The 72,089-nt window shown below is 33.2% G+C and overlaps 2 protein-coding genes across 2 annotated transcripts in view; both read left to right on the top strand.

Annotated features, from left to right (window-relative positions):
* Positions 1 to 9,496, top strand: part of LOC147075908 (organic cation transporter protein-like) — an 18,900-nt gene extending 9,404 nt beyond the window's left edge. Inside the window, exons 3-6 of the mRNA XM_085942389.1 lie at positions 1,504 to 1,759; positions 3,704 to 4,327; positions 6,577 to 6,758; positions 9,332 to 9,496. Of these exons, the coding sequence (XP_085798515.1) occupies positions 1,504 to 1,759; positions 3,704 to 4,327; positions 6,577 to 6,758; positions 9,332 to 9,496 (1,227 nt within the window). The remainder of the gene's footprint in view (positions 1 to 1,503; positions 1,760 to 3,703; positions 4,328 to 6,576; positions 6,759 to 9,331) is intronic.
* Positions 9,497 to 47,371: 37,875 nt separating this feature from the next.
* LOC147075907 (organic cation transporter protein-like) lies at positions 47,372 to 69,725 on the top strand. Its single transcript, XM_085942228.1, has 6 exons — positions 47,372 to 47,742; positions 56,014 to 56,269; positions 62,088 to 62,343; positions 63,788 to 64,411; positions 66,329 to 66,510; positions 67,646 to 69,725. Exons 1-6 carry the CDS (start codon positions 47,555 to 47,557, stop codon positions 67,961 to 67,963), a joined length of 1,824 nt encoding a protein of 607 aa, XP_085798354.1. The 5' UTR covers positions 47,372 to 47,554; the 3' UTR covers positions 67,964 to 69,725.
* Positions 69,726 to 72,089: the final 2,364 nt, after the last annotated feature.

Raw genomic sequence — 72,089 nt, 5'->3', positions numbered from 1 at the left:
CATTCGATAACAACTTGTGAATGCGACACGTCAATTATATCTCGTAGGTGAGCACCCGAAATAATAGCTTCTGACCAGGTGCTCATTGCTAATCTCAAAGTGTGGAGTATCAGGGTATGGGGAATGTACTCGGAAAAGTACGCGGAGTCCACGGTTGATGCAGCTAGAAGTAGGCGGGGTAAATGTGGATGTCAGTGGCGTCTGCTAGATTTTGTTAGCTCCCTCCAGCCGCATTAAAAAATCAATTATTATAGATATTTTATTAGAAATGGACTCCCCAAAGAATTGTTAAAGAAAAGAGAAAAGAAAGAAGAAGTTGGATGATACCACAACGACAACCGACAATCATCCTCCGGTAGGAGAAAAGAGAGCACACGATTATAATCTATTTAATTTAATATTCCAGATTAGATGTATTGATTAGATGTAATATTGTTATCAATAATTAATTAAAGAAGTGGTTTATGTATGTCAATGATCACTTGACATACTACCTACTTAAGTCAAGGAGAGATTTATTGATATTGGCTTCCTTTTTAGAGTAGCTAAACAATAAACAGTTATTAGTAGAAAGTAGAAAGTAGAAGTTCGTTCATAAATACTAAGTAAAATTGTTAAATCAATATTAACGTTTTCTAAGTATACGTCTGTTCACACATTTTTGATAAGATAATAGACAATATGAATCCGTAGGTTTAGGCCCTAGAACATATTGTATGAGATGAGTCACTCAAAGTAAAAACATATTATACCCACTAGAAAAAATTGGAAATTGACACCGTATCCATTGGGTTCGCGCCGATGTGGTTTACCAATTAATAAGCAACGGGCATCCTATCTAATTACGACGAAATTAACAAGTAGTTTTTTAGATATTGAAATGCTTATCAAATTACATTAATTTTGGTTATCGACTTTTGTGTTTTAAATCTAGCTATACATTAAGTGCCCTGAATAATAAAATTACTTACTGACCTCCGGATCACTCCAAATTTTAGTTACAACATACGTGCACTTGCTAATAATTTAATAATATGTCATTCTCTTTTATTCAACGAATAAATTACTCACATAATTTGAGAATGTCACAATCTTTATATTGAAAATACATAGTTTAACTCATTGTTTTCAAACTTTGTGTATGTATTCAAAATAAAAAAATGTACGTTCTCAAATCTTGTAAATTATTCAATTATTTTATCTATGAAACATCGTAAACAATAAAATTAATGTCGGTAATTTTTTAAATTCTTACAAATACCAAGGTGTGAAAGAGATTGTCAGTGAAAATTTCGGTTTCAATTCTTTTGTCATTTGTGAATCTGCCTGATGGTTTCGGCAAAATTTACTTCGTGTTTTTGTGTAAATCAAATGAAACCATTATATATTTCAATTATTAGTGAGTCTTTCTCAGCGATCCATGAATAAATATTATAGATACGCGTTGTGTCATTTTAGTTTCGTAATACTTAGTAGTAACATAATCCAATCATCTCCTTCCAGTTCGATCTCGGCTGTACCGCTTGGAAACGAGCCCTGGTAGGCACCATAAATAACGTCGGACAATTCCTCTGTCTCCCACTAACCGGTTACGTATCGGACAGGTATGGACGAAGGATCATCCTCGTTGGAGGAGGAGTCATCAGTGGAATCGTCGGTCTGGCCAAATCCTTTGCGCCAGAATATTGGTCTTTCCTGTTCCTCGAATATTTGGAACCAATGCTGGGATCTGGAGTGTACGGCGCAGCATTTATACTTGGTAACTAAATCATCTTTATCTCCATTATTTGATTTACTGCTTTAAATTCATTTTTCAAATTGCATATTGGGTATATACACTTATTATTTATTGAAAAAAAAGGTTGGGGGACATTATCGTGCCATTATTATCTGTAAATCAGGATCAAAATTATCAACGCTCCGGTTCGTATTTTTCGGTTTTCGGTATGTTTTTTTTATATATAAGAGGTGAAACGGTCGCCAATCGCAGTTCCATATATGTTTCTAGCTCAATGGCGTTAGTGTAAGGGCTCAGTGACAGCGTTTGGCGGATCGGGGCGAGCTGGGTGCATGTTTATTTATTTAAAAAAGAACGTTGAGCACATAACAAATTATTAATTAAAGACGTTCATAACATGACATTTAGAATAAAAAGTACAATTGTAGAAAAAACAAGATAGAGAAAAAAAATATACCAAAAAAATAATTTTACAGAGAAGAAATTGAAAAAAAATACAAATTAAACAATAAAATAGAATTTTAAAAACAGAATGCATAATGCATCACTAAAAAGTCTACATCTCTAGGGAGTGCATTGACCAGCCGAACAGCCCACAATATGCACGGTGCACGCTCCGCACTACAAAACACTGCCACTGAGGCCAGTGTAAGACTTCAGTTGCTGCGTTATGCGGAGCGGAAAGTGCGGTTTGTATGATAAACAAGTGCCCACACTGCAAAACTCTGCCACTTGGGCCTTACGCTTAAATTTAATGTACTTACGTCATACATCAATTTTACGCACAATGTAAAATATTATATAGGGGGAGTTTCTTTATCACTGAACTTGTTTATAACGAGATAAGAGTTGATGACAATATATTGTTGATGTGCTTATATCGCCCGATAACATATTAAAAACGTTAATAAATACATATATTATCAGCTACATTCTCTCATTGTTTATTAGAAATTATATTAATGCTGTATTTTATCTGTCTTAGGCCAGGTTACCAATAATAATTGATAAACTCATGAAAAAAGAAATTATTTAGTTTTTTTTATAAAATCATTTAAAACTAAGTGGATAAATAAGGACTGTATTGGATTATTGATGACGGGAATATGCGATCCCGGGCTGACTAGTGGCGAAGGGTGTAGTCAGACTGTGGAGATCCGATATAAATAGTTGACACTAAACTTTGTAAAAAAAATAAAAATATGACTGACAAAGTTTAGTGTACACTATTTATTTTGGATCTTCGCAGCCCCCTTCGCCACTGCCGGGCACTCATCTGGTGTTAGAGGTGGCAGGCACGTCCTGGCAGTGGCTTTATCTCTAGGGCGTGGATTATTTATTTATTGATTTTTTTATCGTAAAATGTCAATTTTGCCTTCAAATTAGTATTCAGTACCATAAAATAGACGTATAAACTGAAAATCAATGGAATCGGACGTAATTTATTGGGAAAATTTACAGTTGTGCCTCTTTAGAATTTAATTTAATTAAGGGACTCCTGGCTAAGTTTTGAAATAGCTAAATACATTAAAAATTACCTTTAGCATGTGCCTACTCATCATGGTTATAATACCTATAAGAAAATGCGTAATGCGTTGGATTTTCCGAGTAATGCCGGACTATAATGCAATATTATCCCATTGATGTTGTTTATTTAACTGACCACCCGGTCGCATTGTTATAAGTTATAATATTAATTAATTGGTAACTATATATAAATTTATTTTAATTACATATTGTCATAGTATGAATAGGTACTTGATTTATCTATGTAAGTACGTAGATACCAAATATATCGTATACATATTCTTTGATGGAGAGAATTGGCTTTCCGTATAAGACTTGTTGGCCAGATTTAAATAACTACATATTACTAACCTAACATTTTTATTATTATTAGTCAATGTATCTGTCTGATCGGATTGTTTATAATAAATTATATAATGAATCTGTTTTATTTTCAAGGTATCGAACTAGTGGGTCCAAAGTACCGTGTCCTGGGCAGTGCGTTAATCAGTTCGTTCTATCCGCTTGGTGAAATGTTAATGGGCCTCATCGCCTGGCTGTTCCCTTACTGGAGAACCCTCCTCCAAATCGTCTACACACCATCCATTCTTCTAGTCTGCTACTTCTGGATAATTCCCGAAAGCGTGAGATGGCTTCTGATAAAGGGAAAGACAACATTAGCCGGAGAAATATTGACAAAAGCCGCCAACGCCAATGGGAAAGTAATATCAGAAAAGGCCCTGCAGAAGCTGTACTCTAGCGCGGAGCATGAGGCGAATGAAGAATCCAAAAAATCTGAATCGGAGATAAAACAAGTTATGAAATCAAAGATTCTTATCATCAGATTGATCTGTTGTTCTTTCTGGTGGGTGACGTGCACTTTCGTCTACTATGGACTGTCTCTAAATTCTGTGTCCATAGCTGGAAACGTTTATCTTAATTTCATTTTGATATCCATGATCGAGATTCCTGGGAATATTATGTTCTATCTTTGCCTGGATCGATTCGGAAGAAGAGCTACTCTTTGTGCATCATTCTTAGGAAGCGGTCTGGCTTGCGTATCGTTTGTCTTTGTTCCTGTTAGTGAGTACCTATTTCTTCATGAATTATCACTTTTATTTACGTTCATTCCGATATAATAATTCGTATTCCAGACATAAAAGGGAAAACAAATATATTTGTATAAACTAATTTGTAATTACAATCATGACTTATTGTATAAATTGGTCGTCGATTCATAGCTGAGGATCCAACACCATAATATATACATGCCGCGGTACTGAATTGCGAGCAGTGACGTGCCGTGAGGTATGCAGGTCATCCGTTGCTATGGGGCGGCAAACGAAGGAGCGAATACAGATATTATAACTTTTGAGAGCAGTGGCGGTTTTCCGTGAAGCAGATGATGCAGTCGATTCGCTAAAAAGTCCCGACATCCTAGTTTAAAATATAATGGAAGCATTTAAAATTCTGGTAACCCATCCTATTTTTGTATTGTAATACCCAAACCTGTCAGGGACTCAGACATACACGTATCTAAAAACACCGTTGTTTGAGACAATATTTTATGGAAATAATCTAATCCTCAGTAGATGATGACTGATAAAATGGGTCGGTAGGTACCCAACAAATTTGCGTTCAATTTGATACTACGAACGAAGAGAGATGGCATTATAGGTCCGCTTAAGGGCGGCACTTTGCACAGGGACGGCACTGATTGCGAGTTACGATGGTAGTGGTAGTTATTGATTATTTTCGGGTGCATATTCCGTTCATACTAATTTACATATTAACTTTTCTTGCAATACAAACCAATTATCATTTTCTACAAACAACTTACCTTATTGAATTCGAAGTATAAACAATATCTAGCACCATAATCGAAATTTACAATTTCGTGCTGTGGCCTGACTATAGATGACCTCGCTGAGGATTGTGACCACTTTGAAAGTCAACCATCTTCTGATTAGATCTCTACCTTGTCGTGGTAATGATGCTTAAGTGGGTTCTTAGCAGGGCTCGAAATGGAACGGAACGCACCGGAGCGCCGTTCCGGCTCGTGAAATCTCTAAAATTATCGCTCCGTCTCGTGGAAAAAATATGTTGACCGTCTGAGCTAGATAGGCCATAGAATAGAAAATCTGACACACTTATTTTTATATAATACACATACGATTTGATGACTATGTAAATATCTTTAGACAATTTTTCGAGCGCTCCGGTTCGTAAACTTTTCCATTTCGAGCGCTGGTTCTTAGGCTTCATAATATGGATATACTAGTGTCAATGTGTTGCAATCTAACTAGGTACCTACCGTAAGTGTCTTTACACTAGATATAATAATAATATTATGTTCGATAAACCTGTCATTAGTGTTTATTTTTGGAGTAATAGCAACATCTTCCTAGAATATAATATTTATTGTATGATAATTTAATAAACAGAATATTATATCGTATAAGAAAAATAATAAAATTCAAATTTAAATAATCGAACGCGATTTGACAACTCTGTGTTGAAATTAGTGTTTTCGATTGATTTTCCGACAGATCGCCGATTAAAAATCGTTATTAAACTTATTATAAAATTTATTTCTCTAATAATTATTATTTTAGTATGTATTGAATAAAAAAATTCTACAAAAATGGATAATATTAACTATCCGAGTCAATATTTCACCATTCAATGTTAAATAACATTAAAATTGAAGATCCAATGCACGTGGTGACAAAATAATAATGTGTAAAAGGGCTACGAAGATAGACATCAGCGCGTCTATTCTATACACAAGACTGCTTTTCGGCCACTACGGCAGCTATCTAGGGTAGATGTGTATCGAAATATTAGCACTTATTGTAACAATTACAATAAATTAGTTATAATTGTTACAATAAGTGATATGTTTTAACAGCACCTCTCTTGGTTGTGTTACCTTTAGAGCAAGATAGACAGTAAGTTTTGACTGTTTAGACGGCTAACTTATTGTAACAATCATAATACCTGAATACATAAATATGAATAATTATCTCTTTTTCACTTTAGCGGTCGATACGTATAGAATAGACCCACTGATATATCAAATCTCTGATGGTATCAATATAGTTTATGTCATCATAATATTAATTTCTAAGATAAGATAAAAGAGGGATCCATAATGACATATACCTATATAGGTACATTTCCTATTTCCTACATAGTTTATAATTATTAATCAGTGTTGGCTCGCCATCATATCCTATTTTTTTTTTATTTTCGACCTTCGCACGACATCAGGAAAAACGTACCTTACAAAAAAATAGACACTTATAATTACGACTTCGTTTTGTTTCCAGATATGGCCTGGTTAAAATTGACACTCTTCCTCTTCGGAAAGTTCAACATCACGATCGCGTTCACAGCGGTGTACGTTTACACCACGGAGCTGTTCCCGACGTCTCTTCGTCATACGTTGCTTGCCATTTGCTCCATGTTCGGAAGAGTCGGCTCCATAGTGGCCCCTCAGACGCCTTTATTGGTATGTAAAGTTTATTTTAACAAATCCATTATTTTTTTATTAGATATTAAAACTTACAATGATTAGTGACCGACGCCCTTCACAGAGATATTCTCCTAGCACGGCATTATCATCATCATCATCAGCCTAAATCGAAGGCCTCTTCAAGCTGCTTCCACTTCTCTCGGTCCTGTGCGTTGCGTTGCCACGTACTTCCGCAGAAATTTATCATTTCATCGATCCAGCGGCCTCTAGGTCTACCTTGCGGACGTTATACATATTAGGTACGTACCTCTTGGATACCACTGGATTACTAAATTTGTCCAACGATTGTCTCTTCTTTGAGCCATTTGTCCAGCCCATCTCCATTACAGACTTTTAATGACATTGCAAATGTCGCAGTGTTGGATTTATTGTTAACAAAACCTGGAAAGACCGCATAGTCGAATTCAACTGTTTTTCTGACAGGGTCGCAAGCGTGATAATCAAAATCAATGCTAGGTACCGGATTCAGATTTTGCAAGCATATGCTCCGACACAGAGCTGTCTTGATGAAGTGGAAGAGTTTTACGAGAAAATAACAACTTTGGAAAATAAAAGTAAATGCCACTTCCACATCATAATGGGAGATTTCAATGCACGTATTGGATCATAACAAAGAGATGACGTAGCGGTCGGACATTTTGGACATGGCTCAAGAGATGTTAGATGGAACATGCTTGTGAAGTTTTCTGAAACCAGTGATATCCCGTGGGGTTAGGCAGATTGAGCGTCGCTTGGGGGCGGCAGATACTCGAAGGGCGGCAAATCGAGGATAATCATTAGGTATATATAGAAATAGCTACCTAAACTTAGTAAAAACGGAAACATATTTCCATTAAAAAATCAGCTTACTGGTAATGTGTTTATTGGAGCAGAGAGGCATTTAAATTTGATTCGGATGAAAATATAGTTACTGAACTGAAAAGTTTTTGTAATTTAATGGTTGAGTGTTGAGACTAATAATTAATAATATATGTATGATTAAAAGTATGTGTATATTAAATACTAAATACTAAGGAAAATTATTTTGTTTACATATTGTACAATAATAGCATAGTAAAAATGGCGTAAACATAATAAATCTGTGTATTGCTAAATGGTACAAACCAAATGTGTCAGAAACATCAATCAAATAGGACCCCAGATTGGTGATTTGGGTAAATTTATAACTTAATTATATTATATTTATTCACTTTTTTAACTAAAAATAATTTTGTATGTTTTAGTGATACAGATTTTGTTAGTAATGTATTTATACAACACATTTCTTAGATATTGGAATCATGAAAGGATGATAAGAAATACTGTATATAAAAATGCGGCGGCATTTTGTCTAGGGACGTCACTGGCTGAAACCAACAATAGTCACACCATGAATTCCTTTTTTAAACAAAAACCTACACGTAAATGGACGTGGAGAATCACGTCAGGAAGGATCAGAGAAAGCGACGCCATCAAGAATCAACAAATCAACGAAAACTGTAATAAGTCTCTAGTAGAAGAGACTGCACCAACTATAAAACATTAAAGTTGTATTAGGAACATACCACATAAGCGTGAAGTTCTATAGTTTTGACGGAATATAACGTAGTTAGAGCCTCTCCGAACGAAAGAAAATGATGCAATATGTTTCATGTAAGAGCAGTCAGAAGTAACAATAATAAAATTAAAATTTACCCAATATAATTCGTGCGCCGCAGGAAACTCAGGCAACTGCAGGGAAATAATGGAAACTGAAATATCTAACGGGTTAAGAGAAGCAGGCAACCGATCTCGAGTAAGGAAGAATACGGGATAAATTTAAACACGCGCCGGTTGCCGACGATGGTGGTATTTTCATTGGGTTTGGAATCCGCATGGGTATGGCGGGTCTGTATTCAGCCAACTTGGACACAGCAGCCTTCGGTGATTAAGGTTATCAAAAAAAGACGCTTTACGTGGCTGAGACATGTGTTCCGGATGCCGTCAGAGAGTGCGACAATTCGTACCATTGTGGCACAGCCTCAAGGGTTCCGTTCCCGTAGTCGGCCATCCCTCACCCTGCAGCGGTGCTACAAAAGTGATCTACGCGCTGCAGGTCTGGCGGGTCTGGCTGCAGGCATGGCGGGGGCGCGAGAGTTGTCGATGGACTGAGGGAAATGGCGCGAACTTGTTCATGCCCAATACTGGGTCGTGACAGGGTGAAAGAAAGAAGAAGAAGAATAATTCTTGCGCAGTAAAAAAAACATCGTAATATGCACAATTTCAAGGTTAAGTTGAATCCACTTATAGGCTAGAAAATTTGTAGTTAATGTTATATTCTTTACGCATTTAAAATGGGGTATTCGGACCCAAAAACCCTTGTGTGCGTTGAACTAAGGTAGCCCTTTATCATGTACATAATGATAAGTAGTAGGTATGCTTTTAAATTTTTTTCTCGAGAATCTCGACACCATATGGCAAAAATGTGGTGATTAATCATAGCGTACTTACAATTATTTATAACACCTGAGATTATATAATATAAATATGTAATGCATGATTTTTAACAAATGGTTACTATTTATTTTCAGAAAGTGTACTTGGACTCACTACCTCTCATCCTTTTCGGCGCGACGTCCGCCATTTCCGGTTTCATGGTGCTAGCTTTCCCGGAAACGAACAACCTTCAGCTTCCGGACACGATAGAAGAAGCGGAAAATATTTCCAAGAAACGATATGACAAAATAAGCGTATAGTTCAATTAAACTATAGTATTTTAGATTAATAATGATCTATTCTCCTCGTTCATTCAAGACTTTGAGTGTCCTCGCAGACGTTTATTGGAAATGATCATAGTAAATGTTGCAACGCAGTTTTAGAACAGTACCGTTGTGACAACCTTGACTGTGAATATCTGGTAGCCAATTATTTGTTATTCATAAAATTATCATGCTTCAGTTCGGTACTGGTAGGAGATGCTCTTCTAGCATATGGATAAACTCTAAAGACATCTGCGTATCTATTCTATACAGAAGACTGCTATCGGCCGCTATTGGCAGCTATTGAGGGTAGTTTTGTATCGAAGTATTAGCACTAATTGTAAGAATTAAAATCATGACCCCCACATCCTAAAGCGGGCCCCCAGCCAGGCTAATAGCATGTGTGATGCACAACAAAAACATTTTTAAAATTGTGTTAGAGGTCTTCAATTTATTTTTACCAATTTTTTGTAGTTTTAATACATCTACTTCAATTGTGGATTTGTTGAGTCAACACAAAACAATCAAAAATTACATCTTACAATAACATTTTTGGTACTGTTCGGTTATACGGAATACAGCGGAAAACGCATTTTGAAAATAGCCGATAAACTGGATTATTTGTTAGGTTAATGTAGGCCTCCAAATTCTTCGGCTAGCTCAAGTGCCTGAAGTGGAGGGACATCAAGTTGGAAGAGCAGGCAGTCACAATATTATAGTCCAAAATAAAAGAATTATACACTGTATGTAAGTTGATTTATTAGTAACCACAATATATTTTAAAAGTCAAAATTAATTATTATTCGAGAATCCACAATATTTTATAAAAGCCTAATTTATTAATACTCGTAGAACCACAATATGTTATAAAAGTCTAATTTATTAATACTCGTAGAACCACAGTATATTATAAAAAGTCTAGTTTAATTAACACTCGTAGAACCACAATAAGGGGGGACATGCTCGTCGAAGGTCAAAATTGAGTTTTTATTGTATTTTCAAACCTTGATACTGGACACTCTTTAAACGTTGTAGATAATCTATTTATATAATTTTGAAGCCTTATTATCCTTTATAGTTATTTTAAACATTTGATGACTGCATAAAGTATTTTTGTTACATAAAATAGTATTCTTTTAAACCTCTCGCTCTAATGTGTTAGAATATAGTCATATTTCGGTACATAACTGCGCAGTGGTGTTAAGATTTTTTACATTTATTAATTTTTAAACGCATTTATAAAACCATTAGTATAATTTATTAGGAGATAATTTTTGTAAAATATTCACGATAAAAAATTATATTGATAATCTCTGTGATCCCAAATTTGACAAGAAATAGGCATTTTATTATTCAAAAAATCGGCAAGATTAACACATTTGAAGATGATTCTAAAAATACTTATTATAAGCTATGTCTTTGACCATTCAAGTGTGATAAACATCTTATGAATAATGATTGCTTTATAATAATTATTGACCTAAGAATAAGGTAGTGTTTTTTTGAAATACGCCATTTCATTTGTCATTCCCCAGTGGTTAAACTACAACATACGGCCGTAAACGTACCGTTTAAAAAAAATTAAAAAAGAAATCGGTTAGGTACATGTTCAAACACGCGCGTTAACATAATTTTACTCCCTACTTTAATTATAGTTTGTCAATTTATGGCTATTTATTAATTAATTTAATTAAATTAACTAATTAATGGCTATTATAATTAACCCCTCTATCGAATAAAAGCTTAATATTTACAATTACTAATCGGGAACGTTATTGAAAATGGATATATATTTGTGCCTGTCGCGTAATCTTTTCTACCTTACCCCCTATTATATATCGGTGTCGCCATAGGCACATACTTACGTCTAGTTGACGGATGTTATTCCGTCAAACAAACATATAGGTATTAATAATTGCTTAGTACATGCTCATACTCCATCGATCAAGGATTTCCCGCACTTTATTCTGGTACGTGGTCTCCTTGATCGACCGAAATCATCGATCCGATTTCCCGTCGCGCGTGAGCGTGACGCTGTCATACACGCGAGCGAGAGGGACTCTGTCTCTACAGAGGGGGTATGTTTCGATCGCGAAATTAATTTTTGGCACACATGACAGAGACGCCATCGTATGTGAGAACAGGAAAGCTGCCGGAATACCGATTCGAAAACGCCGTACGCGGAACAGCCGCGGCTCTTTACGATTGATTTTAAATGAAATTAATTCCGCTGAATCGCGATTAAAATCGGCTCGATGGTTGCCCTATATGTTGTTATGCTTTGTGATCGCGCAAATGTGCGAATGGAAGCTTTCGCAACAGGCTATGAGCATATGTTTACAATCATCACGCCATGTATGTGCGATATGTAGCGACATCAAATTACATATTATTACATTAATTATCTCTACATTATCTTAAATATTTTAACCACTACATATTACTAACGCCCGTCCATACGTCCTACTTTATTATTTCTCTAACCCATTGCCTGTTTTATATTACATTTATATTACAATTTACATTATACATTACAATTACAAATCAAATCTTATCTTACATCCAAATCATATTTTATATTTAATTTAATTTAATTACCCTTTACTTAAGCATATTATATTTAACCAAAATTTGAATCCTATTACCTTATTACCTATATTAACATGGTCTGCGACCGACTTATATCTTCCACAGCTCACCTTGCGGAGTGCTAACACTCGACAAGGCAAACTATGGGACTTCTACATATCGACGGCCCCAGGAAAAACCATGATAAGTCTAAAATCATAAATGTTCAGGAGAGCGAAAAAACTAAAATATTTACGCTATTAAATTCATCATATAAAATGAGTAAGTTTTTTCTTATTTTATTTAATTAAATCAGATAGAGCATTTTATGGTCTATATTCCTATCAAAATTTAATGGTGATTCATTAATTAACAGCTGAGATAATGTCCAAAAATCGTTTTTAGTTGGAATAATATTACGCACTTTATATTTTGACTCGATTCAACATGCTTTTGCGCGGACGAAATAGATTACTGACTCCGCATAACACATTCATATTCTGAGATAGAAACCTTATTTTACGTCGCATTTTACTTACTCCATACGATTTTATTAATTACAACTATAGTTATAACGCTCTTTTACGGAAAAATTGACATTGCGCAATATTTAACTCGAAATAGTACAGCGTGTCTATAAAATCTTAACAAGGGATATAGGGACATATTGATATATATATATATTTTTATACGGAGTTTTTATAATTTAAATGTATTTAAGTATGACTTTTTATGTTTTTTTGCAAATTATTATTGATAATTTTATAAATAATCAGAATATGTACATTACGAAATAATAAACATTCAGGAAAAATGTTTATAATGGAATAATAAAGAAGTTATGAGGAAATTAGTACATAACACTACTTACTACACCATCAATAAAATATCTATTTTTTATACCTACTTCGTAACAAATTTTTCATTAAAAATATAGAATAGATAGAAAAAAACAATGTAATGTTAATGGTCATGTATATCGCTAGAACAATTTTAATTTAATTAATATTCAGTACAATTATCGAAACCAGAGAGATAATATATTTCATTAAATAAATCATTATAAGTTCGTTAATGGTTTACATAAAGGATATACTGAGTGAATTAAATTAGTAATTATCAGTTTAGAACACACATAATTATTATTGTTCAATACAAAAATACAAAAATATTAAATAACTAGTGGAATATAATATTATACATAACAATTTGGCACAAATGTACCTACCAAAGCATAAAAAGTCAACATGCGTCCATTTAATGTTATGTTTATTGTTCTATAACTAATAATAATAATATATTCGGTACTGTTCTATCTGAACTATCTATGTAAACTGGATTATTTGTTAGTTTGGGTTAGTTTAGGTTAGGTTGGGTTAGGTTAGGTTAGGTTGGGTTAGGTTTGGTTAGGTTAGGTTAGGTTTGGTTAGGTTAATGTCGCACACTGAATTTTCCGCCCCTGTGGGGGGCGCTCCCATAAGGAGTAGTGCCACCCAACCGCTCGGTCTGACCGGTTTACATAAAGGATATACTGAGTGAATTAAATTAGTAATTATCACTTTAGAACACACATAATTATTATTGTTCAATACAAAAATACAAAAATATTAAATAACTAGTGGAATATAATATTATACATAACAATTTGGCACAAATGTACCTACCAAAGCATCGAAATGTTGGAAAAAATATATTTAAGTAGGTTTATTGGTTTCAAAAATTTTAATACTAATAAACCTAAGGAAAGTGTTATTTATAACCTAATAATTATTATTTAAAGACAGCTGAATTCACTTTCGTTATCAAATGAGATCGCATTATTAAAATGTTCATCAGCAGAAGTTAAATTCATATAAAATTTATACTAGGCCTGTATTACATACACATTCTATAATCACGATTAGGTAATTACCTATCTGCTACAACATTGATACAACATTATGTAGTTCTGCTGTAGCAAGAGTGATAACTGATAACATAACCTTTTCAGTACCTACCTTCTATTCACTTTTTTCAATTCAATTTTTGCAACATAATATCTTTCTGTAATTGATCTTGTAAAATTGTAATTAAAAGCTTATAAATACTGATACAGTGATCATATTAACTTTCGTTTTGTTTTTCTAATGTTTATTGTTGATATGAGTTTAATTATCGATTAGTAAACATAGTTGAATTATATTTAATTGTCAACATAAATCATGAAACATCAGTATAAGTACGTCTTAATCGAACTCAGTTATGTTAATTAATACGAGGTGTCATGATTGCAATAATTTATTTGGAAAGATAAAATAAATATGTACCTCCCCAACATTGTAATATTTAGTTTAAAATTTAAATAATCGTGGTACGAATCTGCATTTTTCTAAACGGTTGGCTTTTAACTAGTATTTTCTTTAAGTGATACATTATATTGTTATCTAATCTAATCAATTACGTAGAGTTTTATTAAATACTTTCTCAAAAAAACATAGTTTAATATCAATTATCATTCATAGCACTTTATTTAACTTACTATTTTGATCGATCTATATAACTCCGACCGATTTAACTTAGATAAAAAATAGTAATTACTATTTATGCTAGTTTTCATATTTTAAAACAATCATATTCAATAAATTAATACGAGGTAAGTATATATGAGAGTAGGTACTAGATCTTTCAAAACCAATTGATATTTTGTTTGATATTATACCTACCGGGGATACCACAATATGTTAATCCCATCTCATACATATTATTTACCTAGATTCTAGACAACAATAAATGATTCATAAACTGACTATTATACACGTTTTTCGGTAAAATTCTATTGAAAATAATAGATAAAATAAGTTTTCAAAAAACCCGGCTAATCTTTTCTTTTAGGTGACCGACATGTAATAATAATTTATAATCCACAGAGCTCGTTTTCGAGAAACATTCAATGTACAAAGTAATAATAATATATACCCTTTTATATTATTGCAAACATAAAATTAACACGTCGGACGTATTTAAGTTTTACAATGAGCTTAAGTTGGTCCCAATGTGTACAAATCAATTAGTAAGCCTTTCGGAAATTCTCACCATTTGAAAGAGTAATAAAAATGATTTTTTTCACTTTTTTAAGTCATAAATATTATTCCGTAATTAGTAAGAATTTTACTAAGAGAATAATAAAATAAACTCTCTTGTATTTGCTAGCTAGATAAGTCCTTCCTTTTAAATAATAAAATATTTTGTAATTTAAACATGAAAATACTGCCTAGTTGTTATTATCGATGTACAAGACTAATTTAATCAAAATGTGTCATACTGTACCAAAAATAAAATAATTTTTTGAAGTTAAAACATAATATTATAGGTATAAGCATCGGCCTATAACATCGTGGGTTCCGAGTTTGAATCATGGATCTGAAAAATAGATACAAATTGTTTTTCAATTTGTGGTCGGAGTCAGAGTACGTACCTAATAGGTTGAGCAAGTGGCTGACATCCATTTCTCGTAAAAACAAAACCTGTTCTCCAATCTGTGGGGGGCCTCATTATGATCGGACATGATCGGATATTTTAGGTGGGTACATTTTTAATTGCAAAACAATTTATTTTCTAGTGATAGGTAATAATATTTAATTAAAATATGTCGTTTTCTGCTGGGTATTTATTTAAATTAAGTTTATTTATAATTACATACTTTTTTACTCATCTAAATAATTGAAACAGTGAATTATTATAATGATATATCCATATCGTTTTCTATTGGATATTTGTTTAATATCAAAGAATATAACAATTTCCAACTTAAACATTACCTACAACATTGTTTTTTGGGTATCTAAGTATAAGAGTAATTAACCGAAAATAGTCGAAGAAAGCTTGTAGAGGTCTTTATTTTGCGGTGGATTGAAATTGGCTGATGAATCAATATAATGAATAATCAATATTTAAACATTATTACTGTGTCCTAGTATAGTAAAAGTACCTACCTATATTAGTACAAAATAATTCTTTTCTATTTTGTTTGTTTTATATTCAATAATATAATATTTTGATAATAAAACACTAGTACTAGTGACTAGTGAGTAGCTTTTTAACTAAAACTGCATTTACCTACTGCAAATTCCAATATTTTCCGAAGATAAACCAATATATTTTTCAAAACTAATGTGATACGTCAATATAAACCATGCCGTATATTAGGATCTCCGTTAAAGACTGTTATTGCAAGTATAACAACCTTCTTACTCGTAAAATAAAACGCAGTACACTTTTTTTATTGATATATGACTATACTCCTCGGATATTGATGTGAACACAAATTTGGTCGATGCGATATGTAAATATAGAGCACCATTGTCGAAAACCTAACTTTGTCAATTTTTATGCTAGAGACCTGAAATTTTTACAGGACATGCACAAAAAATATTATATTATAAAAAGCTAATAAAACTTAAAACGCTATTTTCAGACTTATCATGGTTTTTCTAGGGCACGTCGATATGTTAATTTTGTTCAGCTTTGTCGAGGGTCGTAATCATTCCACCGGTGGCACATTGACTACCAGGGTCAGACCGAGCGGTTGGGTGGCACTACTCCTTATGGGAGCGCCCCCCACAGGGGCGGAAAATTCAGTGTGCGACATTAACCTAACCAAACCTAACCTAACCTAACCAAACCTAACCCAACCTAACCTAACCTAACCCAACCTAACCTAAACTAACTCAAACTAACAAATAATCCAGTTTACATAGATAGTTCAGATAGAACAGTACCGAATATATTATTATTATTAGTTATAGAACAATAAACATAACATTAAATGGACGCATGTTGACTTTTTATGACAAATTATGTTTTGTTCTGCACGCGTCATTTGCACAATCACGTCTCGTAGTCACGATCGTTTGAGACCGTGCCCCAGCTGAAGTAAAGCCTTAACATTAAAAAATGTGGTACTGTTCGGTTATACGGAATACGGAAAATGGTTTTGTCGACATACTATTTATTGCTTGGTATATAGTATATACTAATATACTTAACAGTGTTAAAAATCAAAAATACATGTCATCGCAAATTATAGTCCTTCAAGAAAGTGATTTATGCAATCTTAATGATGAGAGAATTCTTGGTCTGAAATTCGGATCAACATGCCCAACAATTTAGATAAGAATTCTTTTTTTAAATATCAACTCAAACCTGAAACCACCCCAATTTAAAAATTCGTTTCACATGTCTGGTATATAGTAAGTCAATAACTATTATTTTGTATTTGTGGAGAGATGTGAATTTGAATTTGTACAAAGTATATTTGTTATAAATATTAATTACCTACTCTAAAAAAAGTAACTGGTATGTTAAGCTAAAAACCATATATTTTATATTTATAAAGTTATTATAACATACGAGTATTATTTATAGGTATGAATCTAATTAATGTGACGCTATATGAATTAAAACTATTTTACCACAGTTTTATAATTTTAGATATTAATTTGTTTTCATTATTTTTTATTCCAAAACTACACATAAAACATTAGAATTGTACCAATACACGAACTGACTTAGATATATAGGTATTATACTATCTTGAGTGTTGATAACTGCAAATTCAAGATCAAACTTGCTTGGTTTAATCGTTCCATGCATCATGAAAAATCCTCTTATTTCGATATAAGTATTTTAAAAACTGTAAAGCCTTTTTTTAAAAAATATTTTTGTAGTGGAATATCTAGAGGTCTAATTATTTATACCAGCAAGCTCGCAGACCCAACCAGATTCAACGATCTGTTATGTCCTAGTGATGAGTACTTTAAGAAAGCAGGTGATTTGGGTTGGCAAGTATCCTGTATGGTTTGATGGTAGTAACCTTCCGTTTCGTACCAGAATTGGGACACTCTGTGAAACTCCTTGATGTAATTCTTCACAGTTTTCTTGTACGGTTATAGACTGTACGTCTTGAAGGTAGTTTGTCAGGAGATTTACCTTCTAGGATGCTTGAGCGGTGGACGTTTATAATTGATTGTGAACACGGGGAAATAATAGGGTTTTACGTAAAGTAAAACATTACTATTTATTTCAGTAATAATTTTAGTACAAAGTGTTTGACAGACAGAGGTTACGTACTGTACAATGGTTGGAAACAAAAGACAAACAGGGATGAGATTTTCTGGGGTTATATACGATTCATTTTAATGGGTTTTTTGACTTGAACAAAGTCCACTTTGCAGCTGCATGTGTTCATTATGACATCTACTTACATCAACGAGAAATAACAGTGATAACTGATTTATGAGTCTTTGGCTCGGTCCAAAGTCTAAAGAGGGTGTAGAATGCAGATATCTAACCCAAAAAGGTACACACGTGTGCAATCAATGTAAATAACAGATTGCTTTGCTCGTAAATAACATCGATAACGAACAGTTAAGTGTATTTCTTAGCTGAGGTCAATGTTTAAAAGAGATTAAAAGTCGATATAAGAATATGCACGTGTTCAAATCAACAGTGATAAAATATTACTTTGACTACATAAATACATATTTCATATTTTATTACTGGGCACGTGTGCTTTAGTTTAAAAACGTTATCTCGTTATTTTTTTGTTTAGATAAGGAACTGAATGTTGTGAGACTTTTTGAACATTTGTTAGATTGACACAGTCAAGTAGGTAGATAAATATTTATATTATATTATATTGTTTACTTCAAAAGCTTTAAGTTTGTATGATGCAATAATCAAATGGTATTGTAAACTTGATATGTGTGATGCCTTATTAGTGTACACAACAGATCGTTGATTTTCGTGATTTGATTGGTTCATTATACGCTCAGTTGCTAGTGTGAACAATAATTATAAGTAGAGTAACAAATGAAATTTAGACAGGTAACGGGCTGCTGATTGTATTTGTTAGGGTATTAATTTTGTTTTATTATATGTACAATCAGGCAGCCTTAATTATATAAACGTCAAATTTGAATTATTATGGTTATACTTGGAAGCTCAAGGTTAATTCGGATATTTTCATTCGTTCTCGGTAATATTCGATACAACTGTGCCTAAAAATTCCAATTCGGTCACAACTTCAAGGAAACGACTCAGTGGCAGTGTTGCCATATCTACTGAAATTTCAGTAGATCTACTGAAATTTTGGTCAGGAAAAGAAGAAATTATGATATTTGTGATGAATTAACGACACTTTTTACATGATTTTTTAAAAGACACTTGTGAGATTATGTCAATATGCACGCTTTCACCAAACACAATCGTTGAATTTCATACATTTTTGTCAATCTACTGATATTTTGAAGAAAAAATCAAAAAATCTACTGAATTTTAAAAATTTTAGTTGGCAACACTGCTCAGTGGTGACTTTTCACGATTGGGGGCGATCGAGTCAGACGGTTGGCCTGAGAATCTACCAATGTAATTTGTGATTTACAAGATTTTAATATTATATTTTCGCAAAATAATAGTTTTCTTTATTCACCTTCATTACGTGGATAAGTATGGTTTTAATTCATTATTGCCTCATGTAATGGAATGACTATGTATATATTTTTATATCCTTGCACCTACATAATATATAGATGTAGATAAAAGAATAAAACTATGTTGTTATTAATAATATTTATATTTTTTATTTATTTATTTGAAAATATCGCAGACATTATTCAATTAATAATACTGCATTGTGATAATTAATTGTTAATTATTTGGGTCCAAAAATCAATGTATTTAAAATAATCTTCATTATATAGGGTATCCAACTTCAGATGATGGAAATTATTTTAATTCTTATAATGTGAAAACTCGATAGTAAATCACTAAAATGTGAGATTATACATCATGAATACGAACGGGTATCGACATCTATCGACAAAACGATGTAGTTTTTTGTAAAGAAACTTAATATTATAGTCGGATTGTAAATGAAAATTGTTTTTCTTATGTAGATAGATAAAGTTGTCGTATAACTCTCCAATATCCTATGTGCTACATTAACATTACCATCATCACCATAATACTACAGCTCGGTAACGGCGGAATAGAATTCTTGTCTTTAGGGTACCTTATGAAATTTGTCAATCTTTAAATAATTTATGTATCATCTCTTATTGGATAAACAACGTTAGTGCTAATTGGTGCTTGGATACTTTCTTACCCTCAATAGTGGCCGAAAGCAGTCTTGTGTATAGAATAGATTCGCAGGGAGTTCTATTTCTCATAGTATGCTGTGTGTCTGCAGCCTAAGGAGTAAGTATTACTTATTATATTCTGTTTAGATAATGTAAATCGATTCACGCACTCATTATTCAAGGGAGCTCAATAGTTCTCTCCTAACTACGCAAAACAGTGCTCTGGTGCTTTTTTGCGAGTATCTCAAAACTCAATTTTTGAAATAGGTATGTGAGTTATGATTCTAGGCAACTCATATATAGATGTCCTTATAGGAAAGGGAAATCAAAATATTATAATATAAATCAAACATATTTTGAATTTTATATGTATAGATATAATCAGTATGTCGAGGTCAATAAAACTCGGACCGCAAAAAACCGCAAAAAAATTTCTGACTGCTGTAGAGTGTGTGTTGTGGTTGATTGCGGTCTGCGTGAGTCAGATTAGCACCATCTTTAGATTAATAAACACTGAGCATATCTTTTTGCACAAGCAACGAGTGGTCCACTGAGTTGTCAAAATCAAATGTCAAAATATCTGTCAAAATCAGATATCAGATTGCTTGACATATTGATTCACCCTTTCTCGTTTCAAATTGAATTATCAAAAAATTCTCAAAACAAATATATGAACTATCAGTGTTATTTATAAATAATATACAATCCTCTTATTAATCAGCTGTCAAAGTCAGACTAGTCCTTCACACAAAACCAGTGGTAATATTGATTTCCAAAAAAAATGTAGCATTGATATATGCATTACATTTGTAGAAGGTGTGTTAATGCTAGTGTATTATTTATCATGTAACTCATCTATCCAAATCAACCCATTCACTTTATGAACACGACAAATGCGTCAGTATGAGCACTCATAGAACAATGACAGGTCACCCATAGACAACAACGGGAGGGGCGGAAAAAGTAGGACCAGTCGTTGTGAATGTATCGGCTTTCTACTTGAGTCGGCAATGGGCAGGTCTAAGATAAATTTGTCAGCACTCATTAATTTTGACAGTGGGTGTATTTTTCACGACTAAAGCCTCAAGTACATTGAGCTTCTTTACGAGCTGTGTGTTGGCGAATTTATAATCTGCCTGTAAAGTCGCCCATTGTAATCATCGAACAAGCTAACATGTGCAATGATTACACTGGGCGACTTTACAGGTAGATTATAAATTCGCTAACAAACAGCTCGTAAAGAAGCTTAATGTAATTGAGGCTTAATAGAGGTGAATAATCTTCCCTTTGTCATGCTGATCACGTCGTGATGACAATTTTAAATAATTGTGGTCAATTTCTTGCACGATAGGTATACATGCGCTAGGGTAGAGGCATGTCCATTAATATTAAAAACCTAAATTACCTACACCCTTTTTATATTTGCATGCCGCGATCGACGTGTTGAATATGACTGCAGTAAGTATGTAGGAAGGTACCCGTTTATATTTTCGGAACAACAGAGAAATACGGATTTTTGAAGTTATACTTATTTTGGCGCGTTTGGGAAATCAGATCAGAGTATATTTTTGGCGTGTGACATGTAACACATAATTTATTTTTTCACACGAAAAAAACGCACTCGATTGGATTCGAACCACCGATTGTTCGGTTATCAGCTGAACGCACTACTTTTACGCCACAGTATCATACTGCAATCGTTATACAGTATAATATTATAGCTTAGAATTGTTCCGTTGCCTAGGCAGCGAAATTATTATTGTCGGCCATTTGCAATTCCTTGCGTAAACAAACGATTAAACGTCAGTTAGTAATATAAGTTAAAGTGTATAAAAATAAACCAACGGCTTTCCAATAATCGGTCCTTTTTCTTGAGTGTGTTATTTAACAAGATAATTAAGAGCTAGACGAAGAATTTAGTTTTTGTTTTGTTACGCCAAAGAAATATAGCCTCTAACGCGCGTATAAATGTTCACACACCGTTTTTTTCATCAATGAAAACAGTTTTATTGTTTTTCAAAATATTCTCCACGATAATTTATATACTTTTTCTATGCGTTTGAACAAATCTAAAAAGTATTTTTGCCACTTTGCAGAAGTTAACTCCAAAACATGGTTTTTGAATGCATCAATCGCCTCTTCAAAGGTGAAAAAAAAGGTAGATAGGGTAGCCTCCGGGGAAGCGATCGAGTAAAAGAGCTGACTGAGGGTAGTATTCACTCTGTCCTGAGGGAATCAGAGGATCGAGAGGGGTGGAAAGTTTTGGTCGCTCAAAAGATGACAGAATTTCAAGATAGTCATTTTGCCATAATGGAACGATTAAAAACGAGAATAATTCGTAATCGATAATTCGAGCGCTCCAATCCGTAAAAATGTTCTATTTCGAGCGTTGACTCTCTATATTTTCTCTTTCAGTCCATTGAAACGAAGCCTCTTGAATTGTTGTGTCTTTCATCCTTGATATATGACCTGCCAAGTGGAGTCACCAGACTTTTATAATCCTCCGAAGACCTTCCCTTCAAGATAATTAATACTGTCTATAGCTACACTATATTTAAATAAATATTGATTAAATGTTCAGATTTTAATAATACCTATATTGAAGACGTTAAAAAATTAATACAACCGGTTTTCGCTGTGCCTACAACAACGATATTATGATGATCGAATACAAAATACAAAATTATATTATATTTACGTATATAACGTTTTTTTTACCTCTCATGCGGCCAACGAGTGAATGAATAATATTGTAGTGCGACTTCTATACTGTGACCGATACGTCAGAACGCTGTAGGTACCTATTTAAATTCAAATTTCAAATTAAAGTTTTTTTTTTACATATACCCAGTGAACATTTCAAAATTATTAATTTAAGACGTTCACAACATAACATTTAGAAGCAAAGAAATATTAATAAATCAGTATTATATAATAAAGAAATAGAAAAACAGTAGAAAAGTGTAAATACAAAAAAATATTGATTAGATATGTACAAGGAAGTACACCGAATAAGCTATGCAGACCCTATTTTAAGAATTTATAAAACATTGCCCGCATATACTCATCCTCACGCAGGTGGAATATGTCAATACCTGAAGTGATTTTGTTGAACGGAGTTATTGCCCTTCCAATTGCCATTACCAATGGCAGGTTAGTTCTGCACCTTGGGAGAACAAACAACGGATGCCCTCAATTCGATAATTATCAGAGTCACACAAACCAATACCACCAGAATGGCAGAGTTTCCATTTACGCCGCTTATAAGTCGGAAAAAAATATGTAGGTAGCTAAATAAAGATCACTTCTAAACGTTAAGCTACAGTATGTACCTAAGCATACCCAAGGGAAAGTCAATCGGATAGAGCCACGGATAATATTCATACAGTTGAAAGTAAAGTCTCAAAAAATTCTTTTGGACCCTCTCCACCATAAGGCTGTACTTCAACTGATGGGATGTTCAATTCGTGGTATCGATTCAATTGAAGTAATAAAAAAAGACTTAAATAATCGAAAGCGAAATATTGATTCATTAATTTATCGACGTAGATAAACATTTCTTCTTTCTTCTTTTTTTTTCTCTTCTTTTGCCATATCCGCCCCTTAACTGGAGCACATGGACACCACGCGGCACCTCCAAGAATCCCTGTCGCTCGCCAGTCTTCTTGCTTCGTTCCAGGTCAAACCAGCATCCTGTAGCTCCGCCGTATACACTTAAATGTTAAGTACAATTCTTCTTCTTACTGTGCCATCCCCTAGCGGAGGTCGGCCACCATCAAGGCGATCTTATATTTGTCGTCTGCTACCCGGAACTGTTTGGTGGAGCTGCACTCGTACCAATCATGAAGGTTCTTAAGCCACGAAATGCGGCGCCGTCCTCTGCTACGCATCCCATTGATCTTTCCTTGAATGACAAGTTGGGAAATGCTGTATTTTTGTCCTCTCATAATGTGGCCGAGGTATTGTAGTTTCCTGGTTTTGATACTACGTAGAACTTTTAGGTCCTTCCCCTTTCGATTAAGAACTTCAACATTTGTCACCCGGTCAGTCCAAGGAATTTTGAGGATGCGTCTATACAGCCACATCTCGAAAGCTTCAAGTCTCCGTGACATCTCTTGGTTTAGCGTCCATACTTCTATACCATAGAAAAGAATTGAGAGCACATAACAACGTACCATACGCAGTCTCAGACCTAGGTTAAGATCTCGATTGCTAAGGAGGCGTCTCATTTTAAGAAAGGCGCTCCTTGCGATCTCAATTCTAGTTTTTATTTCCTGAGACTGGTCCCATTTCTCATTGACCCATGTACCTAAATATTTATAATGGGTCACACGTTCGATTGGTTCGCTGTTAATGACAAAATTTGTGTTGGTGTCTGGTGTCGCTGTTTTTGATACTAGTAATAGTTTTGTTTTCTTGAGGTTCATTTTTAAACCATAAGAATTACTGACCTCATTAACCTTTTCTACCAGTTGATGTAAACTCTTTAAACTATCAGCAATCAGCACAGTATCATCGGCATATCGTATATTGTTAATATGTTTGCCATTAACCATAATACCCACCGATTCACCTTGTAAGGCTTCCTTGAAAATAGCTTCCGAGTATATGTTAAATAGCAAAGGTGACAATATACAACCCTGACTTACACCGCGACGAATTTTTACCTCTCCACTGATTTCGTTTTCAATCTTTATATTCGCTGTTTGATTCCAATATAAGTTAGCTATCAGTTGAATGTCTCTTGCATCGATTCCTTTCTCCTGTAAGAGTTCGAGAAGTTTAGGATGTCTAACAGTATCGAATGCTTTCTCGTAATCGATGAAACACATATAACATCAACATTAACATCTAGGCATCTTTGCACTAGAAAATTCAAGCTGAAAAGTGCTTTGCGAGTGCTCAAACCACTTCTGAAGCCAAATTGTGTGTCATCCATGTCTTCTTCGCATTTTCGAAAAATCATATTATGGATGATTTTTAATAAAACTTTTAACATGTGGCTCATCAAACTTATTGTTCTAAACTCGCTGCACTCCTTTGCATTCGCCTTTTTTGGTAGAGTGATGAATGTCGATTTCAACCAATCATCGGGAATTATGCCCGTTTCGTAAATTTTATTAAACAAATCAACGAGAATTTCTAATTGATCTTCTTCTAATAATTTTATCATTTCGTTGTAAATATTATCAGGGCCTACAGCTTTACCATTTTTAGAATTTCGTATTGCGTTTATTATTTCTGCCCTATTTATGCATGGGGCTTGTTCACATTCATTAAAAGTATAGCCAATAGGTTCCCTATCATCATCAAACAGATTTTCAATATATGTCTTCCAACGAGTCAGCTTCTTTTCTATATCTAATATAATAAGCCCATCTTCGTCTTTCAAGATAGTTGATGAGGTTCATTTCGTAATTCCCAATGTTTCCTTTATCTTCTTGTGCATATTAAAGGAATCGTATTTTCGTTGGAGATTTTCAATTTCTTTGCATTGGTCGGACATCCATTCTTCTTTAGCTGTACGAATTTTACTTTTTATGGTATTATGAATTCTCCTATATTGAGTTTTATTTTTATTTTTCCATTTTCTTCTTTCGTCCATTAAAGACAGAATCTCATCTGTCATCCATTTTTGCTTCTTAGCTGTTCTTTTATATTCTAATTGATTATTAGATATGGAGGAGAGCTCATATTTTATCCTATCCCATTTGTCTGTTATGTCAGAGGATGTAATGGCTGAAGTTTTTATTTGTTCTATTTCTGTGTTCAGTGCACTTTTTACTTGTCGTTTGACTTCGGGATCCGTCAGTTGATCAATGTCAACACGTTGGGTTGTGCGTGGTTTCCTCAGTAATCTTTTTAATCTAATTTTTACTGGAGCTACAACAGGATTGTGGTCAGATGAGATGTCAGTACCTGGATAAGTTTAAGTAGATGTTACGCTATTTCTGTAACGATTGCGAATTAATATATAGTCTATTTGATTTCTTATAATGTTATTGCCATCATCTTGTGGGGATTTCCATGTATACAATCGCCTTGCTGGAAGTTTGAATAATGTGTTACAAACAGCCATACTTTCTTCCTGGCAAAATTGTAGTAATCTTTCTCCTCGATTATTTCTTTGTCCTAGACCAAATTCTCCTACTAACTCTCCACTTTTACCTTTACCAATCTTTGCGTTGAAATCTCCTATAATTAGGGTAACTTCATTATTTTTCGTCGATTTTAGAATTTCATTTATCTGTTGATAGAATTCTTCTATAACATCGTCATCTTTGTCGGCAGTTGGAGCGTACACCTGTATTATATTAACATTACCCAACCATGATTTGAGTTGTAATAGCATTATTCTATCAGAGTAGGGAACAAAACTATTGACCGATCTGTTAATTTTATCGGTCATTATGATACCCACTCCATTTCTATGGTGGTTATCATCATTTCCCGAGTAATACAAGGTGCCGTTGTCAGTTTTAAATCTGCCGTTTCCCTTCCACTTCACTTCGCTGATACCAAGGATGTCTAATTTTAACCGATTCATTTCCATTAAAACGTTTTGCAATTTTCCACTTTTAAACATAGTTCGCTCATTCCAGGTAGCAATCTTCATAGCCGGCCCGGGGATTCTTAGCACCCTCTGACCATTTAAGGCCTGCCGGGCACTGAGGGCCATGCAATTTGATTTTCCAGCCATGATGATTACTAGGGATATAGTTAATGTGGTAGTTTCCCGTTGCTTTCCACATCGCAGTGTCAAAGCCATTAAAGCCGTTGCGACCGTACCTTCAGTTATCTAAATGTAAGCTGTACCGAAGTCCATCCTCTCCACCTTACATCAGTACTGGTAATTGCTGCTGCCCAATACCAGGGATATTTATTGACCTCCCAGTCTAGATCCGCTTTGTTGTGCGATACCAGGATTACCTCTAGGAGGATGTGGTGCTGGCACCACGCACAGACGGTCTCGGTAAGGGAGAGGCTAATGATCTGTTTTAGATCTATATTACGCATCCACTTGCCTTGTAGGACAGCGAGGACCAGTGTCTGGTTTACTCAGAACAAAGGTACTACCTCTGCAGTCCTACTTAACCCTTAATGTTAAACATTTATTATGTAAAATTAATTCCGGAAATTTAAAAAAAAAATGATTATTTCGATCCAATTCTCTTGCTTTGTTATAAATATAATAATGATAAGCACGGTGAAAGAGATACAAAATAATGGATCACGTATAATCGACATTCTATGCTAAAAATTATAATATTATGGTGTTAGAGCACACGTGACGGGGGATAAATTTGTACACAAAAAAGCGGTGAGAACAGGAAACTCAGAAATAATCGGAACTGAAATACATAACGGGTAAGGCGATAGCAGGTAACCGACTCGAGTAAGGAAGAATCCGGGTTAAGCTTACACACGTGTCAAGAATACGTTTTTCGTCGAATACTAAAAACTGCTATCGGTTTATGCATTTACTCTCATTTAATGTTGGTGTATTACTCACACTATTGCACGTGCATAATGCGTGCTTCATTTTCGTAGGACACTCACACATTAAAAACCCTGCATCAAGATGCGGCGTATTGAATATAGCCTATCGGTATTATATTTATTATCTGTTCTGTGGGTGAGAATCTTCAGTCCGTAGTAGACCGTGACGACGTATTAATTGACCACCACGCTGTTTATATAAGTTGCACTATAATTACGTTATTCTTCCACCGAACTATTTTATTACAATATTATGATTATTGTAATAAAACCAGTCGTTATAATTTATTATTAGTCTATTAAATTTGTGAATGTGACATTAACTATTAATTTTTATAATTTAACATCCTTTAAAGATTGTATTTTTTTCTCTCTATGACGTTCTTTCGAATCCTGAGAAGTGAAAAATAAACAATTAAAATTTGTAAACATAAACCAGCATTGAAACGTGATTTGCATTTTATAAAGATAACTTCTTGTTTACTGGCTGATTTAATTTGATTTAATTATTATTTTCGCGAAATTCTGACGGTGTGCGTGTTTTTTCTTTCTTTTTGATATTGCAAAATTCGCCAGAAGAATAAATTTGAAGACTCTAATAATAATAGACGATTGATGCGAAAACAAACGCGCGTGTGAAACGCGAATGGGGACATGCAGGAGTACCGAAAGGGTACCTATGTGTTAATTATTCAAATATACAATATATCTTTCGACCATGTCCGATCCTAATAGGATCATAATATGGGCCTTCACAGAGTGGAGGTTTGTATTAACAGATTTTGTTTTTACGAGAAATGGATGTCAGCCACTTGTTCAACCTATTAGGTCCATACTCTGACTCATACACAACTTGAAAAATAATATGTGTACTTGCCAGACCCAGGATTCGAACCTGGGACCCTCGACACTATAGACCGGCGCTTAAGCCACGCGGCCATCGTATATACCACAAAATATTATCTTCTTCCATTAATTATTGTCATATCCTCTATCAGAAGCCGTCCCATATTGACGAAGAATGCCTGGAACAGTTCAGTGGAACTCCTGGATATTGACTCCAATATTGGAAACAGCATCTCATGCCATTGATCATCCAATTAATAACGATCTGGGAATACTACACTATTATTCTGTTAAAATGTGGCCGAGAAACTATAGTTTTCTAGTTACTTAAGCGTAGGGTGTTCAACCAATGTGCGCTACCCGTGCTAACGTATGGTTGCGAGACGTGGACCCTCAACACGAGAGATGTCCAAAGGCTAAGAGTCGCACAGCGAGGCATGGAGAGGTGTATGTTGGGCATCACGCGAAAGGACCGTAAGAGAAACGAATGGGCTAGGAAGCAGACAGGAGTACGCGATGTAATAGACGTTGCCAAACAGCTGAAATGGAGATGAGCGGGGCACATTGCTCGCCGGGACGGACGCTGGACAAATCCCGTCATCCAGTGGTACCCAAAGGGCACGAAACGGCCACAGGGTCGCCCTAAAAGTCGCTGGATTGACGAACTGGTAAAGTTCGGCGGAAATACGTGGCAGCGAATGATACAGGACCGAGAGAGTTGGAAGAAGCTTGGGGAGGCCTTCATCCAGCAGTGGATTTACCCCGGCTGATGATGTTGATTACTCATAGATTGTCATTCCTTTCCCATTAGATTGGATAAATTAAAATTACTCAACATGTAAATGAGTTTTTTTGTACTCGTCTATGTAACCACATCTCAAAGGTTTCAAATCTCCATGCCGGTAGAGCGTCTGACAGCGGCGAAGGGTCGAGGTAGGCTGTTAAGATCCGACATAAATAGTGCATACTAAATTTTGTCAGTCAAACGTATTTGTTTTCATTGTACTAATACTACAACGTGTAGGTACATAGTGCTCGTTAGTTTTTTTTTAAATTCTATTAAACCCTGCCTAATCGAAGCTATAGTAGATAGTAGTAAAAAATTATTTAATCTCTAAAATTACCCCATTAAACTACATCATTCAATATATTTTATAGATAGAAGAATATTTTTTATCGATTATGGTTTGATAACTAACCAACACCATCTGTAATAATGAAGGTATTCTTTATTCAACGAAAACGAATAAGTATGACCGAAAAAGTGTGCACTATTTTGTCGGATAGCCCATAGCATACCTAAACTAATATGATTTGGCTTAGGAAGGGTTTAATTGAATATTAAAAACTAACCAGCACCATCTGAACATTGTATTATTAGTTCAACGAAAACAAATAAGTATGGCTAATATAGTTTAGTGTGCACTATTTATATAAAATCTTAACAGCATACCTAAACCCCTCGCGACCGACTTCCGAGTCTCACTTCACCCCTTCCGTAGTTAGTTTGGAGTACCGACTAAGTCAAAAACCAGTCAAAATCAAGGATCCCTGATGACCACACCTGCATGGATGTACTATAACACAAAACTTTCACGACATCCTGCAAGCTGAGGAAAATGATACATATGAAAATGGCCACTACTGTGACAATACACATTTTTTTTTATAGAATTATTAATAACCATGTCCTTGCTTTTTCCTACAAGGTGGTTGTTAGTAATTTTGAACAATCACAAACACCCAGGCTTTGAGTAAAACACATAAATGTTTTTGTCATCACCGGGAATTGAACCCAGAACTCTCGGGTGGAAGGCCAGCGCCTTACCCACTGCACCACGAGAGCCGCCTTGACAATACACATTGCAGATTTGGCACATTAATATTATTTTTATTATAATATGTAGTTCAGGCGTGCACACAGAGATATTAAATAAAAAGAGGGAAAAGGAACCGGCTTTCTCATACAACTGAATGAAACAGGCCAACAATAGCCGACAACTTACGAGAAATAGCGTCGCGATAAAAAATAATTACAAGATAAAAAGAACTTTTTATATACAACGTTTTTAAATTTTCTGTTGAATCATATAAACTTGACTTGACTAGCTTAAACGATCAAAAAAAATTGTACTTAATAGAAACTAGCTGAGCCAGCTGGCTCTCGCCAGTCTGTCTCGCTAGGTCTTGCAGACAGCTTAGCGTCCTAATGTATGGTATTGGATTTAATAAAATTGTGAAGTATGCAGAGACGGCGCCGTTTGACATTTCGCTGATTTTTTACTTTTACAATTTGCAAGTCGTTACTTTCGATATAAATTTGGCGTCATATGCAGAGTCTATTCTAGATTCACCATCCCAGGCTGCTAGACCTAGCAGAATAGCAGGTAATTTGATTGCGATTCAATAATATAACGTTAATAGTAATCTCACGCGTATCCCCTTGAGGTAATAGAAGAAGATTAGCCATATAAAAAATAAATTTTAACTATTAAATTATTTTGTTTCATTATCTAAAAAAATGCTTGCAGCTATAGAATAATTTTAAAAAAATCAAATTTTGAATTAACATTTTATATAATGTTTCCCGGTGCGGGACGTTCATATCGAAACAAATGTTGATAAAAGAAGAAACTCAGATCTGAGAGGAAGGAATTGGGTTAGAAAGGACTTCGTCTATATATGTATTGATCCAAACTGATTATGTAATGGCATTATAAATATGTAGGTAGATATGTGTATGTATATGTTACGCCCAATGTGTGAAATTGCGTATTACCTACATGAAATCGGCAAAATTTTGCCTATGTCATGAAAAATGCAAACTCGTTGCCTTATTCATGAAATAGGCAAAATATCTGTCGAGTGCGTGAATTCGGCAGTAATTTTTCTGGCTAATTCATGCATAGGGCAAATAAGATATTGGCGCTCCGGTGGTGTTTTTTCCAACTAAACCAAATGTGTCAAATGCTCATGCATTGGTCAATATAGATAGTGGCGCTCCGGTGGTGTTTTTTGCAATTAATCAAACTAACCAGACGTCAAATGTCATTGATTATATAAAAATATAGCAACCAATAACTACAATGACGTTCATTTCCAATTACTATGCCCAAAAAAATCTGGAACTATAATATGATAACGGGAGAATTTTATTAAAAGATATTTTCGCGATTTAATTTGTGCTTAGGTATCAGGCAATGGTCGATTGTTTGTTTGTGATAGTATGATTAAATTTGATAGTTTGTTGACAGTTGTTAGGTAACCTTAAAATGGACATTCAGTTAAATTCAGAATTACAAAACCTAACCTAACCTAACTTAATAATAATAATATAATATTATGTCCAACTATAACTAATAAAACCATCCGTATTAAATTTACTTTTTCTACTGTCATGTTGACAGTTTAAGAATTCTATACCCTGCCGAATTCACTCACTCGGCAGATAATTTGCCTAATTCATGAATAAGGCAACGGGCTTCCATTTTTCATAAATTTGACAAAATTTTGCCGATTTCATATAATACGCAATTTCACAAATTCGGTTCAGTTCAATTCATAGAACAAAAAATAGTTGAATCAACTTAGAGAGGCCTTCATCCAGCAGTGTATTAATCCGTTCTAATTATGATAACGATGAAATGAATATATTATTATTGTATAAAAATGTTTGATAAATGCAGCAATGTATACCTATATGAAAGAGGAATAGAATTAGTTCTGAGACGGCTTCATCGAGTAGTGGATTGATCCTGGTTCATGATGATAATGAGGATATAAATGGGTAGGTACATCAATTTTGATAGATATAGCAATTCATATGACCAAGAGGATTATTGGAATAACCTTCACCCAGCATTGAATCCTAATAAGCATAGTGACATCTATTAATTCTTCTATATTATAGTAATCACATGAATGCAAATAATGGATAATATGATGTAGGTACTTCATAGTGTGATTATGGGATGAAATAATCATAATTGACTTTTTTATTTGTCTATAAAACATGGATTTTTCTTTGGAATAACATTCATCCAGCAGTAGAATCCTAATAAGCATAGTGACACATATTAATTCTTCTATATAGTAACCACATGGATGCAAATAGTGGATAAAAATATGACGTAGGTACTTCATAGTGCGATTATGGGATGAAATGATCATAATTGACTTTTTTAGTTGTCTATAAAGCATGCATTTTTCTTATATTGTGTAATAAAACATTTAATTCAACATTATATAACTACTATCTATTAATAAAATAATAAAAACGTTGTGTATTAATTACCTATAGTAAACGTCATTTTTAATTTACCTACCTACGTTGTCTTTGAATATGACAGCTAAAATAAAAGTATTTTGTCTATGGTTCAAAATGAAAATGCATGCAATTGCATACCGAAAATGATGCTCCGTCAATATTTTTTTAGGATAATTTGATTAATCATCGTAGTTTTATATGTAGTTTTAATCTTTAATCACCATGATAATCGTTGAAATGTGGCATTATTATTAGATTTAAATAAACTCATCGAATATTGCAAAGAGGCAAAGCAATGACGTACCTATTAATACATTGTGTGATTTGTGACAGGCGGGATTTTTCGAATTAAATATGGACAAAAATATATCTATAGGAAACGTATTTCTGAAAGTAATATTGACTATTGTTTTTATGCTCGTCTATAGAGACATTAAACATATTATATGCATTATGTAATTAACGTAAACAATGAATGCTAATAGAAATGTCACATTTTTTCGATTAGGTATTCCTGCAAATTCTAAATTTGAATTCTGCCACGTCAAATGAACTTAATTATATCACAAAAGAAAACAATTGAATTATCTATTATTTCAGTTTGACAGATAAGTGGCAGTGAAGTGGTTTTGGATTATATTTCCGTAATAATTAGTGAGGAAATATGCATTTAATTCTTGTTAAATTTCTTAGTCCGCCAATGTGCTGCTTACAGATTTGAATAATTTTGTGGAATATTAATTTAGATTTCTGAATTTTCGATTATATAGAAAGAATTAAGCGACATTATAATCGATTTGCGGTAGACGAAAGGCAAGATGCAAAAATGTATGGTGACGGATATAAAACGCGATTTAAAAATGATTTTATCTGTGATTGTGTCGAGTTTTATCAGATTGTGCCCGATTCAAATGGAAGTAGATTCGGGACTCCAAAAATTGAAGTGAATTCCTTTAATAATCAACAAAGTGGTATTTAAATAAAAAAGTTGACGTATTTTCAAAATCTCTTAGGATAATAATATATAGGAGATAATACTGAAATGTCATATTGATTTCCATAGTAACGCACGTATATATTAATAATTTAGTTGCTAGGACCACAGACTCTAGCAACCAATAATGGTGTCGAAATAACTTTTCATACAAAACAGAATTAACTGAAAATTAATTCTATTCTACTTAAAGATAGCTAAAAGTATTAAAAAATGCATTGGTATCGTGTTCTGATATATTCTAAAAGTTTCAAATGTCTAGCTTGTCAGGAAGTTAGTTAAAAATCGATTGCAAGATTTGTACCGGACAAATAAGAATACGAGCTAAGAAAAACGTTGTAAAATGCAGGGCATCACAGAGGACTTACTTTGGTCATTATAACGTACCCGTATGATTAATATTATTAACGTTAATTTTTCTGCAAATTGATTACCAGCCCCTCACCATACTTTTTTTATATAACCTGCCTGCTTCAGCATACTTTCATATAGCCTGCCGCTCCTAGCGTGCACACATAAAAATGATTTGGGGGTATATTTCGAGAGAAATATCAATAATAGTGTATGCAGGTGCGACTGACATTTCTACATTTTCCCCGCTAACTACTTATAGCTTCTCGTCGCTTCAACCGCACCCCCAGGGCTTCATTTCCGGGTACATTCCCCATACCCAGACAGTCAGAAATTGAAGTCTAACAATAACTGCAGCTATAATTAAGAGTGCGCACCAACAAATTATAATATTATGCTGTCGCATTAACCAGTGATTATAACGGTCGTTATTATTGTAAGGAACATTAGTGTCCGCTTGTGCCGTTCGCGCTGTTTTGTCTTTTGGACATGTCGTGTCAGAATATTAAGTCAAACATGGGATGCCCCATATGGTGGCACCAATACGAATAGTTGCTACGGGTCTTCCAGTGGCAACAGCCAAATATTTCGAGTAACGATCCACAGTCACGGGGTCCTGACGAAGAGGAATAAGAAGTAATATTTCATACACCGTACCAGCACAATATTTGTATTTTTTTGTTCATTCATTGAAGGGGGGAGGGGCACTGACCTGAAAACGCACCCCTTATGTGGTTCTCTGATAGGGACCCATATATTTATTAATTGTGTTGTGTAAAAGTTGAGGACAATTTTATTTAACTGTAAATATTTAGTTTTAGGAATATTAAATTAATACAAATTTATGATAAATTGTAATGTTTGAGAATAATAAACTATAACAAAACAGATAGCGTCATGGTTACCAACAAAAAATATATAAAAAATAAAAATCTATACCTGGAAGGGAGGAAAACATAAAATGTTTTTGAACTTTGTTGATAGGTAACATACAAAGTCAACGTTATATTGAATGACTATTTTTAAATTAACTTTTACAAATCAAATCTGTAAACGATATCATTTTTAAAAATAATTTTAATTAAATTTATGACTTATTTAAGCTGGCGATACAGACCGTTCAAGTCTATGGTCGACTACATAACTATCCTTATCTATAATATCTTATAATCTCCCTCTCTCTTTCTATTTCTCTTTCGTCAGTCAGCCACACTCAGCCTCTCTGCGTTCCCCTTGACGTTGTCCACTCATCTTCTTCGGGCAGTTTTGGAGGTTAAGTTAATTGTTTTCATTGCACTAAGAATACAAATTGCAGATAGTGCTGGTTAGTTTTTAAAAACCAAATAAACCCTGCCTAAACCAAACCATAATAGTTTAGATATGATATGGGCGATCCGACAAAAATATTGCACACTTTTTCACTCATAGTTATTTATTTTCGCTGAACTAATAACGCGTACCTATTACAGATGGTGATGCCTAGTTATTTTTTTAAATTCATTAAGCCCTGCCTAAATCAAACTACCTATAATAGATAAACAAAAAATATTGGTACTTATCTGTTCGGTGGAAGCCAGCGGCAAACACATTTTAAAAACTACAAGATAAAAAGAACTTTTTATATACTACGTTTTTAAATTTCCTGTTGAATCATATAAACTTGACAATTCTACGTATTAATAAAAACTCTTTATTGTACTTGATAGAAATACTGAATAAATAGAGAATACTGAAATGTTATTTTGACATTTCATATTGATTTCCATAGTAACGCACGTACATATTAATAATTTAGTTGCTAGGACCCCCTTAGCAACCAACAATAATAACTTTCCATACAAAACAGAATTAACTGAAAATTAATTCAATTCTACTTAAAAATGGCTAAAAGTATTAAACGAATGCATTGTCGTCGTGTCTTTAATCGTCCAATACAAATCTTGGACAAACAAGAAAAAAATTATACTGGACAAACAAGAATACGAGCTAATAAAAGCATGGTAAAATAGATGATATACTGGAATATTAATTGTTGGGTTAGGTTAGGTTATCATTCTTTAATTCATGAATTTTTCAGAAATAATAATAAAATATTTGGAAAAACTATTTTTCTGCGTGCGCGCGTGTAAGTGTGATATAACATATACAAATCGCACCCCCAGTAAGATACTGTAGTAATCCAAAAATTGGCATTTTGCAGGAGAGCCATTTTAAGTTTCAAATATTCTTTGTAAATACAGGAAAAGTCTGAATGAAAAAAATATTACTCATTTTTATGGAAAAATATGATCTATTTTCAACTGTATTCATCATTTTTCTCTAAAACATATACAAATGGAGATAAATGAATATTTCTGAGTTACAACAGTATTTTATTAGGATATTTGAAAATGCCATGGTAAAATTTGAATCAACTCAATACTTTCTATGTAAATTTCCCTACCATCACTCTAATAATTTCAAGTAATTTGTTGGGCACTGTAAAGGAAGGTTTTCAAAATATTAAGTTGTGGTACAATCTTTAAAGATTTATTGAAAAAAAAACAAGAAAAATACAATTATTAGTTCAAAACAACAAAAAAATACCTAATTATTTTATTTAATGGGAAAATAAAAATTTTAGGTACGATTTTCAATTTTTAAACATCACTTGGAAGAGGAGCAAAAAACTCCTAATAAAATTCACGATGTTTAGCAGTGCAGAGAGAAAGCAAATCCTTATTTTTAATTGTCGTTATTTTTGGCCGCTCTTGATATGCTTTGGATGAATTGAGACCATCCATTGGTAACGGTTTACCTATTTGCTGTTGACGAACATTCAATTTCCTACATTCTTCATGATAACTGGTTTCAAAAAAAATAATGACGTATGGATAGTCTCTGTCTACTTTTATAACTTTAATCTTCTGCTACAAAACTTTTTCTCCATTTTCATCCGTGTTGTAATTTTTACCGATTTCATCTGCTAGTTATTTCATGTTGTGAAAATTATTTGTCGTATGATTGTCCTGTTTTCTTACTTGTTTTCACAATGGTAATCATTTGGCTGTGCACAAATACTGGTCCACTTTTTAGAGCCCTGGTCTTCTGCTGCTCAATTGTAGAATGGACAATATCGCCTTCATTTTGGGTATGCCCGGTGACCAAAGACTTATGAGAGATCGTTTTATTTTTTGTGAATTTCCGATGGCATATAAATTCATTGCAGCAATGTATTTTTTTTCTACCCGGCACAATTGTATCTGTAAAAAATAAAATGCTCAATGTGTTGATAATTTTTACATGCAATGTAATCGAGTACACAGCTACCAATTTCATTGGATCCTCATGCAGCTTGACTGTCTCACAGTCTGACTTGTCTCACTATCAGTTTGCAATATTTTCACTGTAAGATTGTACATTGCCAAATTTTATTTATAATAGAAAGTTGACACATTTCCGCAAGGAAGCGGTATAATAGCCTGAAAATTATATACAGGTACATTAATGACGCTATTTTTGGCATTAGTTCAGGACTCTGCTACGTCTTTGGTCTTGTCATCCCTTGCCTCTTTTTTTCCAGGCTGATGTGTCTCATACTTTTCTTGAAGTTGTTCTTTTTCTTCTGGTGAATAATTATTGTATAGCTCCCATTCAACGCACAAATCACAAGCTTAGAGAAGTCTATATTAAATTCGTCATTAAATATGGATGCGTATAATAGTGTTCTTTTCCAAATGGCACATTGCCATCAGATTGTTGTTTTTTGTATAACCGATACATTTCAACAATTGTTAATTTACCATCTAAATACAATCTAGACGTCTGTGCACGCAAATAACGTTACTCGATCACTGGGAAAGACTTAATTTGAGCTCTTATATCATTTTTTTAATCATCACCAATTTTTTTGTGATTGCCATGGTGATCTCTTTGTTCTGGAATTGGCGTTCCGGAAAGGAGATCTCTTGTTTTCCACGCAGTGGAGCAGTACCTTTCACTCACCTCAAATGTGTTGATAAAGTATTTTTTGCATACTTCTTGTATTTTACTGCCATTTAATTGAAGTTGATAACAAAAATGGTTGCCTCTGCTGCTTCCAGTTTTTTTTGTTTGAATACTTTGGAACAATAATATCCATGCAACTAGTGAGAAAATTACGCTGTATCTCAAGATCTTCCTGTAGTAACAGAGTTACAACAGTATTTTTTTGAAAAGTATTGTTTTAGTTTTTTAGAAAGCTTCTTGTAAAATACTGTCGTAACTAAGTTGCAACACTATTTTATTATCGATTCAACAGTTTTCGGAAAATAATATACTCTATTAAGTGCTTTCTCTCTGACACTATTTGAGTTTGGGATACGACAGTATTTTATTAAAATAGCAAAAAAAATACAAATACAACCACATCCATAACTCGAAAACGCCCATTTCAGACTTACGACAGTATCTTACTGGGGGGTGCGAAATATTTTGATATAGGTACTTTTATGACTCGCTTGAACTGTTTCTGGAACTGAGCCGCCCTTTTTAGAGATATCTATGATGCAGTTTTTCATGTTTTTCTTTTGAACATCGCAATATTCTTCGCTTAATTTTCTAAGTAATAATTTCCTAAATAATTAGAAGCTTGAGTTATGTATTTCTCAGTATTACGTAGCAGACAAACAATTTAGTGTATTAGCGCCATGTAAATAATAATCAATAAAAAAAACGGTGAATAATGACTCAACTATTCTTTTTTCTTCATTTTTTAAGCATGGTATGTTTTATTATTATTATCAACTTTGTTGCAACAACATTATCTAAAAAAAACCTTATAAATAATAATATACAGCCTAGCAGTGGTAAAGAAAATTGTTACTTAGTGATTATTTAACTTTTACCTGATTTTATAAAAAAGTATATTTTTTATTTGGAGAATTCGTTTAACATTTAAAATAAGTAGGTATAATGTTATTTTAATTGCAAATATTATTTATTTTATTTTATTTACAAATACGGGAAACGTGTCCGGAAACTTGTACGTATGCAGTTCGTCGTATCACACTTCACGATGAAATCGGAAATATATGGCCGTATATTTAAGACCATCCAACCTCTTTGGGTCGTATAAGTATTCATATCTAAATAAAACACGGTTCTTTTCAGTTTACACTTTACAGGAAGCCAGCAGCAAACAAATTTAGAAAATTTCCGATATATTGGATTATTTTTTAGGTTAGGTTAGGTTTTCATTCTTAAATTCATGAATTTTTCCAAAATCAGCTATGAAAATTGAATGAATATACATATTGTATCTAATAATAATGGAGACCACATAGTACACGGTCATCTCTTTCCGATAAGAAAGCTTACGGCGAACTGTGCCACGGTGAAATGCTTTACGAACAATTTACATATTGTAACCTACGGAAAATATTTACTTATTTAAAAATTCTGTTACTGTGGTAGTGTAGTGTAGTACAACTGGGCGCCACGCAATCGAATCAAATTCGAAAATAAATAGGCATTCGTGAGTAATTATAGATACTTTTAAAATAAGTGTATATTTAATATTATTATTTAATACTTGGTGAGAATTTAAATATGCACACAATAATGATTTACTTGTGTATATTATGTTTAGTTCCAACGAGACAAGAGCAAAATGAAGTACTTCATAGAAACAGATTAAAAATCTTCGTTACTTTCTGTATAAAATCGTAACAAACGTATATTTATTTAATTCGACAGTGAGATGGCCAATTATCCTGACGCCCAGTTGTCCCAATCCCCACCTTAGGTTACCCAGCCTATTAAACTGCAAATATTTCGGTTAATATGCACTTTCGTCAACTTCATATTTTGGTTATTTTTAGAATCATCAATATTACATCTAATTAAAATGTTATCATTTTCAAAATCGATAGTATTATTCAATAAATACATATTATAATTTATAGATATCCGTCAGATTCGTTTACCTGCCATTAATTTTATTATAAATGCGCACTGTAAACATGGGCCTTGCATTGCATTACGAATACAAGAGATCGATTTAAAAGTAGGTATAGTATTATGCAACAAAAAGAGACATATTCAATTGTGAGAAAATGATGATATCAATCACATCAAGTAAATTCGCACATGTATAGGTAGACGTCACGCAATTTCCATTATGCGATATCACGCATGGGGAATTTATAGCAATATGACCTTTATTGTAATGGCGTTAGAACAGTGTTTATAGTGTCAATGTTCATTAGAGCGAACCCATTCGAACCGAACCATTCGGCAGACCCGGCAAAAAACATCGGGAATTTATAGCAATATCACCTTTATTGTAATGGCGTTAGAACAGATTATGCCATTCGGCAGACCCGACAAAAAAGTGAGTGTATTTTTTTTTTCCAGATGCTTCGTCCATATCAATGTCATTGGATGATATTATCAAAATGGTATTATGACTTGTAGGCTGTAAGAATGTATAGAAATACTAGAATGATTTTAATTATGTTTCGACGCCTTTCGAATTGTTTTATAGATAAAATAAATAATGATGATGAAACCTTATTAGACTTATTAATATTGCCAAAATCTTGTACGGTAACACAAGGTGACATCACTGGAACGGACGGAATTTATTAGCATCATAAAGGGGAGGTTAATCTGACACTATTGAGAATTCAGGTATGCCGATGCCAAGTATAGTAGAAAGGGTTAATGAGGTCAGTAAATTTTATGATTTAAAAAACTAAACCTCAAGAAAACAATATTAGTAAGTGTCAAAAATAGCGACACCAAACATTAACACAATTTGACACAATATTATAAATATTTGGGAACATGGGTCAATGAAACATGGGACCTGTCTCAAGAAATAAAAACTATAATTATTATTGATCCTTCGGTCAAATTCCTTCAGTCTCCTTGGCTTTTCTGGTCAAATTCTTGACCATACTACAATTAAATTTGATGTAAAAACCGATATTTTTAAAATAATCACAAAGAACAATATTTTCTGTATATTAGAGAAAAATTAATAAACTAAATTTTATAAATAAACATGACAATTGAATTGTATGTAATAATAATAATTATAATATTTCTTTAACGTAGAAGAGATTAATAATTTAGGGTTAATTTATTTTTGACTTCAAATTCTAATTATAATGTAAATTACCAAAAAAAGTCTCAAATTGTAGGGTTCGTATTTTTCCATAAGGTACCTCTTGTAGGTAGAGTGTTCGCCTTAAAAATTGTGCAAAAGATACGAAAAATAATAATATCATAGTGTTTGGTTTTAATAATAATAAAAAAAACTATATGCATATCTAACTAAGCCCCACGATGGCCGCGCGGCTTCAACGTTGGCCTATTGTGTCGGACATGGTCAAAATATATATTTATATATATATATATATATATATATATCTACAAAAATGACTAGCGCCACGCAGTGGAGCAATAGTAGGTACTTAAAGTATTCAAATTTTCCAAGAGATCGTAATATACTTTTATCATAATATGCCTGTGGCTGTGGAGAGAATGTAATATTCATCTTGGCCTTTTTAAAACCCATTGTATACTTAATTTTTTGTCTGAAAAAAGGTAAAAAGCATTTTTATTTATATGTGAACCAAGTTGTACCCGCGGATTGTAGGTTATATTAAACATACCTATTTTTTATGAGAAATTAGCTATTCACTCAACCTATTTGGTCCTTGGTCTGGAATAAAATAAATACACATGACCGTAAGTTTACCAGATGCGGGATTGATCGTACATAACTTTCATGCCCATCTCTATTAATTTATTTTAAAATAATACACAATATTAATAATTTTATTGTTCTTGAGTTTTTAAGATATCAGTTTGTACCTCAATAGTTGTATGACTCTCTGTATAATTCTGTTGGTCATAATTTTTATCTCCCTCTAAAAGGCAGTCTTCGCAAACTGTATTTCAGTATGCGGGGTTCATTGATGTATATACAGCATGCACCGTTACTTAAGTAATCTTAATATTAAAGTATACACGTTAGCAGAGTAGACTTACGACGTAAAAGCGAATTTTTAATACACACCTTATTGCAATGTGGATAAAGTGCATTTTTCAGCCAAATTCATGATATAATTAATTTATTATTTATTAAGTATTTCTTTTATTCATGGAATAAGACACAATATTTGAGAATGTATCATTATAACACAATTCGATAGGCATTTCATGTAACAACTACTAGTTAAAATGGTCGTAGTTTAATTATAAAAGCATACTGGCGCGAATCCAGCAGATGCAGGTTCAAGTCCCGTCGGATGTCGTATTTTTGCATGAAATGTTTTCAAATTATGTATATTCGTGTAATAATTAAATTTGTATGAGTCATTTAAGGGGACTTTTTATTCGTTAGAAGTTTTGTTCATTAGTAAATCACTATCGAGTACCGCTAAATTTTGGCTTACATCAGGCGATAGTTGTTGAAAGAAGAGGCATTAGACATACCTACATAATATAATGTTTCAGACTCATCTCTTGAGAATGGCTCCAACAATGATCCCGAAACGTTAAGAGGGGTGAGAATAGATAGAAGAACACGTGGTGGCCGAAAACCTATTACGACACCCACATACATATTTTTTTCAAAATGTAGTCTTGGCTTGGAAAATAAAGAATCATAATATTGTCGATTATTGAACGGCTCGGAGAGCGATAAAATATAATAAACACAAGCCAAGGCGCCAAAAATAATTATTGCGACGGTATGCTCTTAATTAACATTTTCAAATTTCTGTGATATAATCATTTTTAATAAAAAGATTTTGAATTTGGGACTCGTCGGGATTTCTCCCGGTGTCCCGGCTTAACCAAACCGCCCCTGATTGGCAGGACTATGTTGTATTTATACAGCAGTCCTCGGTCCCAATAAAGAAGTATCCACTTTCTCTAAAAGAAATCCTTAATGTCCCCTCTCGATTGATCCTTGTCATACGTTTGTGAAATCACATTCTTTATTTCATTAAAAATAAATACAAACATAACACGCAATAATTTCCATGGCAACAAAATATTTTTTACGAAAATTAGTAATTTTTTTCTTGTAATAACAATTCGCAGAACTGTCATAATGAAATTAACCACTCTTCGATTTCGAGTCGTGTTGTTTTATTAATTACAACAACAATGGCGGAGTTCTCAGTGATTTTCAAAATCACACAATCTGAAGTACCTACAGATCAATAATAATTGAAAACATCCGTTTAGTTTAGAGGAAACTGGGCTTGTCTATTAACTTATGTAATATTTAATTACTTAACTATTTTTTTTATTCAACGAATAATTCACAAGATTTAAGAATGTAACATTCTAATTATTGAACATACATAATTTTGAAAATACTTTTGAGAAAATATATTATAACCAATAGAAAAAATCTTTTTGAAACTACTAGGTTGTCTTTTTGAAGCTACTAATTTGGCGATTAGCTCAATTTGGGAAGCGCCAAAGGCCAACAGTTAAAAATTGTCGTAATTAAGTATGACTCCTTTAGCATAGTGGACTATGTGCGTGGACGCGATACCCGAGAGATGCAGGTTCGATTCCTGCGCGGTGTCTCAATTTTTTTTCTATTGGTTATAATAGGTATATTTTCTCAGAAGTGTTATCAAAATTATGTATGTTATGTAATATTTTTGTCATGAATTATATGTACTAACCCCATGAGAGGAAATATATTACGCAAATACGTCGTATTAAACATGCATATTGTATAAACGCAAATTTTTAATTTGAAATATTGTATGAATCGTTTATTTATTTATTATGTATTTAAGAAAACAAAACATTGTGGACATAACAAATCTAAATTCAAGACGTTCACAACATGGGATTTAGATTATAACAAAAATATTACCCGCACAAGAGAGAAGAAGAGAATACGTGGGGTTGCTGCTAAAAGTTGGTAAGTCAATAATTTAGGTATTTAGAGTTAGATAGATAGATAAATATGTATGCTAGAAAAAAATCAATGTCATCTGATATAGAACATGCACACAAAGCACACATAAATTAGCATAATGCCTAATTTAAGAGGGCATGTCAACTTTAAATTTCAATTACTCCATATCAAGATTTCCAGACTTCCCAACTTTTGGCAGTAACCTCACAGAAAAATAAAAATTTGAAAACAAAAAAAAAAACATACAGATTTCATTCAAACAAAAAAATTAAATTTCGAATACAAAATGCCATAGCACGTCAATGAAAAAATATTTTATTCGGAGGGGTGTGCAAACTTATATACACTATAATATTTTTTTTTAAATAATGCAGTCATTATACGAACAATTTTCAATATAAAAACTTAAATAATTTCAAAACGCACTATAGAAAAATATTTGTTTAACGCGCAGATACCTACCTGATTTAAACAACAATTTAATTTATTATAATATATTTACACACGTGCCCTATGACGTCAATCATATTTCTCCATTGACTATTTGGAAAAATATATTTTTTTATATTATTATGAGGTTGCCAACAGTATAAAAAATAACTCGTTTTTACATAAGATCTCAACTTTAACTGTAATAAATATTTAAAAAAAATTGTGGAAATCGCTTAGCTATATATTATTTTTATTTTATTTAGAAAAAAACACTATTATGACATAATAGTGATTGGCCAATGCGCCATAATAAACGATGTATAAAGTGTGTAATAACTTAGAACCTATAACCTACTAATGACTATTAATATGAAAATAAATATAGTAACCACCTTCATTCTTTCGACCATGTCCGATCCTAATAGGATCATATGAGCCTCCACAGAGTGAAGGTTTGTATTGGCAGATTTTGTTTTTACGAGAAATGGATGTCAGCCACTTGCTCAACCTATTAGGTAGGTACATACTCTGACTCATACACAAATTGAAAAATAATATGTGTACTTGCCAGAACCAGGATTCGAATCTGAGACCCACGACGCTATAGACCGATGCTTAAGCCGCGCGGCCATCGTGAGTGGGCCATAATAACCACCTAGGTACTTAAAAAGAAGATTAAACCTAACCTAATTTATACATCGATAAAAAATGGCGCTGTCAAATGAGGCAAATCTTGAAGGCAGCAGAATTTATGACATTATTGAAACATGAAATCGTCATATTCAGTATGTGGATACAGATGACACTTAATATCACCGAGACTAGCTGACACAATTAACACCATTTCTCTTCTCTCGAAATTTTTTCTTTAAGCACCACGGTGCATGGTTGTTACATCAGTCCCGTGCGGCTCCGTATCGGTATAGTAGAGTGAGCACGTAAAATCTTTTATTTCAGACACGTTTTAAGCGTCATGTCGTACATGACGGGTAGAGATGTCAAACCTTAAATCATTTTTTATTGACACATGCAAGTTAATACCTCCTAAAATATAGCGTGATAAAATTTTAAATAAGCCCATCTAGAAGTAAAAGAAATGTTTATAATATAATAATGATTTTATTACATATATTATATGACACAATGGTACATAATGCCAATCTTTATACATTACATGTGTCTATATTTTTAATAAACCATTTCCTTTATTCAACTAATAATTCAAAAGTTTTGAGAATGTAGCATTTCATATATTGAACAATTGAACATTCTACATAAGTTGAAAACACCTCAAATATTATATCCACTAGAAAAAAATAGATAAGCATTTTATGTGGGACCTACAAATTTAAATTATCGTAATTAAGTAGGAGGCCCGTAACTTAATTGATTAAAACATATTGGCGCGAAACCTGTGAATATACGGGTTCAAACCCGTCGGGCGTCGTATTTTTTCAAATGTGATTGTTTCTAGTGGGTATAATAATAATTATATCTAAGGTGTTTTCAAGCTATGTATTCTTCTATAAGTACCTACCTATGCTTTTTTTGTTCAATACAAACACGTATAATTTATTATTGATTGGATGCGATTAGTTTTAATTAGTTGACGCCATCTAACGTTAAATATTGTAACTAAATAGTCTTAAAAACTGATTAAATAATTATTGTCAGTTTTCGGAATCGTTCTTTACCTACTTACAATTTGCGGTGTATTAGAATGTAGAATTTCAGTTCATTATGATGATTAGAAGTGATACGTCATGTTTCCATCTGGACGGACGACGATTTGGCGCCGCCATGTAGGTTTTCTCCTTTTCTGCTTCGATATAACTTACTTAAATCCTTTCAATAATCATCACCAATGCCAAGGTAAACCAGCGTCTAGATATCAGCACCATTTTGTCTCATTATCGATTTTTTGTTCTTTTCTTCTTCCAAAATTACATTTCATTAATTGAAATAAAACACAATATGTATTAAATACTTATTTCGCATAATATTAATAATAATCAGGACCCGTTTCATTATCAATCTTGATTATTATTAAGCTATGTGGAATAGATGCAATTTGTGTCTAATTTTAATTATTACAATGTTTTTCCATCGAGTATTGACAGTTAACACCATGGCCTCCACATCGTGAAGCGGGTCCCCAGGCATGTACGCAGTAAAATAGGCTAGAACCCTGTCAGCCAAGAATCCAAACACAATATGTGAATTTTTCAGACAATGTATTTGAACAGGACTCCTACGACTTCATAATGCCGTGTCCACGCTGGTAACCTCATTAAATTTTACGATAATTATCATAAGTATCGTAAAATCTAACGAGGTTGCCAGTGTGGACACGGCATAAGGAAGCACATTACTACTCTTCCATCACATACGCGTATGGAATAAGTGTATATTATTAATTTATATTCTCTAGTTACGTTTTTATTGTTACGTCTTTCCTACGTATGTTATTTATGACCATTTCATTATCAAAAATAAAAGATAATGGAATATATTCATCTTTTATATCAAACGAGCCTTATATTGAGAACCGCTACCCCTTGTTAAGGCTTGATTATAGTGACGTACAGGTATTTTTGACCCCAAGACCTTTGCTGTATTATCAAAATCTCTGATACCACTTTATCAAACTGGTTTATATTATATCCTTCTAACACGCATGCAAAATTAAACTAGAATCATAAAACCGCATCGACAATTTCTTATAAACGTTTTTAGATAATTTAATATTTCAATTATTTGGTTTATTATTATCGGTACACATAAACATATTAATTTAGTTGTAATAAGAAACTTGATAAATCTTTTGACAATCCTTCTGATGATGCATATATTTAACTGGACGGATATTTGTTTTAAAGGACTCAGTATACAGGCAACAGTCCAAATAGATACTAGTGTTGCACTCAGTTACATGTTATAAACGAAGTGTTTGAGAAACAACTTAATTTAATTCAATTACATGCTTAAACTGTTTAAAGTCATGCTAATTAAATAGTCGTGCGAATTTACATCAGTGTTTAGTTACCAATCGTTCGGCAAAATGGTTGAAGAAGGACGCAGAAGTTCTGGTGATAGTGGGTCCACCTTTCACGTGGAGTCCATTTTCGAGGAGATAGGGAACTTCGGGAAGTATCAGTTCATGAACTATATGCTCATAGCTGTTCCGATCATCTTCACGGGATTTTTGACCGCATCTTTCATCTTTACGACAGCAGATCAACCTTTCAGGTATCTATAAGAAAATATAATCATTACTACGTTAACTATGTGTACTCTTTTCATATTGATTAAAGTACAGTTATTTTTAAATGATTATTAGAAATTTCGTTTGGCAATAATTGGTAATTGCTGATGAATATCTCTACAAACTAATTCCATATCTCTCAATCTTGTGTGTTGCATTGCAGTATACTTTCGCAAAACTTAACTATTAATTTCATCTATCTAATGGCCCCTTATTGGTTTGGGGATATAATTTTATGTACCTAATACAAATATATAACTAATTTAACCATGGTTGTCAATTGTCATTCACAAAAGTATGCCAAACAGGGTAAAAAAATAAGCTAGATTTACTAAAAATTCCAAAAAAAAAATAGGTAAAATAAAATTGTTTTGCGAGGATAAAATAATATACTTATTGAAAGATTCTTGACTAAGTCATACAACAAAATAATCAGTTACGAAACTTGGTCACGAAATCACTTTATCGTATGTTACATTTAATTCATTGGTAAGATATTATAAACTTCGAGAGGCCATTTTCAAGGAAATTGGTGTAAAATTTTAACTTTCCTACAAGTCTTTTGGGAGGTATTTTTTTTATTAATTTAACGTATTTTTAACGTAACCCTATTACAACACATGCCCTTAATTGTAAAAACATGGGTATGGTATATTTATTGAATCATGTATTTCTCTATTAAAGTCATACTGAATTTGTTGTATTAAATAATATATTTCAATTGAAACAATAATATCCTTCTATATAAACAATACAGATAAATGCCATGCTATTTTTTATTATGATCTTATTTAAACAAATTTGTTACAACTTAAATTCTACTAGTAGAAATTGAAGGAGGGACACATTCCAAACATTCATGTCGTAGATTGTATTGTTTGAAAATCGTGTGAGTTTTTCACATCTAGCGTGGGTTCAAACCCAGATCCTCCCATTATATAAACTCCAATGCTAGTAGGTACCTAAACGTCAACATTTGATATTTATAAGTGTATATTCTATATAAATAATACATACATTTGACGTAATCTGTAAACTTTTAGCATTAGTATTGTGTAAACAATATTTGTTAGGTAGGTACTGTAACAATATAAATTGTATTTACCGCGAATTATTATTAATATGTACAGTAAAATGAGGTGAATAGGAACGTTTTCAGAATTTATATGCTGGATGACCGAAAACGTCAAATTTACCTAAAAAGGTAAAATCCGTTGTATTAAGGGCCAACATGCCCAACGAAGGTCAAAATGGAGATTTTATGGTATTTTCAAAGTATTAGCCTGAACATTCCTTTGTAGTATGTAGTGAACGTTGTAGATAATCTATTTATTTAATTTTGAAGCCTTATTATCCTTTATATTTATTTTAAACATTTGATGACTGCATAAAGTATTTTTATTACATAAAATAGTATTCTTTTAAACCTCTCGATCTAATGTTTTAGTATATAGTCATATTTCAATACATCCATGTGCAGTGGTGTTAAGATTTTTTAAATTTATTAATTTTTAAACACATTTATAAAACCATTAATAAAATTTATGTCGATATTATTATATTATTAAAAAATTACATTTATAATCTCTGTGATCCCAAATTTAACAAGAATTAGGCATTTTATTATTCAAAAAAATGGGCAAGATTACCACATAAAGATATTGATTATAAGCTATGCCTTTGACCATTGAAATGTGATAAAACATCCTACGAATATTGATTGTTTTATAACAATTATTGACGTAAAAATAAGGTAGTATTTTTTTGAAATACGCCATTTCTATTGGCATTTCCCAGTGGTTAAGCTACAACATACGGCCATAGCCGTAAGTTGACAAACGATAACTGAAGTAGGGAGTAATAGCATGTTAACGCGCGTGTTTGAACATGTATCTAACCGAAAAAAAACCTTTTTTTATTTTGACCTACGTTGGGCATGTGGGCCGTTAAAGTATGATCAAAACTTTAAAGAATTTCATGATATTTGTCCGCTTATACTAATTGTCATGATAAAAAGATAATTGCTATCTCTTCATTGCACACATCAATTGATAGAGTATTTATATATTTTTTTAATAATTACCTCATCATTGTAAATAGCAACATACTTAACATCACTATCGTGTCAGCCTGTTATTACTTCCTTGTATGTCTACCATTTTCTCTATAATCCATGAGGGTTATATTATCTTCAAGACATTATTTGATTAACTCTAGCCTAGGTCACAAAGTCCCAAGGCGAAATCCTGCGATATAAAAATCCTAACATGTCAATACATACCGACAATCGAAATTCCATCAAACGGGTCATATACATGATTTCTATTATATTGCATATAATGTATAATATGAGGCACTCAAGCCAAACGGCCTTTTATCCGCACAATCTGTAGTTCTCGCGTTTACCCACCTATTAACGAAAACCTCATGGTCCTTCGTCGTGGGTCTGAGGGAAGAAAGAAAAAATATATAACAAGGAAAAATAGGAGTTATACACTGATCTCTCCTTGGAATTGACAGAGTCAGCACTGTATAATATTTTATTTTTATATCATACATTATTGAGAGGGACTAAATGGCCTCTTTTTTCTACTGTAAGACAAAAATACAAAATATATATAGACTCCCTAGGCTTTAAGAACAATATCGCTCGAGGTCTCGAAAATTCGGTGAGAATGACTGGATCGTAATAGATTGTTAAGAGCTTTGATCGACTGGTTTGGGGACATGATTATATGAGATGCGTGTTAACATATTATACCTAATTTAACCATGATTTCCAATTTATTGTCATAACATAAAAATATGCTATATGAAAATATGCAAAAATGCTTTTATTTCTAAAAATAGGTCATAATTTGGAAAATTGTTTTGCGAGGACAAAATAATATATTGAAAGATTCTCAACAAAGTCATACAACAAAAATAATCAGTTACGAAACTTGGTCATCACTTGATTATCGTATGTTACATTTAATTCATTGGTAAAACATTATAAGCTTCGAAAGGCTATTTTCAAGGAAATTTGCGTAATATTCTATCTTTTTTTGTGAGAACTTTTAAACAGTTTACTGTCTTGAAAAACGCCAGATTTAACACAATACGCCGGAGCATCTATTTTATAAGTACACAAGTCTTGCTATAGGCCGCTGTCGGCAGCTGTCGAGGGTAGTTTTTCATTTTTTTATCGAAGTATTAGCGTTTATTGTAACAATTACAATAAATTAAGCCGTCTAAACAGAGCCAAGAGAGATGCTGTTAAAACATAGCACTTATTGTAACAATAACAACTAACTTATTGTAATTGTTACAATAAGTGCTAATACTTCGACACAAAAAATGACAATCTGGTAAGAAAAACGCTAAGAAGGCAACATTTCATTTATTCTGGTTATTTCCACATTTTTACATGTTTAGATTATGATCAGCTGAGTGGATCATCTAAAATTATCTGTCGGGGAGAGGATATGTACCATCATAAAGCAAGGAGACAAGAGTAGATATATACCCTACACGATAACAATGCTATGTTGCTATCTTCTATGATTACGTCATTGCCCTCCTGTCCTCCTTCCTTGGCAACACATGCGATTCGAACGGCGAATGTTTCAGATCGTCACTCAACAAAGACCCTCAAGTTTGATGTACCGACTCTCCCCATAAAAAATAGAATGTATTGTTACCATTTTAGCATATGTTTATTAAATGTCAAGCATAAACGTGAAATAGACAAAAACTATAAACAAAAAAAAACAATTAAACGTTGCCGATTTTACATACATATTATGGAGCACCTAAGAAATATTCATAATTATAGCCACGTTGCCACGATCCGAGTACACTCAGACCAAGTGCCATCCGAGCGCACTAGTACGAGACAGCTTCATACCAATTACTCCTATCCAAGCCAACTCGGAAGGTCCGAGAGTGTGTCCGCCAGTGTAGTCGGATCGTGGCATCGCGGCTTATTCGACTTAAACTTACATCAATCGGATTCCGGCTAAATTGTATTTTATCATTGTAGCCACCTTCACCATACCATATCACGGCGAAATTAAGACGGTACTTCAGTGAAACGGCAAATAATTTTCAACTGTAGGTGTGACGAAATTTCGGACTGGCTGGCAATCGGAGAGCGAAAGTCGAGCTGTGAACACGTCAATTTGTTTTGTGATGGTATCAGGGGAATGAATTCTTAAATCGTGTAAAGATGACTAAAAAACGTTACCCATTTACTTGAAAAAGAAAACATGTCAATGAATATTATTATCACTAGTCATAGAACAATAAACATAACATTAAATGGACGCATGTTGACTTTTTATGACCATTATATTTTGTTCTGCACGCGTCATTTGCTCAATCTTCGCGTCGCGTAGTGACGATCGTTTTAGACCGCGCCCCAGCTGAAATATAACCTTAACTAATAGTCATGCAATTGAAGAGATTCCCAAATTTCATTAATATTGACAAATGGCTTTTGTGGCTTGAATCCAGCTACCAATAATAGATACCTACTTACCTTGATTGAGACTATTTAGAGAGATCTACGGTGTCATAATATATTTATAATATAATCACTTACGGTGGCTCGGAATCACGGTCTCAACTTCTTCTTCTTCGTCGTGACCTAATGACTGAGGATCGTGACCAAAATTATATGGCCGTGTGACAGCCTTCTTCAGGACTTGGCTCCATTCCTCTCGGCACTCAGCGGGTATTTGTCACTGTGAAACCTGCGGCCTTGATTATTTGGTCTATCCATCTGAAGGAAGCTCTTGCTCTCCCTCTCCGACTTTCGACCTTATCAATTATCATGACTGTTTCCAAGTTACCTATCAAATTCTATGCGGGATATATGACCGAATACAGAAAGTATTATTATAACATCTATGTATTTTTTTTTAGAATTATTAATAACCATGTCCTTGCCTTTTCGTACAAGATGGTTGTTATTAATTTTGAACAATCACAAACACCCTGGTTTTGAGAAAATCACATAAATAATGTGTCCTCACCGGGAATCGAACCCAGAACTCTCGGGTGGGAGGCCAACGCCTTACGCACTGCACCACGAGATCCGACAGCATCTATGTATTATTGCTCTAATTTTGAAGTGAATCAATAAATCATAATATTGCTACATCAGTAGCTCAATATATTATTACGATATAGGTACAAAAACCAGACGAAAAACTTACAATATTTTGTTGAAAGAATTATAATATTATGTTATTGTTATTGCTAATCGTAAGTTATTGAACTTATGAAAATAATATTATGAAAACTGATACCCTTGCAATATTTTGTGTTTCAAGTTGCTTCTTCAAGTAAAAATAATCTTGCTATCTGATATGGGAAGGACTATCTAAACAAGTGTTGTAAAGAAAATAGAATTTTCCCTAATAAATATGCTGATACGTACGTGAGTTGTTCCTTCGCAACTTTCCAGTATATAATGATTCTAATTAATATTGTCAGTATAACTGGATTAACGGACAACGTTTTCTCTCTTTCACCTTGGCACCTATAGATTTGTCACCTTCAGTGATCACTCAATAATACATTATTGAAATTAGTATTTTTCATTCAATATTGAATATGCACAAGGTTTTAAAAATGTTTGATTCTTTATTATAGAAATAATATTATTTTAAATAACCTCAGAAACAAAAATATTAGAAAAATACCGATTGCTGGAATTTTAAATACCTCATTTTAAACGTAAATATAAGAAATAATTCACATTAATCGATAGCTTATAGGTCAAAGTGAGAGATCTGAGCTCGAGTATCACTCGGTCTAATTTTTTTCTAAAATTTATGTAATATGTGTGTTTCTGAGGTTTTTCAAATATTTCTATAAGTATTAAATTATTGTTTCTCTTGTCTGTGAGTATTTAATAGAATATAGTAGTTAGAACAATCATGTTTTTGGTATCACTGGTATCAGTGATCAATAATAATTAATTATTGATGATACGTCACAAATTTTTGAGACTCCTTTATTTGAGGTTATATGGATACTATCCGTGGCTTTATCCAACTGACTTCCTCATAGGTATGCTTACATACTGTAGTTTAAGTGCTAGAAGATATCAATATTTGGCCACGTATTTTTTTCGATTTATACGTGGTGTGAATGAGAACTCTGCCATTCTTGGTAGTATTGACTTGTGTGTCTCTGCAGGGACCATATGTGTGCATCTGCCATTGGTGATGCCAATTGGGAGGGTAATAACTCTGTTCAACCAAATCGCTTCGGATGTTGATATATTCAATCTACGTGAGGATGAGTATAGGTGGACGTTATTTTATAAATTCTTAAAATATGGTCTGCTTAACTCATCCAGTGTACTTCCTTGTACCTATATACTTTATATTTTTTGTATTTACACATTTATACTGTAGAATAACTTAATACTGATCTATCTCTTTTGTTATGTACCTAATACTGTTTTAATAATATTTCTTTGTTTCTAAATGTCATGTTGTGAACGTCTTAAACTTATAATTTGTAATGTCCACAATATGTAAAATAAATAAATTGAATTGAATTGACTCTCCTACTTAAAATAAAACAAAGTGCATAGCACATTCTCTTCTTCTCTCACATTCCCTCATATCTGAGGATCATGTCCATCCTGAAATGCAGCCATCTTCTGAGCGACTAAGACTCTCCACCCCTTCACAATTCTCTGCATATCTCAAGGCAAAGTGATAGCTGCCCCCAGTAAACTTCTTCATTTATAGAGCCATTCCGTTATTAAGAGTCTCTGGATAATCGACTGGTTTGTCCTGTGCTCTGTCCAATAAATATTAAAGCATTCGGTATTAAAACACTACATTTTGAAGGCATCAATAATTGCCTTCCACTCCCTTGTCCTTTACCTAAAGTCCGTGATTAAACACTATAGGTACAAAAATATGGAGCAGTCACATCCACTTTTCCACTATTGGTTGATATTAGATATTATACAAACTTGTCCACTGTTTCTACATCTCGGAGTGTACTTGCAGAGTGTATAAGATTATCCCGATCGATAACCATTAACTTGGTCTTATTCCTATAAATACGGAGTCCGTATGCGCGAGTCTCTTCCTCTACTCGTCTCTTGAAATACTTTTGTCCATTTCACACTATTGACTTTCGCCAGAAGGAAGTGATTAAGATTATTTAAATCTTTATCGCAAACTATCAGAAGCAGATAATTATTTAGAGCTGACCAAGCTTTCACTCTTGTGTAGGACTCAAAAACAGCAACTGTTATATTATAATATTCTAACTTCTTAATTCTTAGTTATATAAAATATATAAATATTATTATCAATTATTATCGTACATATATAAAACCAATTTAGGTTACAATAATTGTCCGGTGGCTCGACTCTTCAGAACCTAGAATCTTCACAGTGATCGAGTGGATCTGTTTTATTCTCTTGCCTCTTTCAAATTAAATTGCTCCAAAATCCTCGACTAATAATTAATTGTATCTGGATGACTGCTTGTTTTACAACGTTTTTCTTAGCTCGTATTCTTATTTGTCCGGTGGCTCTTTGTCCGGTACAAATCTTGTAATCGATTTTTAACTAGCTTCCCGACTAGCTAGACATTTGAAACTTTTAGAATATTTATTAGAACATTATGCCAATGCATTTTTTAAATACTTTTAGCCATCTTTAAGTAGAATTGAATTCATTTTCAGTTAATTCTGGTTTGTATGAAAAGTTATTTCAACACCATTATTGGTTGCTAAACGGATGGTCCTTGCAACTAAATTATTAATATACGAGTACAATTGCGTTACTATGTAAATCAAAATGACATGTCAGTATTATTTCTATCAAGTACAAATTGTTTTGATCGTTTAAGCTAGCAAGTCAAGTTTATATGATTCAACAGAAAATTTAAAAACGTTGTATATAAACAGTTCTTTTTATCTTGTAATTATTATTGTATTTTTCTTTTCTTGCATTGCATTCATAACAGCTGTACATAATATTATTTGATCTAATTTAATTTGATTTATTATGCTTTTTGTGTCCGCCTGCTATTGGGACCATCACATATTTTTTTTTTCTATATTATATTCATATGTATTCCTGTGATTGATCCTGTTGGTTGACCTTAATAAATTTAAATATATATGTATTATATATCTGCAAACGTAATACCATTATTCCTTGACTGGTACCATGATTGAGTGGTAGAAATTCGGTAATAGGTATCTAAAAGACTATCAATCTTAATTTCAGATGTAAGATACCAGAATGCGATGGCGCCATGCAAGAATTCGAGCCGTCCTGGCTTCCGAACGCCATTCCTCGACTGGACAATGTATACGACAGGTGCGAGAGATATGCCTCGAATGGGAACTACACGGATGTCTATGGGGAGAATTCGATCCATATATTGTTCAATGACACCTGCCCAACAGGGATTTTCAAAACTAACCAAACGGTCAAGTGCGATTCGTGGGTGTACGGTCAGCACAACACCATTGTTAGCGAGGTACGTTTAATTGATTGAATTAATACTTATTGAATTAATGAATGTAATGAATGAATGAAATAATTAATGAATGAACGCATTAATTAATCTTAGACACCCAACGATTGGTGGTGGGACAAAATTCGGCACTGCCATCTTGAAACCAGGACTATATTATTATACGTTGATGGACAACATGTATTTTGGAATTGGGTAAAATACAACTGAGAGGAAAAAATGATACAGTCCTACAAACTTATTTCAAATTTAAATTCATTTTTTTTTACATAAGTTCCGTGAACATTACAAATTATAAATTTAAGACGTTCACAAGACATTTAAAAACAAAGAAACAGTGTAAAGAAGAAATAAATATATGCAGTATCACAAAAACAGTATAAAAGTAAAGTAAAAGTACAAAAATTAAATTAAATTATAAAAAATATTAATTATAAAGCATGGAAGCACACCGAATGAGCTAAGTGGACCATATTTTATGAATATTTATAAAACAACGTTCACCTATACTTATCCTCACGTAGGTGGAATATATCAACATCTGAAGCGATTTGGTTGAACAGAGTTATTGCCCTACCAATTGGCATCACCAATAGCAGGTTAGTTCTGTTCCTCGAGAGAACAAACAACTGATGCTCCCGATTTCTAAAATAGTTATCAGGGACATACAAGTCAATACTACCAAGGATGGCAGAGTTCTCATTTACACCTCACATAAATCTAAAAAAATACGTGGCCAAATACATCTTATAAAAACTTATCTGAAGAACGGCCATTTTGAAAACGTCATTCAAATGTCAGATTCTGTCCAGTTGCGAGTCTTGATTGGGTAGTTTTTGATTGTGGCTCCCCCATCAATCATTCAGATAAGTTTGTAGGTCTGTACGTGATCGTAAGAAGTACTACACATAATTAGTCAATATATTATTTGGTGGAGAGAGTCCAAAAGAAATTTTTAAGACTCCTTTACTTTCGGCTGTATGGATATTATCCGTGGCTCTATCCGACTGATTTTCTCTTAGGGATGCTTACATACTGTAGCTTAAAATTTAGAAGGGATCTTTATTTAGCTAGATATTTTTTCAGACTTATACGCGGCGTAAATGTGAACTCTGCCATTCTTGGTGGTATTGGCTTGTGTGTCTCTGATAATTACGTTAGGAATCGAGGGCATCCGTTGTTTGTTCTCCCACGGTGCAGAACTAACCTGCCATTAGTAATACCAATTGAGAGGGCAGTAACCATGTTTAATGAAATCGCTTCGGATATTGATATATTCCACTTACGTGAGGGTGAATTTAGGTGGACGTTGTTTTGTAAGTTTTTAAGATAGGGTCTATCAAAGTTCACTCTGTGTGCTTCCATCTACTTTTACTTTGTTATTTTATTTTATTTATTTTCTTATTTTATTACTTATTCTCTGTATTTTCATTTTTTTTAATTATTAACACTTGTTTTATGTCATGTCGTGAACGCTTTGAATTTATAATTTGTTATATTCATTATTTGTAAAATAAATAAATTTGATTTGATTTACTCATACTCGTACAGTAATGGTTAAATAAAGAAGCATTAGGTGGTAAACCAAGTAAACATACAAATCGTAATTATTCATTGGAATGCAAGTCTCAAGTAATGTCAATATAAGTCTTGTGCGTATTATTTTAAGTTACCGTCGATAAAAAAATACGCGTGAAGAACGTCTTCTATAATATATTTACATCTACGTCATGGCACTGTTTGTGGTTTAAGTATTACGCCATGCGTTTTTCACATGCTGGAATGGTTTTAGTTCCAGAAACGACCACAGTGACGTGTACGTCTCGATGTAGAAGTCTAAGTTCTACAAATAATGGAAAGTATTCAACATAATTCTACTATTTTGGTTTATATGGCGTACGTATTTTTACTTTATTGTGTGAAATATTGCTAATGACGCCCCTTTTAGATAATAGAATAACATAAATCAATTTAATGGTCCCACCAAACCACACCCGGTCTGAATCGGGCGATCACGAAACCCCACTTTTGGATGATAAGCATATTTTTTTTATGACTGGGAATGACTCAGGAGTAGTTTCCCAATATTGAGGTCGCCATGCACTCAAATGTGCTTTGACTGAATTTACATGACTTTAAGTTAAGAATACCCATAGGAGAGATGAGCAAGTCGAGACAATTAAAAAAAAATGTAGTAATTAACAAAAACTAATACAAAACTGACGAACATTTTAAGTGAAGAGATCTTCACGTTGGTAGTATGACGCCGGAATTTTCTAAATGCAACAAAATTTGGCCTTTATGGCGACCAGATCGGACAGTCAGATGGGCCCAACAGCTGGCTCTTCCCTTATACATTTTAGGACATTTCCAGAGGAAGTGGTTAAAGGTTAAAGCAATAACAACCTAGATGTAGCTACCAATGGCTGCCGTATGCCTGACTTGGAAAGCTTGTTAAAGAGAGAGTTGTTACAGGAGCCAGGACGCAGGCCTACCACGGGCTATCGCTGACGATGAAGAAGAATATTGTTATATATTGCATTATTATATGAAGGATGCCACTATTAGCCACTTATTGCGCAATAACTATGTATTAAAAAGATTTTTTTAAAGAAAGGAATTTAGAGAAAGTTCAAATAATGCACGGATACTAAAGGTGGAAATACACGGTTTACTTTAGTTGGATAATTCAGTTGGTTCAACAAAATTGAAACAAAGGAATTGAAAGGCGTTTACACATTTCAATGAAGTCGACTTCTTTATTTCAGTTTTTAAAAAATGCGTTGAACGAAATTATGTGGTATGGATGTACCTAAATTAATTATTATAATGTTATTTATTAATGCCTCAAAACAGTTTTGGACAAAACGACAATATAGTGGTTTTAGAATTGTTGTTCAACGTGGGAATGGGACAACTGGACGCCAGGAAAATTGGACGCCTCACTGTCGTAGACACGTAAACAGAACGTAGACGATGAATTTTAATCAGTTTCTATCTACTACTTAGTAGTCTTAATTCATTTTACTCTAAACATAGTGTTATTTATTTATTTATTACTTATTTTCATAAGTATTGCGGATTGAGGATTATATAAAATTAAAAACTCTTTTTCGTTAGAACTTAAACATATGCACAATTAAATCATTATTTACGTTCTTTAAATTCTCACGAACTATTAAATCATAATATAATAATTTAAATATAAATAATAATATTAAATATTTTTTTTAAAGTACGTATAAGTACCTAACGTCTATTTATTTTCGAATTGCGTGGCGTCCAGTTGTCCGGCGTGAAATCGTCCTAGATCCGTTCAACGTTCAGTATACATCTATAGACGTGTCAATTTAAATAAGTCATCGTTTAAATGTTAAACCATTGTTAATTGATCAGTTCTCCATGACAAATTTTAAGAGTAGAAGCTAAATAAAAAGAAATTTTATTTTCAATTTACTAAATTACTTATATGAAAAACGGATGCTCTTGAATTAAACATACTCCCCTATAAAATTCTGATAAAACGTCATATTTTCAAACAGTCGTAGGTACTTGTCTTCCAAGTATAATAGACATATCGCCTGCGGCGCAATTTTATTTCATGTTTATTAACATTAGGACGTGATTTTGCTATAGGTACAACATATTTTTAAATTGTATATTACGCTGTCGATAGTTAACAAGTTTATATATGGCTATTTTTTTGTTTCTGTTGTAAATGAAAAATTTTAGGTCACTGTTTGGAATTTAACTAGTACCTATACGCCTCAGTGGCAGGGGTGGAGGCTGTTAAGATATGACATGAATAGTGCACACTAAACTTTCTCTGTCGCACGCATTATTTGTTTTCATTGAACTAATCCTACTACAAAGAGTGTTGGTTAGTTTTTAAAAATCAATTAAACCCTGCCCAAACAAAACAAAAATCGATTTAGTATACTATGGGCGATCCGTCATACTTATTTGTTTTCGTTGAATTAAGAATACATATTACAGATGATGGTGTGGGCTAGTTTTTTAAAATTCATTTATCCCTGGGTATACCAAAGCATGCTTGATAAAAAATATTCTTTTATCTATCAAATATCCAAAATTATGTATGATTTAATGGCATATATTTTAGAGTTTTTGACTATTATCTGTTATGGCTTGGTTTACGCAGGGGTTAATTATTTTTTTAAAAACTAACCCACACTGTCTGCACATTTCAGTCGGCTGTCCAATTTCAAAACCTAGTAATTGTTTAAACACAAAATATTCAGGAAGGTCAAAAAACATATTCAAGCATGTCCCACTTCACCGACAATAATTTGAAAAGTCAAAATACTTGTAGATATGCGGATGTATTATCTATAGTACTATGTTTTTGAATAATTTTGCATGTTTTATGGCACTTAATAATTTATACTTATGTTGTTTTAAGGAGGAAAGTATTGTCACTTGCTAGATTTATAAGAATTGATTTCACCCACATAGAAACCGATTTCATACTATATTTCGACAGCGGTAGTGGCGTATGCATTATAACTTAATAATAACAGAATTACAAAAAACAGAATTTCAAAAATTTGTTAGTTAGTAGGTTTTGAAATTTTGCAGCCATGCTGTTTTTGTTAAATACAAACAAATACGTTTATATAAAATTGTGTATAAATATTTACGACTATATAAGGGAAAAAGGGTGTAATCCACACAAATAAAATTTTACAGGAGGCACAAAAACGTTTTTGTTATGGTTTTCGGTAGAAGTTAAAATACGAAATAGACATAACCTTGAATTGCATGATAATTAATAATTTGGTTTTCATATCCTTAATCTTAACCCAACAAAAATGATGGTTAAGTCGCTTTTCCCCCATCACTTCCTTTTTATTTTAATTGTTAGCTAAATTTAGATAATAAATCGGCATTCGAAGCTTATATCCTTTAGACGCGTATATTTAGGCTTGTACAACGTTATTATCCATTAAAACCTATTTTGAAAAAAACTGAGGGTTACGCCCTTTTTCCTTTCTACAGTCGGTATGTATTCATCTAGCAGTGAATCTATGACGTAGATGTAGTAGATTTTTTAACTATATCGTGCCGATGATAGATCATTTTAAAGCATCTATTTAAATTTAATGGAATTTCGTATCAACTAGTGTTCAATTATTTGTCTTCAACGTCTTCCAATCGTAATTTTGATTGAAGATTAAAATTTAATTTAATCGTTAAACCGACCAGATTAAACTGTGTATCGCCGACTTAAGGTTTAAAATTTGCGTATGAATAATTAAGCTGATCACTCACTGGTCACCAGGATATATTTATTATTCAAAATTGATAGACAAACTAGTTTCGCTGTGACGTTGCATTTTTTTCGGTCAACAACAGTCAGTAGAGAGAAAAAAAGATAAATCGCATTGACCGTGAACTATCAATATCTCCTAACTGACAATTTTATTATTTGTTGGTAAAGACTACTTTTTCTATTTTTATAAAAAAATAAATCAACCAAATCTATTTATAAGGTATTTATTCGTTTTCAAATATTTTGGAAAAAAGCTAATGGTGCATTATACCCACAACATAAATTATATATTTATTTAGATATGTATGAGGCCGGTAATAATTAGATGCATGTTTGATCCAGACAAGGGCACATTTGATTGGACGAAAATAACGTAAAAAGATCTGTAGATTCGAATTTCGAAGTCGATACTTTCCTACCCTATTTAGCTGCCGTAGCGGACCGAAAGCAGGCTTGTGTATAGAATAGACCCGCTGGAATGAATGAATGATTGTTATGTACCTACTTGATGTTTCTTTTTCTTTTCAGTTTGACGTCGGCTGTAACAAGTGGAAGCAGACCCTGCTGGGTACCATGAATCACGCTGGCCAGTTCTTCGGTCTTCCGATGACCGGATATATATCCGACAGGTTTGGGCGGCAAAAAGCTCTCGTCGTGGCGAGTTTCTTCAGCGGAATCTTCGGACTTGTCAAGTCCCTGGCGCCGGACTACACTTCGTTTGTTTTACTCGAATTTTTGGAACCGGTGGTTGGATCTGGAGTGTACAGTTCGGCTTATATCCTAGGTGGGTACATTATATTTATTTTAATAAAACAAGTTTTTTGCTGATAGTCTTTTGAAATTTAAACTATGCGGAAAATTGTTTTTTTTATGCATTTGAATCAAATGTTGTTTACCTAATGAGAAGTCCTAGGTGAACCACTATCATTGTTTTTACATAATATGACTCAGTTCCTCTCGCTATCATTATAATCTGTAAATGTTCAGCAAGTGCAATAAAATATATGTTAATATCATAGTTTTTAATATTATTAAAAATAAACATATCAGTCAGGTCGCCAGCCGATACAAACGTAGCGTAACCTAGTATTGTCGGAGAATAACGGTTATTTTTACCGATTCTGGTCGAATCTGCCGGGTGCCACTCTGGTACCTTTAGGAAAACAATTCCATCTTGGTAAAATGGCGGCCAAAAATGGTTTTTGGATAATATTTCATTAACCGTTATCCTTACAGAAATTTTATTCTGAGTTGAAGTAATATGGTTAAATTAGGGTCCGTCCACACACGGGCCCGATTGGCCATGCCGACTTGATATCAACCAAGGCCAACTTTGAGGCATTCGAAAAATTTGCTGCGTCATATGGAGGACGGAATAATTCTGATCCCTTCTTAGATTCATTACTTTCAACTCCTGACTCCTCTGTTTCGGCAAAGTTTCAGTACACCGGTAGAGAGGACACTTCTTGTCATTAAAGATAAATGACGGCAGAGCAAGTCAAGATTCTTTTTATTTTCTAAAACTCTTTCTAAGCACTAAGGTGCATGGTTTCTACATCAGTCCCGTGCAGCATCCCTTCGGGACAAGGAAGTGTGGTACTAAAATCTTTTCATTCTGACACGTTTATAGCGTCATGGAAGGCGGCCGTGCACAAACCGCGGCTGCATATACATGGCGGGTGGAGATGGGAAAACTCAAATCATGTACGGTTTAACCACAATTAATTATTTTTACGAGAAATGGATGTCAGCCACTTGCTCAACCTACTAGGTATATAATCTGAGTCATACACAAATTGAAGAACAATATGAGTATACTTGCCAGACCCAGGATTCGAACCTGGGACCCACGACGCTATAGGCCGACGCCTAAACCGCGCGGCTATCATTAATAAATAAATAAATAATAAATTAATATTCTAATGAATTTAAGGTGAGACCCGGGTCGCAAAAAACGACTCAAATAGAATAGTACAAAACTTAAATGCATTATAATTTAAATTCGAATTCCATCAAGTACCTTCGGTCGATAGTATTAATAACATAAATTATTGTTACCATTTAGCTGTCTTCTCGTTTTTTCGACATGTATTGCTAAAATAAAGCAAATGGCCATGTTTGATTCTTTGTATTATCATCAAATTGTTTCAATATACTAATGAAGACTTCCTTCAGCTCAATGTACCATTATCGGTTCTTTGTTCTTCACACATTTTTTTCTGTTACAGGTATCGAAATGGTAGGCGCAAAATACCGAGTAATCTGCACCACAATCTTGAGTTCATTCTTCGCGATCGGAGAAATGCTATTAGGATTAGTCACCTGGTACGTCCCGTATTGGAGATATATCATCAGAATCGTCTACACTCCTCCACTCCTCATTATAACCTATCTATGGCTAGTGCCAGAAAGTGTGAGATGGTTGCTGAGCAAAGGAAAGACGATCGCGGCGGCAGACATTTTGAAAAAAGCCGCCAAAGTCAACGGGAAAACTCTGTCAGAATCGACACTGCGAAAGTTCCATGCTTGCGCAGAAGCCGAGGTTAACAGCGACCCGAAAAAGAACCACGGAGGAATAATCCAAGTCTTTAAATCGAAGATATTGGTTATAAGATGGCTGTGTTGTTCATTCTGGTGGGCCACGTGCACCTTCGTCTACTATGGATTGTCTTTGAACTCCGTCGCAATCGCTGGAAACGCAAACGTGAATTACATCCTGGTTTCTTTGATTGAGATTCCTGGATATGTCATGTACTATTTCTGTATGAACAGATTTGGAAGGAGGGCTACGCTTTCTGCTACGTTCTTCGGAAGTGGATTGGCGTGTATTTCATCAGCCTTCGTACCCAGTCGTAAGTGTCAAATTTAAATATTTATAATATACTATATTATCTTTAGTTCAAAGAATAATTCATAAGGTTCGCTAATATAACTTTCTATATTATATTGAGCACACATATTTTAAAAACACTTCAAATAATATATACCCACTGAAAAGAATCTTTTTTGAAAAAATACGACGCCTGACGTAACTTGAGCCTGTATATTTTCGCAATGTAATTTATCAAATAAACTACGGACATCCTACTTAATTACGATAAACTTAACTAGTAGTTGTAGAATGAAATTCTTATCAAATTGTCTTAATTTTTACTGTCGGTTTTTGTGTTTTAAATCAAGGTATCAATCAAGCGCCCTTTTTACTAACCGACCCTTGAATCACTCCACAGAGTTAAATACTCAAATGGAATAATAAAAAAACTTAATTCAATATATATTTTTTTTAGTCAACAAATAGTTCAAAAGATTAAACACTTCTGATATGTAAATTGATAAATATATTATAACCACTAGAAAACATCTTTTTGAAAAAACTACGACATCCAGTAGGATTTGAACCTGCACCTGTCGGGAATCGCGCCCTTTTGCACTGAGCACCATCCTATGCGTGTCTTAACTAATGGGTTTTACAATACTCTCTGAAGCGCTTTCTAAATTGCGTTACGTATTGGCGATGGGCTTTTCTATTTAAAATCAAAGTATTTAATTACCTTAATTACTAACCGGTGTCAGGATTACTACAGTACAGGATTACAGGTAACAACGTACTTGCGCTTGCTAATAATTTATTAAACTATTTTTTTATTCAACAAATAGTAAATTCAAATGTTTCTTGTGGTTATATACGAGGGTTGTCCAAGAATTAAAGACCTTTATTAATTGTTGGCAACGCGGATGTTGTTTCTCAAAAGATGGCAGGACTTGCGTGTAACGCAGACTTCCCTCTCTAGAACGAGTGGTGAGCCGGCTCGGTAGCTGCTTCAGTGTGACCGTGACCTTTGCGTCCGTTTGAGATGGACGCTCCGCTGTCGAATCCCGCCGACTTGCGAGGTGCGTTCAATCATTCACTTTCTCAACCGGGAGGGAGTCCACCCTGTTGAAATCCATCGTCATCTCACATCCATTTATGGTAATGTGATTAACCAGCGGGATGTCAGGAAGTGGTCTGCTGAGTTTTAGAGTGGTAGATGAACGCTCGTCATGATGAGGAGGGGAGAGAGAGGAGGTCCTCAATTTTTGACGTTTTGTTGAAGAAAATCAATGATAATGTTCCTAAATAATACCATCTGATAGTCTGTGAGCTCGCAATTAAGATCCCAGACGTCAATAAGTCTACCATACAAACGATTTTGAGGTAAAATTTGGGGTATGAAAAGGTATATACTCGTTGGGTGCCCAAAATGCTCGACAACGCTCGGCCCCACACAACCAACGTCACCACCGCACTTTTGGACTCATTCAAATGGGATATCCTCCGTCATCTTGCTCATAGTGCCGACCTGGCGCCTAGTGATTTCCATGTTTGTCTTCGCCTTAAGCAACATTTGGCCGGAAAACGCTTCGAGACCTACGAGGGCGTGGAGGAAGAGGTGATAACATTTTTGAGGACGGCGGCGACGGAGTTTTACGATAAGGGAATCAAGGACATAGTGCCACGACTCACCAAGTGCATCGATCGTAACGGGGACTACGTCGAAAAATAGTGTGGATATGTACCTTCAAAATTTTCCTAGTTTTTTTTAAATAATAAAGGTCTTTAATTCTTGGAGAACCCTCGTATTTCTCAAAAGTGTGTATTAGACTGTAATTCGTTCAATTTACATACCCATGCCTAAATTGATTTATTTTTATTAATATATAATTTCACTATTAAATTGTATAACATAAAAGTGCTTATTTGATATTATGTTCTATTTTTCTTATTTCAGACATTGGCTGGCTAAAATTGGCACTTTTCCTCTTTGGAAAATTCAACATTACAATTTCCTTCACTGCAATCTACGTATATACAGCCGAACTATTCCCAACGTCAAACCGTCACGCCATGCAGAGTATGTGCTCGATGTTTGGCAGACTTGGGTCTATTATTGCTCCACAAACCCCAATATTGGTAAGTTTACATTTTTGTCCCGCGATTTGGAAACAAAATATCCTAATTTATCAAAACACAAAACACATTTGTTCCTACATTCTTAGTCTGACACTATGAATTGTTATTAGATCATACAAACGATTCATTTGTTTTTTTATTGTTATTCATTTATTTATTTTAAAAAAAAGCATTGTGGACATAACCAATTAGAATTCAGAACGTTTACAACATGAGATTTAAATTTAGACTGTTATTAAAGTTGATAGTCTCCGTAGTTTTATTCGGCAAAAACAGTCAAGCACATTAATTAGAACTGCACATAGTATGTTTTATTTTTGCAAACATATTAGTAAACAATTAAAAAAGCGAATAACGAAATAAAATGGCCTTTACCTTTTTAACATACATGTTTAATGTCAGTAGTTGTAAAATATAAAAAAAAAATGGCGACTGATGCATATAAACAACATTGCAATCAACCTTAAACTAAGTCCAATTTTTTGAACATTCATACAATAGAAAATTACTTTCAGAATCAAAATCAAGAAAAATATGAACAAAGACACATAATATGTCATAATAATAGGTAACCGACTTCGAAATTAATCGCATCAATTGAAAAAAAAATAGGTTCTTTTCAAACAAGTTAAATAAAAATATCATTATCATCATCCACTGCTGGATAAAGACCATCCCTAGCTCCCCCCACTTTTCTCAGTCCCTAGTTTGTTGCTGCTACATATAAAAATGGATACTTATCTAATTTATAGTAATAAATATTAACGTCACGAGAGAGAAGAAAAATATCATAATCTATGTCAATACAATTAAAAAAACAAAATACACAGCATATCACTGAAGATGTATTATGTCTTTGGGGAGCGCATTGGCTAGTCTCGTACCCTTCGTTAATGGTGCCTGTTAATGAATTCTTTAGGGCGTTACGATTGGAAACCATCCCTCGTGAGAGCAGGCAAAAATGTCTCAAAAGCAGAAGTGATCTTCGAGATTCAAGAGAGTGAAAAGCAAGTTTGCCTTGTACAAAAATGATCGTTTGACGAATTATCGAAATAAAAATAGTTTTGTTTCTATCATTCTATATTTAAAAGTATTAATTTTGTTTCTTTTAAAATAGTAAACGTTTGTTTTTCAGAGCATGTACTTCAAAGAGTTTCCTTTACTTCTTTTCGGAGCCAGCACATTCGTATCAGGACTGTCAATACTCGCTTTCCCGGAGACCAGCGACTTGTCACTTCCTGACACAATAGAAGAAGCTGAAAACATCACCAGGAAAAAGGTTGTCGACAAAATCAACAACTTTTCTACCAACACGATTGCGATAGGTGACAGCAAATCAACCAATTCCATGCCGAGAACTCTCCGTAGAAGATCAACATTCGACAACACAATAGCTACAATTAACATCAACACTCTTAATGGTGAAATCATTAGTGAAAATACACGACTATAAAAGTTAAATTGCCTAGTGTAACAGTGGCATAACATGATGTATAAAAACAATGTGAAGCCTGCCTCAGGCATAATAAACGCTAGGGTGAATATAAGACACGACCAGGAAACACAAAATTAATGGGAACTGGCTTACCCTACCGGGTGTGGTAATAGGGTACAGATCTCAAATGTGTAAAAATATGGAATAAACTTAAACACGATTTAAAGAAAATATTATTTTCAATAGTTACGGCTGTCTCATAAATAATATGCATTAAATTTTGTCACGTAAACAAGATACGAATTCAAAATTTGAGGTCATGGTTTTATGGTTTAAAGTAATAAAGTGAACCCTGCTTTTGAAGCCTTGGTCCATGGTGACTGGCTTTCACATTTGTATATTAATGTGGACGTAATACTTTAATGTGTACATATTTTACTGTCCACCACTTACGAACAATATAATTTATTATTGTGGATTATGATTATTCGTTTACCAAATCCAAAGTAATCATAGTTTCATATCGCTATTTTCGTGCTGAAATAAAAATAGTCATCGGAATATTTTTTTTTTTTTGAGAGCAAGTAGTACCTATACTGTCGAAGAACATCTTCTTGGCTACGTGTTAAAATTGTGAACTAACAAGGTCCTCCCATTTAGTCGACGACAGCGCATTCCGGCTTTTGCCTAAATCTTCTTGTTTAAGAGTAGAGATTTTTCGTTATGTTTTTTTCTGTAATAATTACAGTATTATATTTACAATAAACGCGTGTAGATAATAACATAATCTAAAACTTCTTTCAATCAGAATATACCTACATCCACATTCGTTGAATTTGGTGATGCATGTAGCAAATATGAACAATATACCACTGCCGATAGGGGTTCTGTGCCAATCTTCGGTTATTGTTGGAAAAATCAACAAGGATGCAATACCTGATGCAGACATCTGAAGGACACTAACCCATGATGGGTTTAATGAAGGAGGCCCTGGGTTATTAAGCCACTGATGATAATAATAATAATGATGATCCTGGTGCCTTCCGATAATCATATCTCGTCTAGTAGCCTGTCAAATGTCAACTCAGAAATTGTGACGAAATTAATTTAGACAGGTATTAAATTAATATGTAGTGCTTAGAAAAACTTGATAAGCAAAAAATCATGAAATTGTGTTAAATTATTACAAGATAAAAAGAACTTTTTATATACAACGTTTTTAAATTTTCTGTTGAATCATATAAACTTGACTTGACTAACTTAAATTATCAAAAAAAAATGTACTTGATAGAAATACTGACTAAATATAGAATAGGTACTGAAATGTCATTTTGACATTTCATATTGATTTCCATAGTAACGCACGTACCTATATATTAATAATTTAGTTGCTAGGACCCCAGACCCTAGCAACCAATAATAGTGTTTTACTTTTTACGGATTTCTTCCGAAATAACTTTTCATACAAAACAGAATTAACTGAAAATGAATTCAATTCTACTTAAAGATGGCTGAAAGTATTAAAAGAATGCATTGGCATCGTATTCTGATATATTCTAAAAGTTTCAAATGTCTGGCTAGTTGGAAAGTTAGTTAAAAATCGATTGCAAGATTTGTACTGGATAAACAACCACCGGACAAACAAGAATACGACCTAATAAAAACGTTGTAAAATACTCATTCATTACACATGGACATATTTTATGTAATAAAAGAAGGAGGTTTTAGTTTGTAGGTGGGTATTATTATTCTTTCTTTGATATGATAACAGAAAAATAATACTTTACTAAATCATTTCCCTATTTCGTACTTGTATCAATTTCGTCTTTCTCACCCTTTCTTTAATGTGATTCAATTTTTTTGTTCACTGTCTTCCCGTAAACCAGTATTTTAAAATCCTGATTAAAATAAAATTATACATAGCTCATTTTGCATTTTGAAAAAACTTTGTAGTAAATGTTGTAACGTGATTTGTATGTATAACTATTTCAAATTTCGAACTAGAATATTTGATTTTGGATTCGGTATACGAATATTTTTTGGTTTACCCAATAATAGCTGATATTACTGATTGGCATATATTTGAAAATATATTGTGTTGAGTTATTAGTTTATAAATGGAAAAAATAAACTTTTTGTAAGCTTTTTAAAAAACTGACTAACATTCAATTTATCACATCGTTTTATCCAGGTTTGAAAAATACCTATGCGTTTTAGTTACCTACGACAGTTGACAGAGGGAGTGAATCGTCACAGCATCGTAGAATAATTATTATAATCTTGCTTTGTAAATATTATTCCAGTAATTTTAATTCTAATATGTGTATAAAATATAATAACTAGTATGCCGTCCCCACCGAGGATCATAGGCGCTATGTTTTTCGTCCATATGTTATGGATTCTATTCCCGAAGGGGGTTAGATACCTGTCGTGGCTGGTAATTTGTACGAAGGTAAAATAGCCGAATCCATTAGGCCGATTCACAATAATGCAGAAAAGTATTCAATCCGAATCGTAATTTGTAGCAAGTTTATTTTTGATTAATTCAGGATCATACTTTAAATAGTACTTACCTTTTAGTCAGTCAAAATGTGTTTAGTACTATGATGAATTTTAGTATGTTTTTCTTTCTTCATAACTAAGTTATGTTCAATTCATTCAGAATAAATAAGGGTAATTAATCCAGTACTCACAAAAATATTTATTTTACACAAATATCCAATTTACTAATCACCTAAAACCTAAATTATGCATTATCATTTTCAAATAAATGTCGTACCTATCTCAAATAGATACTACTTAATTTTACAAGTCACACTCATTGCCACTTTGCCAAAAAGCTGACCTAAGAAATTCTAATACATTTTAATATTTTTCTGATATTTGAGAATCGATCTAATGGTTTCGGTTAACTTACCATCGAATAAATGACATATGAACGATTCAAATTATTTCCTAAGTAAAATTCTAATTTTATTATTATTGTTTTGTCATAAAATATTTGTACCTATGTATTTAGATCCCGAGGGGTCAAGTGGATGGATATAGACCCTTTAATTATTAAATAATGTTATAGGCTAGCTTTACACTGTCAACGTAAATATTATATATTATATCTCGTACGTCTTGAAATAAAAATGTTAGTTTATCCTATTTTTAATAAATAATAGTGTTTTAATTTGATATTATTTATATTGTACATTATTATTTTATAGTTATTACATATTATATAATAAGTATTATAATAAAATTAATTGTAACCAATTTTGAATACTTAGCTAATATTATAATAAATATAGTATCTAAGTATTTTTATTAGTTTCAAAATTTACCACTTATTCAAAAGGAATGATGTGAATAAAATGTGGTGCTTGGAAACAAAGGCGGCAGTTTCCATTTTTGAAAAATGTTGGCAAGTCAAAGACATTTTTAATTACTTGACAACATTTTACCAATATGAAAACTACTGCTTTTGTTTCTAAGTACCTCAAATATAACCGTATATGTCATATTAGGTTATAAGAACATACGTAATGTTATAATATGTCTCCACCTAAATACTACAACTATGTAAAATAAATTACAATATAATATGTATATAACATGTATATAATATGTATATAACATGTATATAATATGTATATAACAGCATATTATGCTTTTTTAATGAGAGTTGAATTATAATAGAGACAAGATAAGATATTTGGCTTTTAAAATAATGCAATCAACGTTGTCAACTTGCTTTTCTTGTAAGATTTACCATTTTTAATATAGGTAACTACACCTCCTTTGCAAAATACACATTTGGTATATAAAACATGTAATCACCACTGTAAATATCTTAAAACGTCTCATATAAATGCTTGGAAATAAGAAAGTGGTCTTTCCCTCCTTATATTGTAACAATAAAGTTAATATAACACGATAATAAAGCGATTATGTTCCTCCATATTATAATGCTTCAAATACACTCTATGACGATTGGTCATATATATGTCGAAAAACCCGTTTCTTATGTTGGCGTCCTGTGTCATAGGGTGTCACAGAGTGTAAATACGATGTCATAGCTGTCATACAATATGTATGTATAAATGTTGGAATGGCATAGATTCGATCATAGACACTAAAACGCTTTTAGCATATA

The sequence above is a fragment of the Rhyacophila brunnea genome, unplaced genomic scaffold (genome assembly GCF_057557595.1).
Source record: "Rhyacophila brunnea isolate RB1 unplaced genomic scaffold, BYU_Rbru_1.0 scaffold_14, whole genome shotgun sequence".
Taxonomy (NCBI): domain Eukaryota; kingdom Metazoa; phylum Arthropoda; class Insecta; order Trichoptera; family Rhyacophilidae; genus Rhyacophila; species Rhyacophila brunnea.
The sequence above is the reverse complement of the archived record's forward strand: the minus strand, read 5'-3'. Positions and strand labels throughout refer to the sequence as shown.

Coding starts and splice junctions, on each gene's coding strand:
- LOC147075907 (XM_085942228.1), top strand. CDS start 47,555: ATGGTTGAAGAAGGACGCAGAAGTTCTGGTGATAGTGGGTCCACCTTT. Junction 47,743..56,013: donor ACAGCAGATCAACCTTTCAG/GTATCTATAAGA, acceptor TCTTAATTTCAG/ATGTAAGATACCAGAATGCG. Junction 66,511..67,645: donor CTCCACAAACCCCAATATTG/GTAAGTTTACAT, acceptor TTTGTTTTTCAG/AGCATGTACTTCAAAGAGTT.